This window comes from Musa acuminata, chromosome BXJ3-8 (assembly GCF_036884655.1).
Source record: "Musa acuminata AAA Group cultivar baxijiao chromosome BXJ3-8, Cavendish_Baxijiao_AAA, whole genome shotgun sequence".
Classification (NCBI taxonomy): Eukaryota; Viridiplantae; Streptophyta; class Magnoliopsida; order Zingiberales; family Musaceae; genus Musa; species Musa acuminata.
Window position 1 is genome coordinate 13,763,255 of NC_088356.1, and position 61,746 is coordinate 13,825,000.

The window sequence follows — 61,746 nt, forward strand, 5'->3', positions numbered from 1 at the left end:
TTGACATCAATGATTTGTGTAATGAAATGTGTTTTTCGGTTTTGAATGAGGATGCTTGGCTATGGCATAGAAGATTAGGTCATGCTAGCATGAAACTAATCACTCAAATATCATCTAAAGAACTTGTAAGAGGTATTCCTCATATCAAGTTCATCAAAGATAATGTATGTGATGCTTGCCAATTAGGTAACCAAATTAAGGGCAGTTTCAAATCTAAGAATCAAATAAGCACCTCTAGGCCCTTACAATTGATCCATATGGACTTGTTCGGACCAATCTCTACATCAAGCCTAGGAGGTAGCAAATACGCCTTCGTCATTGTGGATGACTATAGCAGATACACATGGACTTACTTCTTAAAACAGAAAAATGAATGCTTTAGATATTTTACCAAGTTTTGTAAACTTATTCAGAATGAGAAGGGTTCTATGATTTCGTCAATTAGAAGTGATCACGGTGGTGAATTTCAAAACCATGATTTCCAAGAATTTTGTGAACTCAATGGATACAACCATAATTTCTTTACTCCTAGAAATCCTCAACAAAATGGAGTAGTAGAAAGAAAAAATCGAAATTTACAAGAAATGGCAAGAACCATGTTGAATGAACATAGCCTACCCAAATATTTTTGGGCCGAAGCCGTAAATACCGCATGCTATATTTTGAATAGAGTTCTAGTAAGACCCTTACTCACCAAAACTCCCTATGAGTTATGGAACAACAAAAAAACCCAATGATTCATATTTTAAAGTCTTTGGGTGTAAGTGTTTTATCTTGAATGAAAAAGATAACTTAGGAAAATTTGATGCTAAATCCAATGAAGGAATCTTTCTTGGTTATTCTTCGGTTTCTAAAGCTTTTCGTATCTTCAATAAAAGAACTTTAATTATTGAAGAATCCATTCATGTTGTCTTCAATGAGATTTCTGAAATCAGGAAAAATGATTTTGATGATGATGTTAATTTTGATTCCTTGAATTTAAATGAAACCCCATCTCCAACTAGCAACTTGGATGCATCCACTTTCGAAACATCCTTACCCAAGGATTGGAAGTATGTAGATGCTCATCCTAAGGAGCTAATCTTAGGAGACACATCAAAGGGGGTTCAAACACGTTCTTCTCTTAAAATTATTTGTTCCAATGCCGCTTTTCTCTCCCAAATTGAACCCAAATGTGTTAACGAAGCCATGAAAGATGATTCATGGATTATCACAATGCAAGATGAATTAAATCAATTTGAGAGAAATGAGATGTGGAAGCTTATTCCTAGGCCAAATGACCATTTAGTTATTGGTACTAAATCGGTTTTTAGAAACAAGCAAGATGAATATGGTATCGTGGTTAGAAACAAGGCTAGATTAGTGGCCAAAGGTTTCAACCAAGAAGAAGGTATCGATTACGAAGAAACCTTCGCTCCTATGGCTCGATTAGAAGCCATAAGGATGCTCCTTGCCTACGCTAGAAATAATAATTTTAAGTTTTTTCAAATGGATGTTAAAAGCGCTTTTCTTAATGGCTTTATTTCCGAAGAAGTCTATGTTGAACAACCTCCTGGATTTGAAAATAATAGCCTCCCTAATCATATGTTTAGATTAACTAAAGCTCTCTATGGTTTAAAACAAGCTCCGAAGGCTTGGTATGAGAGACTTAGTTCTTTTCTTATTGAAAATAATTTCATAAAAGGCAAGGTTGATACTACATTGTTCATCAAGAATTTTGAAAATAATTTTCTCATTGTTCAAATTTATGTTGATGATATTATCTTTGGTTCTACGAATGAATCCCTCTGTGAATCTTTTGCTAAAACTATGAGTCTTGAATTCGAAATGAGTTTAATGGGAGAGTTAACATTCTTCTTAGGTTTACAAATCAAACAACTAAGCAATGGCATATTTATTAGTCAAACTAAATATGCTATGAATTTACTAAAGAAGTTTAATATGAATAACTCAAAAGCTATTAACACTCCTATGAGCACCTCCACTAAGTTAGAAATTGATGTAAGTGGAGAAAGCTTCGATAAAAAAACTTATAGGGGTATGATAGGAAGTTTACTTTACCTCACTACAACTAGACTAGACATCATGTTCAGTGTAGGACTTTGTGCTAGATTTCAATCAAACCCTAAGATATCTCATCTCAAAGCAGTTAAAAGAATACTCAGATATCTTAATGGTACCACAAATCTAGGATTATGGTACCCAAAATCAGATAATCTTGAGTTAATTGCTTATGCTGATGCGGACTTTGCTGGCTGTAGATTAGATAGAAAAAGCACATCAGGAACATGTCAATTCTTAGGACATGCCCTTATTTCCTGGTCATCTAAGAAACAAAACTCGGTTGCACTATCGACAACCGAAGCTGAATATATTGCAGCAAGTGCATGCTGTGCACAAGTTGTATGGATGAAATATACCTTAGAAGATTATAAAGTTCATCTTAAAAATATTCACATTAAATGTGATAACACAAGTGCAATATGCTTAACGAAGAATCCTATACAACACTCAAGAACAAAACATATTGATATTAGACATCACTTTATACGAGATCATGTTACTAATCATAATGTAATCATAGAGTTCATTGATACTAAACATCAACTAGCTGATATTTTTACAAAACCTCTAAGTGAAGAACAATTTGATTTCATAAGAAGAGAATTAGGAATGTTGATGTGTCCGAACACATAAACTAGTTAAAATTATCTTTCGGACTTTATTGAATGATCAAATCACTTGATTGTCATTACATGCCTAAATAACATGTTGGAAATTATGTGTTGAATACAAAAATTTCCATAACAATAAGCATGTTTTGTCTTCATAATTGTATTTGAAAATCAATAGCATAGTCTTGTCCGAATGCATGAAAATGTTAATTTCATTTTCGGATTCGCCTAACAATTGGTATCATAATAATCGGATTTTCTCATACACTTATGAAAAATATTTTTCTGAAATGGATTTGATGAAATGATTCCTGCTTATGAATTCCATCTTGAAATATGGATGATAGTGTTTTTACTTGCAAAGATTTGTTTCACATACATATCTTGATACCTTGTAAAAATAAAGCATGATTTAATCTCTCATTGATTTTAACTTCACAAATAGCCTTTCTCCTTCATGCAAAAAGATTATAACAAATAAAAAGGAAGAAGTATTCAAAGCAATCTATGTATCATACTTTCCTTTATATGCTTGAAAAATAACATGTAAAGGTATGAACAACTATCACACTTATGCTCAAAATTCGCTTATTGTTCTCCTGCTATCACAATTATCATGCTTTTTGTTGATGACAAAGGGGGAGAAATATATGAGTATTAATGCCATGCTTGCATCACCAAGAGATATATGAATTGATGCTATGATTGCTATAATTTGCATTATGCCTTGTTTGCATCATGTAATGATATCAAAATCATACTTCGCAGTTTTACATGTTGATATCTTACAATATGATGAATTGCTACTATTACCATCATTCAAACCTGTTATGTAAAATTTGAAAATGAATGTCCAGCCTTGACATCATCTTCAGAGAAAAACATCATGATGGGAATCATGATGGGAGTATTGATAAGTTTAAATGATTTTAACTTATCAATATGTCTCTTGAATTCAAAGGTTTTGAATTCAAGAATGACTTATCTCCATTATCAATTGATTGTCATATAGACAGGGGGAGTTAAGGTTAACTCCATTATCAATTGATTGTCATCATCAAAAAGGGGGAGATTGTTGAATCTCGGATTTTGATGATGAAATCAATTGTCATTTGTTATCTAATCTATATGTTGAGATAAGTGTGCAGGATTAACTACGATGAAAGTAAGATATGCAGCAGGAGTTACGCCGGAGTCAAGACAATGATCACGTTGGGAGTTCGAGAGTTCGACGGAAGTTCGGACAGTCGTCGGAGGTTCTGCGAGAACAAATCCGAGAAGTCCATGAGCTTGCCAAAGAAGCTTGTCGGAACTCGCTATGTGGATCGTCGCAAGTCCAGGAGTTTTCCAGAAGTCCGCAGGAGCATCACCGAGGGTTCATCGGATGATCGACGGAAGTTCGCCGGAAGAAGCAATTGACTCACCGGAGCAAGTTCAGTAAATGTCTTAGGAAATACCGTAGTTAGCACAATGATTAAGTTGGAAATGGGAGGTGATCACATTAACTTAATCTTGGGGCAATTGGGCCCCTGAAAAACCCAAATTGGGCCGAATGGATCAACCCATTCGGACCCTGATTTCTGCCAGGCGGTTGAACCGCCCAAGCCAGGAGGTGGCACCGCCTGTGCTCAGTCTCCGAGCGAGACTGGGCGGTGCAACCTCCCCTGACAGGAGGTGGCACCGCTTGGGCTCAGTCTCCGAGCTTTGGCTGAGCGGTGCAACCGCCCCAGTCAGGAGGTGTCACCGCCTGAGCTCGGTCTTCGAACTCTGGCAGGAGGTGCAACCGCCCCTGACAGGAGGTGGCACCGCCCAGAGGCTCAGTCTTCGAGCTCTACCAGGCGGTGCAACCACTCCAGTCAGGAGGTGCAACCGCCAGATCCCGGAATTTCGGGAATTGACAGTTTTGAGCTCCAAATTCAAACTGGGTTGGGGCCTATAAATACCCCACCCATTCAACACTGAAAGGGCACTCAATATACACCGAAATCCTGATCTTGTTCTATGATTTTTAGAGCTCAAAATTGTTGTAAAGGCCAAAAGTTCTTCTCCCTCTTTTCCTCCAAGTTCTGAGCTTTAAAGAGATGAGAGAAAATTCTGTAAGGGTTGTCTCCTAAGCACGTCAAAAGGAGTGAAACTGTAAAAGGGTGGTTGGCCTTCGCCTATTGAAGGAAGGCCTCTAGTTGACGTTGGTGACCTCGTCGGTGGAGGAAGCCAAAAGTGGAGTAGGTCAAGATTGAACGAACCACTCTAAATCTCAGTTTGCATTTACTTTGAGCATCTTATCCTTACTATAAATCTCCTCAAAAACTTAATGCTTTCTGCGCATATACGATCGGGTTTCAAGCTTTGCACTTTCCGAATCGGCGTTTAGATGTAAATCAGTTTTATTGTATGATCATCATATTTCAGTTTGTGTTTACGTTTTTATTTCTATCATAACTGCAAACTGCCTTTATATCCTTGCTTTAACTGTATCTTGCTTAGTTAAGTGATTTACGAATCAGCATTTAGATGTAAATCAGTTTCTTCGTACGAATATCATATTTCAGTTTGCGCCTACTATCTGATTTGAACCATAACTGCAAACTGCACTTATATCTTTGCTACATCTCGCTTAATCAAAAGTTAAAGTGATTTACGAATCAGCTTTCCTACTGAAATCACTTTTATCGAACGAATGTGATTTTTATCGTAGAAGGTTTTCCGCTAAAGTAATTCACCCCCCCCCCCCCCCCCCCATTTAGTGCTCTTGATCCTAACAAAGTTCGTTGGAAGTTCGCAGAGCTCACCGAGAAAGATCGGAGCATGCCGAAGAACCTCGTTGGAACTCGCCAAGATCAAATCGTGAAGTCTAGGAGCTTGCCGGGAGTCCGCAGAACGGTTTCCGAGAGTTTATCGGAAGACCGCCGAAAGTTCGCTGGAAGCTCACCGGAAGAAGTCTTGACTTGCGGACTTTGTAATAGCTTAGGAAATGTCTTTAAATTCGTAGTTAGCACATTAATTAGGATTAAGATTAAAAGATAATCCTATATCCTTGTTAGGGGCCAATTGGGCCCAAAATTAAACTTGGTTTGGGCTAAATTTAAAGCCCAACCAGTGAACCGAAGGGTCTAGCGGTGGCACCGCCAGACTGGGCGGTGGAACCGCCCAGCACCCGAGAGCCAGGCGGTGGCACCGCCTGGACTGGGCGGTGGTACCGCCCAGCACTTGAGTGCCAGGCGGTGGCACCGCTTGGCTGGGCGGTGGCACCGCCAGTCCACTATCAGTGTTAGACACTGACAGGCGGTGGCATCGCCACTGACAGGCGGTGGCATCGCCACTGACAGGCGGTGGCACCGCCAACATTGGGAACCAAAGAAAATTCAAAATTTGGAGCCCAAATTTGAATCCTCTTGAGGCCTATAAATACCCCTCAATTCTTAGTTGAGAGAACAACTTTTTGTGAAGCAATTGATTAAGAGAAAGGTCTTAGAAAAGTCTTAGCAAGTCTTGTTTTCAATTTGCTAGTGTGTTCACCTCCTTCTTTCTTATTGAAAATTTGTAAGAGTGTGAACCGCTTGTAAAAAGTTGTAAGAGGGGTATTTGCCCTTCCCCTTCAAGAGATTTGCTAGTGGAAGGTGGGAGCCTCATCGAAGAGGGCCTCGCAAGTGGATGTAGGTCATTTGACCGAACCACTTTAAAATCGGCGTGATCTCTGGTTTGCATTTTATTATCGCTATTTACATTACTACAAACCTTCTTACGTGCTTTATTTCCTCATTACCTTTGCTGCATACCTTTACGAACACATGTTCAAGTTAAGCTATTCAAGTTCAGTTTTTATCGTATCAAAAGATTTGTCGAAACCAAAGTTTTAATCCGCTGCACTAATTCACCCCCCCCCTCTTAGTGCCACTCCGATCCTAACAATTGGTATCAGAGCCCGGTATTTCTCATTTCGGATTTGCACCCGAGAGAAATGGCTCTTCATGGCTTTCAAGAGGGCTTATCGGTTTTTCGTCCACCGTTGTTTAACAGATTGGACTACACTTATTGGAAAACTCGAATGAGAGTTTTCTTGATTTCTATGAATTTGGGTTTATGGAATATCGTTGAAAACGGTTTTCAACTTCCCTCTAAACCGATGAACGAATGGTCGGATTTGGAGAAGAAGTATTTTTCTTTAAACGCAAAGGCTATGAATGCCTTATTTTGCGCTTTGGACAAAAATTAGTTCAATCGAATTTCTACGTGCGAAACGACTTTTGATATTTGGCGAACACTTAAAATCACGCACGAGGGAACTAGTAGAGTCAAAGACTCGAAAGTTAACATTTTATTGCATGATTTTGAGCTTTTTCGAATGCAACCAAGCGAGACTATAGGCGATATGTACACCCGTTTCATGGATGTCGTCAATAATCTAAGAATACTTGGTAAATCTTTTTCGAATTTTGATCTCGTAAGCAAGATCTTAAGATCCCTTCCAAAAAGGTGGGATCATAAAATAACCGCAATACAAGAAACAAAAGATTTAAATATTTTTCCACTTGAAGAACTAATTGGTTCGTTGATGACATATGAAATGGTGCACAATGCACATGATGAACATGATGAACAAAATCACCTTCCAAAGAATAGGAAGAATTTGGAACTCTGGACAAATGAATACCACTTGAGCAATGACTCAAGTGATGAGGACAATGATGAACTTGAACTTCGAACACTAAATCTTAATAAGTTTATTAAACAGAAATCTAAAATAAACAATGAACTTAAACGTAGGAAGAGGCCAAAGAAGAGGAAGGCAACCAAGGATGAATCAAAAATTTCCAAAGGTGAAACGGCGAATTGGGCTTTCACGAGCTTCGACTACAAGGTAAGTAACTCAACTCTCCTGAATTATTTTGAAATTACATAATACTTTTCATGAGTTATTTTTAATTTAGTTTAGGATTAATTACATGAAAATAAAAAAAATTAGAAATCATGCTTATCATTCTAGTAATTTTGAAAATAATCGTGAAAATTGTATGTTTATGATAAACAAAATGATTTTGATTAAAAATGCCTTATGAAATATGATATCATGCCTAATAAATTTATTTTTTTTTTTAGCTATGCATGATGATGATGAGTTTTGGGTAATTTATAGTTTATTGATTATTGATGATTTCCACAATGATCTTTTACAATTTATGGATTACCGATTTATATCATGATGAAAGTTGCTTTCAAAAATGATGCACGGCTTTTGTATGCAAACTAAGCATGAAAAGATAGATTCACCTAAAAAGAAAAATGTATGACTACAACAAATAACAAATGATTTTGGTTGAAAATACTTTATACTCACTGAAACCATCATTGATGAATATGCTTTATGTTTAATAGTTTCTTTGGCTTATATGCTCTATCATGATAAATATTTTAAAAATAAATTAAATCATATTTGATTTGAAGTAATGCATAATGATCATACTTAATGATGCATTTTTTGATTTGACATAAAAGTGAATTTAAAAAATGATGTATGATTTGACATAAATGAAATAGACATGCTTATATGAAATAGTGAAGTGTCATGCTTGACAATTGTATACTTAATGATGCATAAAGTTGTAATGAAAATATTAATATTTTAATACTATGATTTGATGATTTTATGAATGACATTGTAAAGTTATATATAATGATGCATAATGATGAAATTATGTAATAAAAATATTAAACATTTTGAAACCATGTTTTAGTGTCATGCATATTGATCATGCTTAATAAATCTCAAAATTATGCATGATGAATCTTACGATTTATGGATTATTGATTTTTACCATAATGAAAGTACCTTATTGATCTTTGTTGAAATAAAACTCTTTCGGTTTTAAACATGATACATGTTTTTATTTGGCATAAATGAAACAAAATCATATGTTTTGAAACAATCGAAAAGAGGAAAACATTCTTGAAAATTATTTTGCTCAATCTTATTGATTTTGATGAATCCATTTGTATCATCTTTGTGAATCTCTTGGATTTTGATAATGATTTTGATGATTTAAATTTGAATAAATTTTTATCGAAATCACGATCTTGATCTCTTGAAATTTATAACATGAAATCCTTTATGAATCAAGATTGTTTTCTATTAAAAAGGAGATTTGTCAAAATGTATCATAGTCTTTTAGTATCCATGATCTTGATAATTATGTTTTGAAACTTTATGTAAACCAAGAATATTCATCATGATTCTCTCTTTGAATATTTAAAGAGGAGAATGTTCTAGATGAATCATGATCTTGCTCTCCTACTATTCTTTTTGCTATTCACCAAAAGGAAGACTAATTCTAATAAACCATGATATGCTATGTGAATTTTATTGTATTCATGAAGTAATATCTCATCACTAATTTTTGTTTATATTCCTTCATGTGATGATATGAATGTATGAAACACTTATGATATGATTTTTTATACAATTCCATGTATTCGTGAAATATTTATCTCATCACCCAATTAATTCCTCTTGATACTCCTAATGTGATGAAGTGAAATTATGCATGAAATACAAATGGGGAGAAGTTTTGATCATGCATGATAGGATATAATTTGACAAATTGATACCATCATGATATGAAACATTTATGATTTGCAATGATGTATGCAATACTTGTGCTTTCTAATTATGATGTGATGTATTACATATGATGTAAATTATGATTTAAAATACTATGAGTTGTTGCTAAAATGATGTATTATAAATATTGATTTAATGTTTTGTATCATGAATACTCTAAATGATGAATGTTTGGTATCATGATCAAAATGTTGACAAATAGTTAAAAAATTTAGTATCATGTATGATATCCTCATAATGTTGATCGATTTATTTAATATCGTGCATGAATGAATATAAGGTTTTTGAAAATGTGCATATTCTAATTTGAAAATATGATGATGCATAAATAAGATTGATACTTACCTTTGTCATAATTGATGTAAAGGGTCTTCTCTTCTTTTTGACAATGACAAAGGGGGAGATAGCTAGCTTGCACAAGTCAAGAAGATGCAAAAACTTGATTGCTAGCTTACCTATCTTAAGTAGCAAAGATTGCTAACTTGCTTATTTCAAGAAGCAAAAGTTGTCTTCTTGAACATCACAATCTTGCCTATCTCAAGAAGCAAGACTTGCAACCTGCACATTATAATAGGAAGCAAGAATCAATAGCTTACACACTTCAACAAGAAAGCTATCTTGTATTTGCTTTCGAAATTTTTGTTAGCTTGTATGTTGCAAAACTTAATCACTTTTTCAAACACTTTGCTAGCTTGCACTTTGTAAAGGAAGCAAAAATAGCACTTCTCAAAAGAGAAGAAAGAACTTACTATCTTGAACATCACAAAAATTTGCTACCTTGCATGATGAAAAATTTGCTAAGATCACTATCTCAAAAGAGTTGCTATCTCAAAAAAAGAAAAAAAAAAAAATGTGCTATCTTGCCTATCTCAAAATACAAAACATGCTAACTTGTTATGGAAGCAAAATTGCTAGCTCAAACATTGCAAAGGAGGCAAAAATTTGCTAGTTTGCAGATTGCATATCATGAAAATTGCTAGCTTGTAGTCTAAAGAGAAGCAATTAGTTATCTCAAAAAAAAGCAAACATGCTAAACTTACACATCTTTAATTGCTAGATTGCATGACGATAAAATTTGATACTATGTTTTTCATGCAATATATGGAACTTTTTATCTCTAAACACATAAGAGTAGGAACTTCTCCTTTTTGTTGATGACAAACGGGGAGAAGTATATTGACGACTTCATGCATTGAATTGAATATTTTATATATATTTGCATGATGGTTTAAATGTTTTTCATAAAATGTGATGAATGTTACTAGGATTTGGGATAATCCAAGTGTTCTATTAATGGCATATTGATAGGGGGAGTTTGGTTAAACTCCGTTCGTCATCAATTAGTTGCCATCATCAAAAAGGGGGAGATTATTGAATCTCGGATTTTAATGATGAAACTAATTGATTGTGTTTAGATGTTTAACTACATTATGAGTGATGCAGGTCTACTTGATCAGGATTAGACAGTTGACGCAGGAGGAATTGACGTTGCGCCGGAGGAGATCACGTCAGGATATTGGACGGCAGAAGGCTTCGGACGTCGGGCATCGGGCCAAGGAGAGCGGGATTGCACCAAGGATATCGGGGTTGCGGAGGTTAACCGCCGATTGGGCAACAAGCCGCAAGAGAGGACGATGTGCTGAAGAATCGGACGAAGCGCCAACCAATGACGTGCCGGGCAACATAATGTCAATTCGCATTGTAATAATTGTTTAGATCGGAGTAGAGTTTTGGCTTGTGTGTGCAAGATTAACTATGATAACGACGAAGTTATAAAGTGAAACAAAGTGTCGAAGTTAAGCACGAAGGATTTGTTGCAAGTTCAAGAGTTCGACGGAAGTCCGAAGGTTCGTTGGGAATGCTGCCGGAACTAGCCAAGAATGAGTAAGGGAGCTTGCCGAAGGGTTTTTCGGAAGCTCGTCGGAAAGTTCGTTGGAAGTTTGCAGAGCTCACCGAGAAAGATCGGAGCTTGTCGAAGAAGCTCGTTGGAACTCGCCAAGATCAAATCGTGAAGTCTAGGAGCTTGCCGGGAGTCCGTAGAACGGTTTCCGAGAGTTTATCGGAAGACCGCCGAAAGTTCGCCGGAAGCTCACCGGAAGAAGTCTTGACTTGCGGACTTTGTAATAGCTTAGGAAATATCTTTAAATTTGTAGTTAGCACATTAATTAGGATTATGATTAAAAGATAATCCTATATCCTGGTTAGGGGCCAATTGGGCCCAAAATTAGACTTGGTTTGGGCTAAATTTAAAGCCCAACCAGTGAACCGAAGGGTCTAGCGGTGGCACCGCCAACATCGGGAACCAAAGAGAATTCAAATTTTGGAGCCCAAATTTGAATCCTCTTAAGGCCTATAAATACCCCTCAATTCTCAGCTGAGAGAACAACATTTTGTGAAGCAATTGATTGAGAGAAAGGTCTTAGAAAAGTCTTAGCAAGTCTTGTTTTCAATTTGCTAGAGTGTTCACCTCCTTCTTTCTTACTGAAAATTTGTAAGAGTGTGAACCGCTTGTAAAAAGTTGTAAGAGGGGTATTTGCCCTTCCCCTTCAAGAGATTTGCTAGTGGAAGGTGGGAGCCTCATCGAAGAGGGCCTCGCAAGTGGATGTAGGTCATTTGACCGAACCACTTTAAAATTGGCGTGATCTCTGGTTTGCATTTTATTATCGCTATTTACATTACTGCAAACCTTCTTACGTGCTTTATTTCCTCATTACCTTTGCTGCATACCTTTACGAACACACGTTCAAGTTAAGCTTTTCAAGTTCGGTTTTTATCATATCAAAAGATTTGTCGAAACTAAAGTTTTAATCCGCTGCACTAATTCACCCCCCCCCCCCCCTCTTAGTGCCGCTCCGATCCTAACAGTATATTATCAAAATAAACCACTACAAACTTTCTAATGTAAGCACACAAAATATGGTTCATCAATCTCATGAAAGTACTAAGTGCATTAGTTAGGCAAAAAGGCATCACCAACCATTCATATAAACCATATTTAGTTTTGAAAGTGAATTTCCATTCATTACCCTCACGCATTCTTATTTGATAATATCCAGATTTTAAATCAATTTTTGAAAATACACAAGAACCATGCAATTCATCCAACATGTCATCTAGCCTAGGAATAGGATGTCTATACTTTACAATGATTTTATTGATGGCTCTGCAATCAACACACATTCTCCAAGATCTATCTTTTTTAGGCACCAACAGAATAAGAACTGCACATGGACTCATGCTTTCTCGCACATACCCCTTTTCCAAAAGCTCACTTACTTGCTTTTGGATTTCCTTGGTCTCTTCAGGGTTGCATCTATATAATAGCTTATTTGGTATACTTGCGCTTGGAATGAAATCAATTTAATGCTTAATTCCTCTAATTGGTGGCAAACCATTAGGAATTTTTTCGAAAAAGAGATCCTCATTTTCCTATAAAAGATCAACAATAACACTAGGCAAACTCTTGTCAATTTTGTTAGAAGTAACCAAACCGTCCTTGTACATAAGTACAAGTAAGGGCTACCTCATGATTAAGGCTTTCTTCATATTACTTATTTTGGCATAAGCTTTTTCTTTCACTCAAGCTTTCCTTGTTTTCTCTCTCCTTATGTTACCCAATACTCTCATTTTTACCACTCAACTCACCTTTTTCTTTTTTCTCTCTTTCTTGCTCCCTCCCCAAAGTTTTGGTCAGTGAAGACTCAAGCTCCTCATATTATTGTTTTATGTGCATTTGGTCTTCAAAAATTATCTTTAGAGGCAAAGGTCCAAGCTAATATTTCTGTCCATCCATGATCAAAGAATAATATTTCTTGAACCCATCATGTATTACCCTTCAATCATATTGCTAAGGTCTCCCCAACAACATATGACAAGCATATATAGGTACCACATCACACCGAACTTCATCCTTATATATACCAATTAAAAAAGAAACTGACACTTGCTTATTTACCTTGACTACACTACTATCATTCAACCATTGTAACTTGTAAGGTTTTGAATGTTTGATTGTAGGTAATTTCAACTTCTCCATGAGCAAAATGCTTGCCACATTTGTACAACTTCCACTATCAACAATCATATTGCATAATTTGTTAGCAATCAAACAATGAGTATGAAATAGATTTTCACGTTGTTCGCCATGTTCATCATTTTTGTTTTGCAAACTAAGTGTGCATTGAACAACTAGATTTTCACCTTTAGCATACTCTACATAACTAGCATCCTCTGAAATGTCGTTATCTTCTTCTCTTTCACTTTTAGATTCCACAATTCTATCTCTCATGATCATTGTTGAATCTCGGATTTTGATGATATAATCAATTAGTTGGTTAATTGATCTAATCCATATTATTGAGTTAAGTGTGCAGGATTAACTACGATAACCAGAAAACATAAAGCAAGGATACCGGAGTCGAGCTCGATGGACGTTTAAGAGTCTGAAGAATCGTCGGAGATGCTGCCGGAACCAACCGAGAAGAAATCGGGAACCTATCGAAATTTTTGGAAGTTCGCCGAAGAGATCGTCGGAGGTTCACGGAGATCACCGAGAAGGCTCAGCTACTCGTTAAAGTCATCACAAGATCGGGAGCTTGATGGGAGTCCGTCGGAAGAAGCTCGTCGGAAAGCTCGCCGAAACAAGACTCGACGTTCGCGGTTGAAAGCTTGCTTAGGATGTGTTTTTGTTATGTAGTTCACTTGTAATTAGGATTAGGATTAAGAGATAATCCTATATCCTGGTTAGGGGCCAACTGGGCCTAAAGTCAGATATGGTTTGGGCTTAAATTAAGCCAAACCATTGAAATCGGAGTGCTAGGTGGTGGCACCGCCTGGCTGGGCGGTGGCACCGCCCAGCACCCGAGAGTTGGGCGGTGACACCTCCTTGGCTGGGCGGTTGCACCGTCCAGCACCCGAGCGTTGGGCGGTGGCACCGCCTGGCTGGGCGGTGGCACCTCCAGCACCGGGAACCCTAAGAGAATTCAAATTTTGGAGCCCAAAATTTGAATCCTCTTGAGGCCTATAAATACCCCTCAAATCTCAGCTGAGGTTACAACTTTTGAGAAGCATTTTGATTGAGAGAAAAGTCTTAGAAAGTCTTAGCAAGTCTTGTTTTCAATTTGCTAGAGAGTTCTCCTCCTCCTTTCTTATTGAAAATTTGTAAGAGGTTGAGCTGCTTGTAAAAGGTTGTAAGAGGGGTGTTTACCCTTCCATTTCATGAGATTTGCTAGTGGAAGGTGGGAGCCTCATCGAAGAGGGGCATCGCAAGTGGAGTAGGTCATTTGACCGAACCACTCTAAAAATCGGCGTAATCTCTGGTTTGCATTTTATTATTGTCATTTACATTACTGCAAATCTTCTTACTGCTTTAGTTCCTTATTACCCTTGCTGCGCAATTTTAAGAATACGCTTTCAAGTTAAACTTTTCAAGTTCCGTTCTTATCGTATGAAAGATTTTGTTAAAATCGAAGTTTTAATCCGCTGCACTAATTCACCCCCCCCTCTTAGTGCCGCTCCGATCCTAACAGGTGGTATCAGAGCAAGGTTATCTCTCATATTTGGTTTAATACCCAAGAGAGATGGCTTACTCCGGCATGCAAGAGGGTCATTCTATTGCACGACCACCTTTGTTTAATGGGTCGGATTACACATATTGGAAGACTCGCATGAGAATCTTCCTCATTTCTATGGACTTTGAGCTTTGGTCTATTGTCGAGAATGGATTTCAAAAATCTTCTCTTCCGATGAGCGAATGGAATGAATCGGAGAAGAAGGTTTTTGCTTTAAATGCAAAGGCTATGAATGCCTTGTTTTGTGCATTAGACAAAAATGAATTTAATCGTGTTTCAATGTGTGATTCGGCTTTTGATATTTGGAGAACTCTTGAGGTCACTCATGAAGGCACTAGCCGAGTGAAAGAGTCCAAATTCAACATCCTTGTGCACTCTTACGAACTTTTCCGAATGAAACCAAGTGAGTCCATCGGAGACATGTACACCCGGTTTACGGATGTCATCAATGGACTCAAAGCTCTTGGTAAAGATTTTACTAACTTTGAACTAGTAACTAAAATCTTAAGATCCTTCCCTAAAAGTTGGGATCCAAAAGTTACGACCATTCAAGAGGCCAAAGACCTTAAAGCATTCCCTCTTGAAGAACTCATTGGGTCTCTAATGACCTACGAAATGACATGTCAAGCTCATGACGAGCTCGAGAACCCCCTTCCAAAGAACAGGAAGGATATGGCACTCAAATCATAAGAAGACCACTTGAAAGGAACATCAAGTGATGAGAACAGTGACAATGACATTGCACTTTTGACTCAAAAATTTAAAAAATATTTAAGAAAGAACAAACTTAAAAATAATGTAAAAAATAAATTTGAATAAAAGAAGGACCAAGTGATTTGCTATGAATGCAAAAAACCGGGACACTACAAGAACGATTGTCCTCAAGCCAAAAAGAGGACATCAAAGAAGAAAGCGCTCAAGGCAACATGGGATGATTCAAGCGCGTCCGAAGAAGAGGAGTCCAACACCGAGCAAGTTGCTCATTACGCGCTAATGGCTTTAGGAGAAGAGGTATGTGATTTATTTAGTGAAGATTTATCTCTTGAAGAACTCTCTATCGCTTTTCATGAATTATTTGATGAATGTAGAACTGTTAGCAAGAAGTTAAGTATCTTAAAGAAAGAGCATGCTTTGCTACAAGATAAGTTTGATAGTCTTCAAACTCCTCCATGCTCTAAGTGTGAGCATTTAGAAGCAATAAAAAATGAAAATTTGCTTCTTAAGGAAACCTTAAACAAGTTTAAGGTTGGTAGCAAAGGATTAGATATTATCCTTGCACACAAGGGTCACATCGCAAATAGAAATAGAATTGGATTTATAAAAGGATTACATCAAAATCCAACCACTTTCATAAAAGGACCTACATTACATGTTTCCTCTTATATGAAATGCAACTTCTGTTGCAAATCCGGACATATTACTTACAAATGTCCATTTAGGAAAATTAGTTCACAAAAATTAATATGGGTTCCTAAAGGAACTATAAAGGATTCAAAAATAAATAACAAGGTTAGTGGGTCAATTTTTGAGGCACCCAAAATCAAATGGGTACCTAAAAATCATCCTCTTTTGTAGACAAACCCACAAGCTAGGAGCAAGAGATGGTATCTCGATAGTGGATACTCAAGACATATGACTGGAGATCCATCTCATTTCTTTATGCTCACTAGCAAAGAAGAAGGGTACGTCACCTTCGGAGACAACAACAAAGGCAAAATCATTGGCAAGGGAACTATTGGTAACAAATTTAGTTTTTCCATTGATGATGTTTTACTAGTTGATGGATTGAAACATAATCTCTTGAGTATTAGTCAACTATGCGATAAAGGTTATATCGTTAGATTTGAATCAAATATGTGCATTATTGAAAAACCAAATCATAACATGACTATAATTGCTTTAAAGCAAAATAATGTCTATACCATCAATCTTGATGAACTAAGTAATGAAATGTGTTTCTCCGCCGTAAATAATGATGCTTGGCTTTGGCATAGGAGATTAGGTCACGCAAGCATGAAAACAATATCTAAAATCTCATCTCAAGAATTAGTACGAGGGATTCCGAATATGAAGTTTATTAAGGATAAGGTATGCGATGCATGTCAACTAGGCAAACAAATAAAAACAAGCTTCAAACCAAAAAATCAAATTAGCACCACTAGACCATTACAATTGATCCATTTGGACTTATTTGGACCAATTGATACAACAAGTCTAGGTGGAAGCAAATATGCTTTTGTGATTGTGGATGACTACTCTAGATACACTTGGACCTATTTCTTAGCTCACAAAAGTGATTGCTTCAAGTGTTTCTCTAAGTTTTGTAAACTCACTCAAAACGAAAAAGGCTTCATGATTTCATCAATTCGGAGTGATCACGGTGGTGAATTCCAAAATCGTGACTTTCAAAATTTTTGCGAAGTTAATGGGTACAATCATAACTTCTCAACTCCAAGAAATCCTCAATAAAATGGAGTAGTTGAAAAGAAAAATAGAAACCTACAAGAAATGGCAAGAACTATGTTAAATGAACATAGTTTACCCAAATATTTTTGGGCCGAAGCCGTAAATACGGCTTGTTACATCATGAATAGGGTCCTAATAAGACCATCTCTATCAAAAACTCCCTATGAATTATGGAATAACAAAAAACCAAATATTTCTTATTTTAAAGTTTTTGGTTGTAAATGCTTCATTTTAAATGAAAAGGATGCCCTAGGTAAATTTGATGCTAAATCCGATGAAGGCATTTTTCTTGGTTACTCCTCCGTTTCTAAGGCCTTTCGTGTCTTTAACAAAAGGACCTTAGTAATAGAAGAGTCTATTCATGTAGTTTTTAATGAAATTTCTGATTTAAAGAAAAATGATTTTGATGATGATCTTGGTTTTGATAATTTGAATTTAAACGAACCCCCTCCTCAAAATAGCCATTTGAATGCATCTTCTTCCGAAATTTCTTTACCCAAAGAATGGAAGTATGTAGATGCTCATCCAAAGGAGCTAATTATAGGAGATACAACAAAAGGGGTTCAAACTCGTTCTTCTTTCAAGAATTTTTGTGCTAACGCCGCTTTCCTTTCTCAAATTGAACCTAAATGCATTGACGAAGCTTTAAAAGATGATTTTTGGGTCATTGCAATGCAAGAAGAATTGAACCAATTTGAGAGGAATGAGGTATGGAAGCTTGTTCCTAGACCAAGTGACCACTTAGTCATAGGTACTAAGTGGGTCTTTAGAAACAAGCAAGACGAAAATGGTATCGTAGTTAGAAACAAGGCTAGATTAGTGGCCAAAGGTTTCAACCAAGAAGAAGGTATCGATTACGAAGAAATCTTCACTCCCGTGACTCGATTAGAAGCCATAAGGATGCTCCTTGCCTATGCTAGTAGTAATAATTTTAAACTATTTCAAATGGATGTTAAAAGTGCTTTCTTGAATGGTTTTATTTCCGAAGAAGTATATGTCGAACAACCTCCCGGATTTGAAAATTCTCTTCTTCCTAATCATGTATTCAAATTGACTAAAGCTCTCTATGGCTTGAAACAAGCTCCTAGAGCTTGGTATGAAAGGCTTAGTTCCTTTCTTATTTTAAATAATTTTACCAAAGGCAAAGTTGATACTACATTGTTTATTAAACATTTTGAAAATAATTTTCTTATTGTGCAAATTTATGTTGACGATATTATTTTTGGCTCTTCGGATGAATCACTATGTGAATCATTTGCCAAATGTATGAGTCATGAATTTGAAATGTGTTTAATGGGTGAATTAACCTTCTTTTTAGGATTACAAATCAAACAACTTAGTGATGGTATATTTCTTAACCAATCCAAATATACATTAGAATTGTTAAAACGATTTAACATGGATAATTCAAAAGCAATAAACACCCCTATGAGTACTGCGACTAAGTTAGATATGGATGAAAATAGTGAAAATTTCGATCAAAAAACATATAGGGGAATGATAGGTAGTCTACTCTACCTCACTGCGACTAGACCAGATATTATGTTTAGTGTAGGACTTTGCGCTAGGTTTCAATCTAATCCTAAATTATCTCATCTAAAGAGTGTTAAAAGAATATTTAGGTATCTTAAAGGAACTCCAAATTTAGGATTGTGGTATCCAAAATCTGAAAAATTCGATCTAATAGCTTATGCAGATGTCGATTTTGGCGGATGCAAGATAGATAGAAAAAGTACATTCGGAACATGCCAATTTTTAGGATATGCACTTGTTTCTTGGACTTCCAAGAAACAAAATTCAGTTGCACTATCTACGGCGGAAGCCGAATACATTGCTGCAAGTGCATGTTGTGCACAAGTCATTTGGATGAAAAATACATTAGAAGACTATGGAATTCACTTTAAAAACATTCCCATAAAATGTGATAATACTAGTGCCATATGTCTTACTAAAAATCCAATTCAGCACTCTAGAACTAAGCACATCGACGTTAGGCATCATTTCATACGCGATCATGTCCTTAACAATGATGTTGTTCTAGAATTCATTGACACAAAGCATCAATTAGCAGATATATTTACAAAAGCTTTGAATGAAGACCAATTTGAATTCATTAGAAGGGAATTAGGTATGTTAAATTGTCCCTAAGAATAAACTTGTTTGAATGGATTTTCCGTAAAGTTTTTCATTCTCTCTCCGTTCCTCGGTGACTTGTTAAATTATCTTATCCTATCTTGAGTCAAACACCGCTTCCATCTGATCAAGATTAATGATTTTATGATAATTTGAATCTCGAAATTGATTTTGATGGCTTGATTATGAGTTTCAAGTTGACGAATTGAATTTGAATGGATTTGTATTCGAATTATGATCTTGACTTATTGGAGTTACTACTTAAAATTTTTTTTTCTTATCCCAATCTCTTCTTTGTACATCTACAATTTTTGTTATTTATAAAAAGAAGAGATTTGATAATATGGATGAATGCTGAATTTTCCTTTAAGATGAACTCTGCGTAAATATTTTAGCATACTTAATTTTGAATGATAAAATCTTTATATGATCAATGATAATATAGATGAGTGATGTATGATCAATGATAAAATCTTTGTATAATAAATTATGTGCTTCAAGTCTCATTCCCTTTTTGTTGATGACAAAGGGGGAGAAAAGTGATGACTTGTATCATTTTAATAGCATGACTTATATGAATTGCAAAAGCTTGTGTGATATGAATGTCTTATATGCCTTGCAAAATCCTTGAGAATATCACAAGTTTGATTGATCATATTGAAAGCATGCCTTACATTGATATCATGAAATTCATGTTAAAAATCTTTATCTTCTATCGTAGTAAAAATTGTCTCTTATCATGATTTTCATCGAAGTTTCGTACTTACTATTGTTTAATGAGGATAACGATAAGCTCTACGATTAGAACTTATCGGGTTATGCTTGAATCCAATGGGATGGAATTCAAGTGTTTTTTATCTTCTCATAATATGGCATATAGATAGGGGGAGTTATGTTTAACTCCGTCATCAATTGATTGTCATCATAAAAAAGGGGGAGATTGTTGAATCTCGGATTTTGATGATATAATCAATTGGTTGGTTAATTGATCTAATCCATATTATTGAGTTAAGTGTGTAGGATTAACTACGATAACCAGAAAACATAAAGCAAGGATACCGGAGTCGAGCTCGATGGACGTTTAAGAGTCCGAAGAATCGTCGGAGATGCTGCCGGAACCAACCGAGAAGAAATCGGGAACCTATCGAAATTTTCGGAAGTTCGCCGAAGAGATCATCGGAGGTTCACGGAGATCACCGAGAAGGCTCGGCTACTCGTTAAAGTCATCACAAGATCGGGAGCTTGATGGGAGTCCGTCGGAAGAAGCTCGTCGGAAAGCTCGCCGAAACAAGACTCGACGTTCGCGGTTGAAAGCTTGCTTAGGATGTGTTTTTGTTATGTAGTTCACTTGTAATTAGGATTAGGATTAAGAGATAATCCTATATCCTGGTTAGGGGCCAACTGGGCCCAAAGTCAGATATGGTTTGGGCTTAAATTAAGCCAAACCAGTGAAATCGGAGTGCCAGGCGGTGGCACCGCCCAGCACCCGAGAGCTGGGCGGTGACACCTCCTTGGCTGGGCGGTTGCACTGTCCAGCACCCGAGCGTTGGGCGGTGGCACCGCCTGGCTGGGCGGTGGCACCTCTAGCACCGGGAACCCTAAGAGAATTCAAATTTTGGAGCCCAAAATTTGAATCCTCTTGAGGCCTATAAATACCCCTCAAATCTCAGCTGAGGTTACAACTTTTGAGAAGCATTTTGATTGAGAGAAAAGTCTTAGAAAGTCTTAGCAAGTCTTGTTTTCAATTTGCTAGAGAGTTCTCCTCCTCCTTTCTTATTGAAAATTTGTAAGAGGTTGAGCTGCTTGTAAAAGGTTGTAAGAGGGGTGTTTACCCTTCCATTTCAAGAGATTTGCTAGTGGAAGGTGGGAGCCTTATCGAAGAGGGGCATCGCAAGTGGAGTAGGTCATTTGACCGAACCACTCTAAAAATCGGCGTAATCTCTGGTTTACATTTTATTATTGTCATTTACATTACTGCAAATCTTCTTACTGCTTTAGTTCCTTATTACCCTTGCTGCGCAATTTTAAGAATACGCTTTCAAGTTAAACTTTTCAAGTTCCGTTCTTATCGTACGAAAGATTTTGTTAAAATCAAAGTTTTAATCCGCTGCACTAATTCACCCCCACCTCTTAGTGCCGCTCCGATCCTAACAATCATAACTTTCTTATTAGGGCATTCACGTGTCACATGTTCATGCCCAAGACACTTAAAATACTTAATGCCTCTAGTTTGATTATATTGATTCTCACATTTATCCTTGCTGCCTGATTCACTTCTACCTTTAGTTTCATCAATTTTAGGCTTAACAATGGGTTTATCATCCTTTTTACTCTAATTCAATTTCCAAGAAGAAGAAGAACCCGAATACGGTTTCAAATCATACCTTATGCCTTTTCTTTTGAGTTGCCTCTCAATCTTCATGGCCACAAATCCCTATAGTAACGGCTAGGGACAAATCTCCTCCTTATGATTTGTTTCATCTCCAACCAAGTCTCCACGAGCCTTTCACCATTTCTATACTTGTCTTTACATAATTGATTCCATCAAATAATAGCATAATCACAAAAATTCAATAACGGCTAATTTTACCTTTTTCTTTTCAGAGTAGTTGAGATATTCAAATATCAGCTTCACTTTTTGTTCCCACTCCAAATATGGATCTGGATTATTCTTCACTTGAAAATGAGGAATTTTCATTTTAATGCTGCCTATGTTTCTATCCACACCATCAAAATGTCCTCTCCTATTTTGTCTCCTAGGATTAACATCTTGACCAATTAGTGTAACTTGGTCATCATCTATGTCATCACCACTATCATATTCATCATTGACATAGGTTGGTCGTCTCTAATGTCGTGGTTCACTTTGCAATCTATTAATTGCATCATCATGCCTTTCTAGATGATATCTTACATCTCCCATCACTTTGAACATACATTCAAATTGATGCTGTATTGCTTGAACCAAAAGATCATTTGAAGAAGAACTTGCTTCTTTATCTTTAAACATGTTTATAACCTGAAAAATAAAGTTAGAATAGCCTCACCAACACTCCCTCATGTGTTTCACTCTAGATTAGATTCACTCCACTCGTGTTTTACATAATTTTTGGCTTTTCTCGATACTGATCTCACTACACTATTGGCTTTTGCCTATCTTGTTTTGTTCTTTAAGTTCTTAGATTAACAAAGGTACCTAAATAAACAATTTAGATTATGGCAATTCAAAGGTAGTAAAATTGGGCAGGTTTAAAAGCAAGTAAAAGGTAGGCCAATTGTAAGGTGTGTAATGCACTTCAATCATAAGCAAATATTAGAATTCAAATATCAATTGAACAAAGAAATTTTTTTATAGAATGAAGAAAGATTTCTAAATTGAAACAAGAATTCAAATGAATAAAGATAGAATTTTATAATTTGCAAGAATTTCTTGAATCCGTAAAATTTTTTTTTTCAATTCTGGTCTCTTTCCTTTTTTTTACTTTGATTTTTTTTTTATACTATAAAGTGAAAATATAAAAAAGAAGAATAGTAATAACACAAGAAGCATAACAATGAATATGAAGGAAGAATAGCAATTATAGATATGGTGCAAAAAAAAAAGAAGAAGAAGAGAAAAGGGAAATATAAAGATAGCAAATAAATGGATATGCAAACCTAAAACTTAAGTCGAGCTCTGATACCAAATGATGGAAATTATCAACTTAGCAACTATACACCCTGATAACTAAAGAGCTATGATACATATGAAATATAAAATCGACCCCCTCCAACGAATTGAAATAAGACGGATCGTTCAAGACTGAAGTTAGGGAAACTATTCTAATTATTTTATCAATAAAAATTTGATGAAGTAATTAGAATAACACTTTAATTCTAATAAAATGTCACAAACTAAGAAGTTTAATAAGTTGAAAGGAAAAATAAAGATTCTTGGGTTTTGAACACCATAAGCAGAAAAGCTTGATAAGTTCCAAAGTTCATGCAAGAACTTAAAAATAAAACACTCACCAATATTGAAAGTTGAATATACTTCTCAATTACCTCCTTATAAAGGGAGACAACCTTGTTTATATAGTACAAAGTACAAAGGGAATGAATCCATAAAATATATTAAATGACATTCATATTCCTAATTCATGAATGTATCTCACTCATGAATCTACCTTGAATTAATTCGAATGATTATTCATGAATAAGCCCACAATTTTTAATATGGTCCATTTTGGCTGAATGGCCTTTATTCTTCAAAATAGGCTAAAAATTCATCCTTATCTCAAATCTGGACTTTCTCTTCATGGTTTGAATTTATTTGAATCATGTTGACCATTTTAGGCTCTTCTTACATCCATAGAACCTTGACCGAGTCTTGACCAACTTACTCCTTCCAAATGTCATCCAATAAACAAGTTAAGACTTCTTTCATCCTTTTACCTTTAGCTCTTATCATTGGTCCTCCATGAATAGTAAAAGAATCTTTGGTAGAATTATGATCAACTTGATAGTTCATATCAAGTTGACTCCATCATATGGATAGGTATATAGCACACCAGTCTATCCGATTATCTCGATCTTCCTTTATAGTCATCTATGACCAAGATTATTTTTAGTCTGTGTTTAAAGGTGAATCAGTCTCATTATCATGATCTTATCATGATCTGATTCCCATTGCACAAATCCATGGATATCACAATATATATGCATATATGCAACAAGCAATATAAAGTGATAAAATATCAAACTATAATAAGCAAAAAAAATGTGTATCATATCACACTTATCATCACTCACATGATTAGCTTATAGGGCACCTATGACTAGTAGAACTTGGTATCATGCATGAAGTGATAAATTATTAAAAAATACTCTAGTATCATGCATGTTACGCCCAAAATGATTGAAAATATAAATACTTTAGTATCATATAAGTTATGACCAAAGTGATGTTGATTTGTTATCATGCATGAAGTGATAAAATTGTGCATGTTATACTTTGATGACTTAAAACTATAATGATGCACAATGTATGAAGTTTTGATATATTACATTTGATCACCATAATCGAAATTGTTTCACTTGAATTCAAATGTTATTATTCCTTTTGAATTCAAGTTTGCATTATCTCAATATAGCATATAGATAGGGGAAGTTAAGGTTAATTATGTCATCGATTGGTTTTCATCATCAAAAATGGGGAGATTGTTGAATCTTGGATTTTGATGATGAAATCAATTAATGATCTAATCCATGTGTTAAGATAAGTGATGCAGTAACTACGATCATGGAAAAGGTAAAACAATTAAAGAAGAATCGAATGTTGGGACGGAGTCAATGATCCAGCATCGGGCCAGATGAATCATGGGATACACTGAAGGATTGGATGATGTAGTGAAAGTTCATTGAAAGCTTGTCGGAAGTTCACCAGGAGTTCACCGAAAGCTTACTAGAAGTTCGTCGGAAGTTCATCGAGAGTTCGGTTGAACAATTGACATGCTAGATAACTTAGATTGCTTGTATCATAATTGTTTTAGCCTTAACTATTATAGTTAAGATTTTAATTTGAGTTAATTTTGGGAGAAATCTTATTAACTCAATTAGGGGCCAACTGGGCCCAAAATAGAGTTGAATTGAGCTAGTTAGATGGCTCATTCAGCCACTTGGAGCCACATCAGGCGGTGGCACCAACTAGACTAGGCGGTAGAACCACTTGAGGCTCGACCTTCAAGGTGGTCTGGGTGGTGGTACCGCCTAGACTAGGCAGTGGTACCGCCGACAGTTTGCTAGTTTAGGTGCCATGCAAGCCAATCACGTGAGTGATAGTACATGTGATTTGACACGCAATATTTTTTCGCTTATTATATTTTAATATTTTATTATTTTATATTAATTATTGTATATATGCATATATATATTATGATGTCCATGGATCTGTGCAATGAAAATCGGATCGTGATGAGATCATGATAATGAGACAGATTCACCTTTAAACATAGACCCTACATAATCCTGATCATAGGTTACTCGAGAGGGACATCGAGATAACCGGATAGACTAGTGTGTTGTATACCCATCCATATGATGGAGGCAGTTGGTCTCATAGTTGCTCGTGAGAGGATACTAAGGATACAATGCAGGTGCTCATTGGAGAATGAGTTCACTAATTGATTTGCCCATGAAATACTGGATAGTTAATGATGTCTTATTATCAGATAGCAATTCCGTAGTCTTAGTAGTGTATCTGGTCCTTAGACTTAAGACACCAAGGATGTCCTATATAAGTACTCCACTCTTTGATACCGGACTTATAGGTTTGAAAGTTTCATATCTAGTACAGCAAGTTATTGGGAGTGGAAATCAACTTTACGAGGCCTATTGAGTATCGATAGAGGATCATCCACTCTCGATATCAGGAAAGAAATATCTCATATGTTCTTGCTCAAACAAATCCTTAGCCAAGGTCATTCGGATTGAGAGAGAACGAGTTCTCCGGGAGAATCTGATTATAGCGAGACTCGAGGAGAAACCGTATGGGCCTAACAATACCATGTTTGGTATATGGTCTCTGGGATGTCAGATAGATGATGAACTATAGATACACGATAATTGAGGACAGATAGGTCCAAAGGATTGTATTCCTTTGTATCATTTGAGGACTGCGACGTAGTGGCCTAGTATGTCCGCAATCTATGTGTCGAGTGAATTATTATGGAGATAATAATTCACTAAGTTAAGGAGTTCTGATAAGTATGATTGACGGCTAGCTCGATATTAGGCCTAGAGGGTCACACACATATGGTTGGTGTTGCGACGAGTAGAGGTTCGGATATGAGATATCCGCTAGAGCACATATCTTATTGGATATCCAATAAGCTACTGAATTATTGGATCTCATGAATAAAATCCAATAAGAGCTAATAAGAGATTATTGGGTAGAGACCCACTAATTTAAGAGGCTTGGGTAAATGGATGGAGATATAGTACCTAATAGGGCAGGTTCCATTAGGGTTAACTTGGGGCCTCTATAAAAAGGAGAGAATAAAGGCCCATAGGCTAGGGCTTCTTAGTAGCCACCTCCTATTCTCCTCTCCCCTTCTCCTCCTCAAATAGTAGGCCTGGAGATTTGAGGAGCATCATTGCAGCCCTACTATGTGGATTACCATTAGAGAGGAGGATGCTTGACCTCCTTCATCCACTCCTACAGATCTATAGGGATTTAGGGATATACGATCTCCCTAGGTAACACAACTATCTCACACGTGGTTTTCTGTGTCGAGGGTTTTACACACCAATCTTCGCTCGACGATGAACATAGTATTAGGAAATTTTGGGTTTTTGTTTTATATTCTTCCGCTATGCATGTGATGTTGCCCCTAGATTTCCCAACAGTGGTATCAAAGATATATTGTTCGTGCGAAAGATTGATTTTGAACTATGTGTGTTGTATTTTGGAGAAGCTTTTGATGTCAAAATCGTTAACGCAAAGGCAAGAAAGGGTAACAACTATTGCTACCATCTGCGTGCGTGTAGTCGCCTACATTGGCAGCCGCAGGCAAGCAGCATAGCATCGGTTCACGCGTAGGTGTTGTGCCTGTAGCAACTAGTCGGCGGCCTACTTGCGACCGACGGGGGGTTGCAGCCCGCGGGCGCTGCCTATGGGCACAATGCCCACATAGGCAGCATAGCCTACGGATGACCCGCTTGCTGGGGCGAAGCTCGCCCGCAGGTGAGCTGCCCGCAAGGGGCGGCTCTTGCTGGCATTGCCCCAACAAGGAGCAGCGCCTGCAAGCACTGTGCCCGCGGGCAAAACCGCCCGTAGGGGCAGTAAGGCCCATAGAGCTGCCACGGGGCAACAACGCCCGCCCTTGCCGTAGAGGGCTACTGGTGGAAGTGGCCGCGACAAGATAGTAGGGAGATGAGGGTTAGAGTTTTGGGTGAAAAAAAATAGTTTTTCCCCTATGAATTTGAGAAATTCTAGTTCTGTACTTTTGTCCAAATTATGAAAATAGCCCTTACAATTCAAAAAATTTTCCACGTCCCTGATTTCAAAAAATATTAATTAATTAAAATATTTAATTGATTATTATTATTATTATTATCGAGTAGTCCTACATGATGATTATGTGTACATATGATGTATGAGATGTGAATGGATGATCATGGACCGTGTGATTTGTGTACTTGTGATTATTATTATTGAGGCCTAAGAGTCTCCATTTTATTTCTCATTTATTATTAGGCCTGCGTGCCTATGATTAAGTTGTAATCACATGACGAGATGTAGCGGGAGTGTGGAAGTGATAGTAGGACCCACGAGATGGACGATCGCGATGCATAGAAATGCGTCGAGATGTCGACAAAACCGATGAGGATAAGATGGACGATCACAAGACATAGAGATGCACCACTGCACACATAGATCTTGATATGAGTGATTAGGCCCACTAACTCGGGCCTGATCACATTAGGATGTGGTCCATGATCATCTGGTATGATTGCTCATTTGATATGTGATTATTTATACACCTACGATATATATATATATATATATATATATATATATATATATATATATATATATATATATATATATATATATATATATATATATATATATATATATATATATATATTTATTTATTTATTTATTTATTTATTTATTTACATGCGATGTAGATATATATTAAATATGTATGTGTGTGATACGTCATATTAGGATACCAAATCAAAAATCCTCTCTCTTTATAATCTTAAGTCGGTAAACGTGAGGCAATTAGATTAACCCACGTGGCCTTCCATCGTTATAGGTTGGGACCGATTCCTGACGTAGGTTGAGTTGGTCGAGTCACTCGAGACTCACCTATTTCACGATTCGCTATCTTACCTACGACATAAAGATGTCACCGGTGACCTAAGGACATGGTATGCTTGGTCGAGTCACTCGAGAGCATATTATCGAATCAGACTCATCTTGTAATTGTGGTAATGACTTAACCGAACACAATGGTTGGTTGAGTCACTCGAGGCCATGGTGGTTCGGAGGCCGAACAGGATGGGAATCATAAGGAGTTGTGATTGGCAAGAGTTGCCTATCTTTATGAGTTTAGCGTAATTAGTCAAGGTGCCTTGCAAGCCAATCATGTGAATGTTGTGAATGTTGGCACGTGTGACTTGACACGCAATCTTTTTTTTTCTTATTATATTTTTAGTATTTTATCATTTTATATTTATTATTATTATTATTATTATTATTATTATTATTATTATATATATATATATATATATATATATATATATATATATATATATATGTTGTGATGCCCATGGATCGATACAATGAGAATCGGATCGTGATGAGATCATGATAATGAGACCGATTTGCCTTTAAATATAGACCATAAATAATCCTGGTCATAAGTTACTCGAGAGTAACATCGAGATAATTGAATAAACTAGTGTGATGTATACCCATCCATATGATAGAAGTAGCTAGTCTCATAGATGCTCGTGTGGGGACACTAGGATATAGTGTAGGTACTCATTGGAGAATGAGTTTACTGATTGATCCGCTCACGGAATACTAGATGGTTAATGATGTCTTATTATCATATAGCGATTCCGTAGTCCCGGTAGTGTATCTGGTTCTTAGACTTGAGACACCAAGGATGTCTTATATGAGTACTCCACTCTTTGAGACTAGACTTATAGGTTCGGAAGTTCCAGATCTAGTACAGCCGGTAATTGGGAGTGGCAACCAATCTTACGAGGCCTATTGAGTATCGATAGAGGATCATCCGCTCTCAGTATCATGAGAGGAACATCTCATGTGTTTTTTCTCAAATAAATCCTTGGCTAAGGTCATTCAGATTGAGAGAGAAAGTGTTCTCCGGGAGAATCCAATTATAGCGAGACTCGAGGAGAAACCGTATGGGCCTAATAGCACCATGTCCGATATATAGTCTTTGGGATATTAGATGGATGAGGGACTATAGGTACACGGTAACTAAGGATAGATAGGTCCAAAGGATTGGATTCCCCTGTATCGTCTGAGGACTGCGGCGTAGTGGCTTAGTACATCCGTAGTCGATGAGTCGAGTGAATTATTATGGAGATAATAATTCACTAAGACAGAATGAGTTCTGACAGGTATAACTCATAGTTAGCTCGATATTGGGCCTAGAGGGTCATACACATATGGTAGGTGTTGCAATGAGTAGAGGTTCGGATATGAGATATTCGTTGAAGCCCCTATCTTTTTGGATATCCAATAAGCCCCTGAATTATTGGATCCTATGAATGAGATCTAATAAGAGTTAATAAGAGATTATTGGGTACAGACTCACTAATTTAAGAGACTTGGGTAAATGGATGGAGATCCAATACCCAATATGGTAGGATCCATTATGGTTAACTGAGGACCTCTATAAATAAGAGGGAACTAAAGGTCTATAGGCTAGGGCTTCTTAGTAGCCACCTCCTATTCTCCTCTCCCTTTCTCCTCCTCAAATAGTAGGCCAGGAGATTTGAGGAGCGTCATTGCAGCCCTACTGTGTGAATCACCACTAGAGAGGATGATGCTTGACCTCCTTTATCCACTCCTATAGATCTGCAGGGATTCAAGGACATACGATCTCCCTAGGTAACGCAACTATCTCACACGTGGTTTTCTGTGTCACGTGTTTTGCGCACCAATCTTCGAACGACAATGAACACCATATAAGAAAATTTTGGGTTTTTTGTTTTATGTTATTCCGCTGTGCATGTGATGTTGCCCCTAGATTTCCCAACACAGTTAATGCTACCAAGCGATGGTATCACCTTGTAAGGTAGTGGTACCACCTAGTGTCACTCTACAAGCGGTGATACCACTAGTACCCCGAAAACCCGAGATGAGACTTTTTTTGCTCCAATTTTGAAGCTATTAGGGCCTATAAATACCTCACTCTTTTCTGCATGAAAGAGTAATAAAAGTGTGAACAAAAGTCTTGATATTTTATGTTGTAAAAGTGTTGAAAAAGTGCTAAGTGTCCTCCTCCTCCTTTAGTTTTGTGATCATTATAAGAAAGGTGTGAAGCTTGTAAAGGTTGTCTCATAAATCTGTGAAAAGGAAAAAGAGTTGTAAGATGGTAGTTGGTCTTCGCCTATTGAAGGAAAACTGTTAGTGTACACCGGTGGCCTCGACGAATGAGGAATCGGGAGTGGCCATAGGTCACGATGATTGAACCACTATAAATTTGGTATGCACTCTCTTTCTGCTCTTCATTACTATTATTCTCTATTTTAATTATTTATTACATTTAGCACACTTTCGATATCATTTTTTATATATGTTTTATCAAAATGATTTTCTAAATCATCTATGTTTTTATCGTAACTACTAATTCACCCTCTCTTCTTAATGCCGATTTCGATCCTAACACGTAGAGTATGCGATTTCTTAGACAACCAAAATACTATCACAGATAGACCTCTTAGGAATAAGAGCAAATTGCTCATGTTAAATAAAGAAATCTAAAAGAGGCTTTATATAATTAGCCAATACCTTAATTGAGATACGATAATTTAACATTGTAAAGGGAGATTAGACGAAAATCCCGAATCTCATAGGGGGTATTTTATTTTAGGGATGAACAAAATGAAGTTATTGGTCTATTCAATAGGTAAATGAAACTGGTTAAAAAAGAATTGAAAAGCTTAAATTAAAGAATCAAATATGATGTCCCAATAGAAATGATAGAACTCAACTGTAAATCCTTAGAACCCTGACCCTTTCCTAACCCTAGTAAGGCAATGGCATCCCAAATCTCACACCAGGTCAACTCAACAATTCTGTATGGTCTCGCAGAGAAAATGAGAACATTCTCCAAATTGGGGGCATGGTCACAATTTGACTTTCACATGTTCAAGTAAAAGGACACAAATTCATTCCTAATATCAATACAATCAGTAACGAGTATAGACCCAAGTAGAGATAATGAATAAAATTATTCCTCTTACGATTGGATACTAAAGCCTAGTAATACTTTGTATTGGCACACCCTTATTGATCAACTTAAACTTGGCTTGGGACCACCATTTCAAGTTTATTTACCTAAGAAGAGCAACATGCTTCTTATAAAGACAGGATAAGTTAAAATTATCAATATCTAAGAGCCTAAAATTAACTTATTTAACCTCTAAAAAAGATATCTTCTATTGGGTTCGAGCTAATGCATCCTCAATTTTACCCAAATAATATTTATTCCAAAAAGAAAGAGAGCATAAAGCGAAGAAGAAAATAATTCGATAGGAGAATCATTAGAATGATCAGAATTCCAAGCATTATGAATTATATATCTAACTTCCCTATACTCCGTCCAAAAATGATAAAGTTTAAATTAAAAAACAGTAGCTTTATTGCCCTCCAAAATATTCTAATAAAATAGAACAATGATCAAAACACAGTTGAGGTAAATATCGAACAACAATCTTGCTAAAAAGATTCAACCATTTAAAGTTTGCAAAAACTCTGTCCAAATGAACTAATATATTTGCATTACCCTTACGATTATTGCTCCAAGGATACTTAGCACGAATGAAACCCAAATCACATAAGGCTGCTACGGTAAAAAAAAAATGATTGAAGTGCCTAATCGAAGAACAATAGAAAAATGAAACCCCTCCCAATTTATCCCTACAATTAAAACCTCCCACCAGCAATCATAGATCATCACTAAGATTAATAGAGGCTAAAGCACCGCATATAAGATGATGATTCAGAACAAAAACACTAGCATAAATTCTCGAAAACAACCATGGATCAGAATTCTTGTACTGAACTACAGCATGCAAACAGTGAGCTTGGATAAATATCACTTGGGCCCATATCAGGTTAAGTATTCCACAACAAGGCATCGTCAGGAATGTGGAAGTTGACCATAGATGCCCTAACTTCTTAGCTAAGCTCCTGACTCCCCCCTCATTCGAGTGGGTCTCCTGTTAAAAGATTACAGAAATTCGATTAATCCTAACACTATACAAAAGATAATCTACTAATGCCCTATGCCTTAGCCCAGACAATTCTAATTTATAATATTCATAAAAAAAAAAGAAAGGAGAACGAGCACATCCCTATAGAAAGGTGACACCCGATCAAGGCACCATTGCATGAGGAGTATGAGCTGCCCCATCCTCTCAAAGACTTTAACCACTCAACCAACATGCTCACTCTGCCCTTTGCCTAACGTCGTCCTCAAGTTCCTCCCTTTTCAAGAGTAGAAGATGACCCAAATGGTCCCTTTTCTACTTTAATTATCATATGAGTTAGAAACAAATCCATAGGAACCTCATCAAAGATCTGCTGAACATCAACCACCATTTCTCAAATTTATCCCCTTCTAAAACAACCCTAGGAGAAGTAAACGGAGAAGAGATAGGCATCTAAGAGGTGTGAATATTAGATGTCATAGTTTATAGGTCCCCCCTCATCCCCAACCGTTACTATGAGATAGAGAGAGGAGGTAAACCCATTGGGCCCCTCATGATAATCTCATCATACTATGTCATGCCAGCTTGCATCGAGCTCACATTTGACTCCTCAAGGTCTCTATCAAGAGAGGTAGGTTGTCTTTCTACAACAAGCAGTGCCTCATCCAATTCAAAATTCGGATCCATTGTAACCTTGTCATATATCTTAAAAATTTATAAAATATTAACTCCATTGTCATAAGTCTCCTCACCTTGAGGCATTCACCTACGCATCACCCGACTGCTTCCTTCATCTTCTTCAGCATCATAGGCGATCATCGACCTTTATCTTCTTTGTGCCTTTGGGCTCTGATCCAATAGCCATATAGGTCCCCTTTCTTAGTAGGTCTGAATTCTCCCCAAGGGTTGACGATTCGATGATTCCTTGAAGGGTATCCCCACCAACAGAGATGATAAATTTCAAAGGTGTCAAATCACTTCCATCATCCATCTTAGAAGAGCAATCAACCCGTTTATGACCTACGCACCCACATCAAAAACATATGGATGGAAGATTCACATAAAAGTAAAATTAAAAAAATCCAAATTGAGGAGCCTCGATCCACACCCCTGAGGAACAAACAAATCGATTTGGACGCATATTAGCAAAAACTACCATGGCCAAACTTGAGAGACCAATCACCAATTTTAATGGGTCACCCCAAAGCATGCATAATATTTGAAAAGCACGCATAATATTCATATGACAATCCATGAAGTTGAATTCACACCTAACAAGTTTTAAGCGTCTCAGTCAAAGGATTAAAATTCGGCCACTAAGGGTACACATGCAAAAGCTGGCCTCTGAAGGACCAAGGTGCAAAAGTAAGGACAAACACCATGTCTTCCTCCAATTGGAAGCAAAACAGAAAAAAAATCCATTCAGCATATCCATATAATTAAAGGATCATATGAAACTTTTCAATTCTTAGCCACAAAATCACACCAAATATGCAACGGAGTCAAAAGAAAAGAAAGAACTTAAATCCTTCTCACTTGTACGACGAGAGTAGCACTGCCCAAAAGACGATGTTACGCATAAGACACCGGAAACCTTGTTTTGGTCATCATAGGTCCCACAACCAAAGTAGCTGTCAATGCTTTGTGGGATCTGTAAGAAGAAGATGAAGTCACAATAGAGGACCGCCCTCGAACAAGAGAGGAGTTAGCGAAAGGAGTCTTGGAGGATGAAGCCCTAAACGAAGAGAAGGATCCGTAATCTATGGGGGATTCCCAAGCTTCTCTCTCTATCGCCCACTATCTATCGCCCACTATCATATCCCCCTGTTGGTATGCAACTTAAACTTTGATTAAATCACATCAAAATTCACTAGATCACGCATCAACAGATCGCATGCGTACGACCATGTGATTATTCGAGAACCAATAACATAGTTTCAACAATTCCTTAAAATGATAAAAAAAAATTAGATGAAATTTTATCGAGCTTATATATGATTAAATTCTATATTATAAATTATGTAAATAGATTTTTATTCTATTTTTTAAAGGATACACATAAGAGAAACAAAGGTATAGGCAAAAAGTAACCAAAAAAAAAAAAATGAATTAATCATCTAAAAACCAATAGAAACTGGTAGCACAAGAATTTATACAGTCGGATAACACAGTAGCAGGAAGAGGAGTTAAATTAAGACTTCAAAAATAAAGAAACTCATCCCTATATTAAAATGAATTCACATTAATGTTGAGAAAGATGCAGAAACAACTACTTAATTTCATTCACTCGGTGGTCACACTTTTTGCAAGATTCCTTGGTTGGTCGACGTCGTACCCTCGTAGAACTGTCAGATGGTATGCTAGTAACTGCAACACGCAGAATAATTTCATAAGCAAAATGCTAAACACAATCTGTTTAAACTACACCTAAGTAGAACACTCTGCAAGGATAGGATACGAACAGCAATTAAACCGACAAAACGCAAGCACTGGATAGTATATGCTGCTAACACATGCAAGATGACGAACATTCATTTACAGTACTGCCTGGTCAAATCAGATCCGACAGAAGATCTGACAGAAACACAATCTTATCAATGAAGTACTCCTTACTGAAACTTAACGAGTAAAAAATGGATTTCTTATGAACCTTCAGGACTAGAAAGATTAGGCATTAATGTGCACGTGTCCTGCCCAATTCATTGGTTGCCACCAATAGTATATACCCTATAATACATTTTATATGCACCACAGGTTGCTGTGTTAGGTACATACCTGACTTTATACACTGCTAAATCATCTCGGACCAGTCTAGGATGTAAAAAAACTAGGGTTGCAAGCAGATTACACTGATATGTTTCACATTTGATAGTGCTCCACGAGTAACCAAATCTAAGCCATATGATTATAAAGAAATCCTGGCAGGCTATCCTATTAATAAATACGTTGTATCCTGTATTAGTATGATCATTCAATTGCAAAGTGAAAAGGTAAAAAATAAAATTCATTTCTATGTATAAACTCATGATCATAAAATACTAACTAAATGAATTTCCTGCAGTATTAACACTTAATAATCTATATCTTTATTTAAATCATATAATTACTAGATGCTCCTCATTTTTTTCCAGTCTCATAATAAATTTATATTAACTCTCTATCAAAGATTTTCTGTAAGTCAATAAAAATCACATGCAAAATTTTCTTTTCACTATATCTTTTCACTAATTGTTTAGATGAATAAATGGCTTCTATAATATCTTCCAGGCATAGATGACATAAAATTGTTTACACTAAAACATCCATAGCAAAATGGAAAGATGAAGTGAGTCTTTAGGTATAATTCAATGCCCAATATGAAATTGGTTTAGGCCTGGATTCCCAATTTGACCGACGTGCTGCCCCAGAGAAAAGCCAGCTTCTAGAATTCCATTTCAAAGATTGACTAGTAAATTTTTTTGTAATGGCTATCAGTTAGGTTTGAAAGTAGTTGGATGTAATACCCAAGCAATCTCAAGACAAAGTACAAAGGAGACCTGCAAATGTGGGCCTTGATGCCAAGTGGTTTGATTCTTTGGACCAAACTAGCTTCAAACAGTTACGGACTGGAGTCACTGGACTGCTTTGCTTTAGCAATGATTTTAAAAGTTTTAACTTACAGTAATATTTTGGTTTATATGGTTTTCTCTAAACCATAGTTTCAGATCTCGGTAGTAGACCTTGTACCTCGTACTGGTCGTTGGTCGAATCGGTATGGTATGGGTGCGGTGTATACCACCATACAGACACACGATACAATGCATTATTCCGGCAGGTTCTGATCATCATGAAAGAAGTATAGGGTAACTAGAAAATGGGAAGGGGGTTAAACATGTCCAAATCAAGCAGCAACAAGAAAAATATAACCTTTAATAAAATAAGGATTTCAACACCTTGTTTACTTGGAATTTGAGTCTGGCCAAGTTTGTATACATGGGAGAATATTACCATAAAAATCAGGCATTCTTCTTTATTTAACATGATTGAAAGATGACGTTTCCCGGAGAGTTGTCCTAGGCAAACCATTTTCTTATCTGTCTTCTATTTATTATAATTTCCTCCTATTTCTCTAGTTCATAAAGCTTTTTCCCAGTGAAAATATATCCAGAAGAAAATCTAAAAGTTCTCTTGCTTCTTGCCTGCTTATATTGGTAATTTCACCTACTTTTAAGGACGAATAGCAAGGGGAACTGAAATTAGATAACTAAATTTATGCTGAACATGGGTCAATCCTTTATTACCTTAACCATCACACAGACAATGGAAATCAAAGAGAGGATATGACCAGAGGGTTTTGGGAAGGAAATGTAATAGAGATGAAAGAGCACCTGATTTGTTAAATGAAATGCTAAGAAACCGAATACTGCTATTTAGCTTTCTCAAAAATTTACTTTGAAGTTTGATGAGTAGAAAAGAGAGGAATGGGTAGGCCTAGAGATAAAGCAACCAAATCTTGACCCAGCATATAGAAATAATTGATATAAGAAATGAACTTACTATGGCAATGGCATTCTTAAAATTGCACATGTAATTCCTAGTTTCGAGTAATTGTACAAGGCATCTTTTATATCAATAAATCCAATATTATACAAGAAATATGTAAGATTTAACCCATAGGCATACCTGCATTGGAATAATGTTAATCACTGGCTGAAGGCAATCTGCAACCTGAGGAACTTCAATAACTCTGCAAGATCCCATGGGGCATACAGATGTTGCATCTCCTTCTGAGCACATCACTATCAAACGCCCTTTCCGTGCATGAAGCTGTTGAATAACTGACTGTTGCTTACTGTTGGCAACATGTAAATAAATGTTCAGAAAACAGGTGCTTTCTATAAAAGAAAAATTGTCAAACAGAGACTGACCTGAAGCAAGCATCATGTGTAGCAATAACAATGATTGGAAGAGTCTCATCCACCAAAGCTAATGGACCATGTTTCATTTCACCAGCAAGCATACCCTCACTGTGCATGAGTGCAACTTCTTTCACTTTTAGAGCACCCTCCAAAGCAGTGGCATAGTTGTATCCTCTGCCAAATACAAGGAGAGACTGAGTGTCTATCAAAGACTTGGCAAGATCTCTCATTTCACCATCAAGTTTCAGAACCTCAGAGACTTTTTCTGCAAGCAAAATGATAAAAAAATTGATAATAATTCAATGTACTTATACAGCCTTTATGATGAAAATATATTTTCATTAAAAACTGTGCCGGACATCTATCATTCCTGTAGGATATAAACATCAGCAACAATCATACTTGGTAGGTCTGAAAGACCATTTATAATAGCCTCTCTTCTAGCTTGAGTTGATATTTTGTCAGCTCCAATAGCCAATGCCATCATAGCCATGACCACTATCTGACTTGTGTATGCCTGACACAAAGAGAACAAGAAATGCAAAATATGGTACAGTGGAGAAGAAAAAGAAAATTGATTGTTCTTACCTTCGTACTAGCAACTCCTATCTCACATCCTGCATTAATGTGAACACCACAGTGTGTTCTTCTAGCTAATGTACTACCAACAGTATTTGTCACACCAACACATAATGCCCCATTTCCCAAAGCATACTCAAGAGCTAGTAGGGTATCAGCAGTTTCCCCAGACTGACTGACAAAAACTGCTGTATCTTCTCTGTAAATTGGACCTTGTCTATCCAGCAAGTCGCTTGCCAGCTCCATGGTGACAGGGATACCTTATTTTAGAAGTAAAACCACATTCAATTAATAAGTATTTATCTTGCAGTTAAAAATTAAAATATCAAGCCAACCCAGTTTTACCAGAGAGCTCTTCTAAAAATGGTCTTGCAGCTAAAGCTGCATTGTAACTTGTACCACAACCAATGAAAATGATCCTTCTGCTATGCCTGATTGTTTTCAGGTGGTCCTTGAGTCCACCCAGAACAACACTATTATCTTTGAGTCTGCCTCTCATCGTGGTAGTTAAAGAATGTGGTTGTTCATGTATTTCTTTCTGCATGAAGTGATCATAGTTTCCCTTCTTTATTTGCTCAACCTCCATTTCAAGCACAGATAATGCTCGTTGCACTGATGCAGGCTTCTCTCTGCCATAATCGAACTTCAAAATTGATACACAACCATCCTGAATAAATAAAAGAAAATCAGAATAGTTACTGTTCCAATTCAAGTAGAGCATGAACATCTTGGACTACATCACCATTCAATAAAAAAAATCAGTTTGACAGGCTAAACCAATATGAAAACAATATGACTAGTCAATATTCGTAGAAACAGCCACACCAATTAGTTAGTACATATGTCACATGTAAGCACATATATAGTTCACATAAAAGTATTTTAATAAGTATATAAGTTAAAAAAAGCAATACAAAATCTATTTAAGTAATAAATAAATACATTATGTATATGCTACAGCCAAATCAAGAGATTATGCAATGATATTTATACTCAACTAAAAAGGTATTTAAATAATGAGTCATAAAAAAACAAATAAAGGTTGTCAACCAGAAACATAGCTGATGCAATCTAAAGGACTTCATGGTTGCAATCATCAATGGTTCTATTGTTTAACAAACTACATAATCAGTGCTATACAGTAATAAGTTAAAAATTACACCTAATAGGTGCTGTATCACATCAAAAGAAAGCAGAGCCTCCAAAAGAGATTACAAGAGGGAGAAGAAGAGACTACCAAATCAAGAGAACTCTATCACATAAAAGAAAGTAATAACATTTTAAGAATGAGCACTGGGCTTATAAGTTCACATACTAATAGGGCTACTAGTGCTTGCTACTACTAAAACAACTCAATGTCGAAGGAATTCTTTATTATATAGAAAAACAAGCTATAATTACTAAAAAATGCTTAAAATATCCTTATTGCTTCCACTCTTTATTGTAGTTGCGCTGGTTGGTCCCTATTTGATGCCTTAGGAAGGTCAGCAGCCCTTCAGGAAATGCTTGGTGCCAACTATTAAGCCAGAAACCCCATCCAACGTGGACTGATTCTGGCTAGACATGTATAGGAGCTGATCATCTCGAATCCAAGTTGGTATCTCTTCTCGAAGTTGGATCCTGCATATACTATCATATGTGTTGCATATGCAGCAGCATACTACATTTAGGAACAACACAATTGTAGAAATATAAAGCACAGGATTTCCTTACTGATATGGAAAATCCAGAGGTATGCTCCTTTGTGATCTAGGTGATTAGCGTTTGAATCCACAAACACAATCCCTACTTGCAGAGATAATACTAAGTACATACACCCTCCTCTAGATGCCTCATGGTGCATGCACCATTCACTGATACATCCTTTTTGTGTATATTTGAAAATATAAATTCAATAAAAAGAAGCGAACAAGCACTTTACACATGTCAAGCTGGAACAGCAAGGACTAGAGATGTGCATAAGATGAGAAATGAACAGAGGTCCAAAGCATGACAATTAAGCAATTTCCAATGCAGACAAAACAATTTGAATAAATAAACCTTCCATCTAAAACTACTAGCACATGCCTGGTAAGAAAAACTCATCATAGCTAGGGCTATTATGCTTGGGGAATGAAATCGTCCAAGAAATTTATACTAGGGGAAAAAATAGTAAATTGCTGAAAAAAATAGAAATTAGATCTCAAGCTTGTCTTTCAGGCTTACAAGTACTCATTATATACGAGTTATGGAAGAAAATCTCTTTATACCAAAAAAACTACACTGTAAAGGAACTCTAAAACTCTTGACTATGGCTCCTCAGAGCTGAACAACTAACCTAACAGGATAATTAGACACTAGATCAACTCAAAATAGTACCTTAAAGACTCCCTCAAACAGCTTCTAATAGTAATGGCATAAATCAATCCAAAATCCCTTCAAAGTTTACAAAATGTCTATTCATAATAGTAGTGAGGAGGCTTGGTCAACCCTATTCATTTCCATGAACAAGAGTTGCTCAGCAACGTCATTCTCACTAGAACTAAGATAACTACACTAGACAGCTTGATATCCACTCTCTTCCAAATCTAAATTGATCTCTAATAGTGTAGAGTCCTGTGACAGATTTTACCAAGTTACGGTGGACATGTACCAGGCTATATAGAGCTATTTCATGTTTAATTCTAGGGATTGCACCAAGTTGTAAGAAGCTGAACCACGTTGCTAAGCCTTTTTTAGCTTTTTTGATGCCCCAAAGGCTGAACTATGGCCAAGGAGACCTTAGCTAAGCCATGGGCTAACAGGAGGGTTCCAGCAGGCACATTGTATAACAACAACCCATTACTTTATATTGCCAAAGAAACAAGATTTCCTTTGAATTCGTCGTTTGCATTTCAAGGCTACGCTTAGACTTGCTAGACAAAAGTCGAAGAAGGAAAGATATCTGGTCAATCATACAATTTAAATGATTTGACCTAGTAACATGAAAATGGACTTAACCCCTCTCAACCTAAGTTCAGTGATCAATTGCCTTGGCAATTGCCATTACCACAACTGTTGGTTAGAGATATCAACTTGATTTGTTTCAATATTTCCTAGGAGTTGTTAGGGCTGGTTTCAGTAATAAAGTGGGAACAGTACACCTCTTGTAATCAATCTTTGTTAAGAACTAATCATGATAGAAAGTTCCTCACCTCAGTCCCTAGCATCACACTATCACTTTGTTGACACAAAAAAAGATAAGTATTAACTATGATCAAACAGCATAAGAAAATTCACCGACACAATCGACTTGAGAACAGAGGAAGCAGATACTTCCAATTACTTCAAGAATCTTAAAGCAAGCATCTACATATCACAATAATTTTGGTTCAAGACCCATGCTCATAGCACATAATTTAAGCAATGTATTAACAGTAACCTATCACAAGTTAGTTTAGAGATACAATTGAGAAATTGAGACCAAGTATTTGATTCCCAGTCTAATACCGATTTCAGTAATCTTTTGGACCATTAGGGTACCAGTGTACTTAGTGGTATACGTACCTGTACCATTCAATATCACTGAATAAAATAAAATAAAAATTGCATTGAATCTTATTGAGTTATTTATTTGATATTGGTTCTCGAACGGACTGTAAAATTCTGGCTCATACAGAATAGTATGATCAAGATTTGAACCTTCCTGGAGACCAAACAGAAGTATCATTTCTTCGAAGCATAGAAGCATTGTATAACATTAATGTTGGTTTGAGAGTGCAGCAACAAGCTCATGATAAGGCAACAAATTTCTTTGTTGGGGAATCCCACCAAGTTGCTATCATTATTTTAAAAAATAAAAGACATAAGGCACAACAAACAATATTAGGTAAAAGTTACAAAATATTGAAAGAGAAAATGCAAGAGGTAAATGTAAGACATACCTTAATGTGCACAACCTCATTATCTTCAATGGCCAAGTAGTTCTTAGTATGTTCCACAATAGCACACAAGTCACTTGAAAAGAAGAGTTCTTTAGGTTTCTCATCCTTTGTGAGGGCTTTTACATCATGAAATAACTTTCCACTGTTTTTATCATCAGACAATTCCTTGAAAAGAAAAGAACGTTGCCATTAACTACTAAAAATAGATGATACAATAAAAAGCTTTTAATTTTTTAATAGACAAAAAATAGAGGAAATCACATATCCAACATAATAAAATATCAATTAAACAATCTGTACACCCTTTCAGCAGATGCAACACTTGCTTAGTCTAATGCAAACTCAACTACAAGCAGAATTTGAATGATCCTAACACAATAGTATGAAAAGTCAATCTGGTAGTAAAGTTCTTTCTGCAAGGTATCATTGAAATAGGCCATATCATACAGTTGTAAACCACTAACAAGTAAATTTGAAATATCCATAGTTCTACACATGGCTGCAACACCAGTCTAGAGAAAATTAACTTGTCCCCAAATTAACAAGAGTCCGATCACAAAGAATTTTAACCATATGCACATTGAGTTTTTGTATACTGTTCCATAATTTTACCATCACTAGTACTCCCCTTTTATTCTTTGTCAAGTATTTATGTTCTATTGACGGTTAGACTTCATAACAACTAACAATTTTGTCAAACCAGATTAGGGATACGATGTTAAACCAGATTTTGAACTGGAAATGGAAATCAAAGATTATTATAAGTGGTAATAAGTCAGGTTGTCAGGGTGACAATTTAGTTTTCTCTTCCTCAATTAGAAAAGACTAAAACCTCATTTAGTCAGTTAAGAATAGTTCTTGTAACTTTAGTTGAGAGATACTACCATTTAGTCACTAGCAAATTAGAGGTTCTCTGCAAGTAATATCCAATTATAAAGAGAATTGTGCGCAATCACTTCCAGATATATTAGCCTATATTGATTTAAAAAGCAACAGAATTCTTTAGCCCCAATATATTGGGACCATCAAGTTCATTGAATCCTTAACTTGCATCTAATCTATAGTTAATTACTCATTACAAGTATTGAACTATTTGGCAGTACATTTATAAGAATTATTCTGTTGGCCCTTTATCTAATAATATTATGATAATAATAGAAAATTGCATGTCACTTATCCTTTTACTTCGATTATTATAAAATGTCTCATTAATTACAATATTACAACCCAAAAAATAGTTGCTGAATACAATATGTACCTCGTGCCCCACTATTGGTATTGAATGTAACATGACAGGTGCATCAACCCACTCTATATGATCAATTTGCCCCTATATCTATAATCCCAATATCTCTCTTATGTTAGTAATGAGACAGCTTCTTCACTCACCTACTTCTCATTTCCATCCATTGTATTGTCCCATATGTTTTTTTCTCCCTTACTTCCCTGTATCCTATTATCATTAACTGCAGCTGCCCCTTTCTACATAGCTCTGTTCTCTTCATCCACCATCTTCCCTACTACATTATTCTCAAAATATTTCAATGTCCTCATGATGACAGATGCAACCAAAAAGCTAATAATTTTATAAAACACCTCTGATTTACAGTGCTATCAAGATCTGTCTTTAGCTAGGCCAACCATGGCTATTCAAGAACTAGAGAGAGCACAAGAAGCACAGTAGGAGATGCCAATAGAACGCAACGATGAGCAATCATGACAATACAAGCACAGAGTTGAATTGTATAACTTTCAAAAGGATGTAACTTGATAAACAAGGGCAAAACATTTCATAGAACTTTAAATAGCTAGAATGAAGCAATAAACAAATAATATTTTGATGCTTGAAACCTGCAAGTGCAAGCAAACCACAATGTTTTTTGTATTTAGCACACAAATTTTTGGATTAAAATGTATATTTCAAAAAGACAGCTCTTTTTCATCATATGAAGGTGTAATACATTAATTTCTCGCACAATTTTAGTTTCTTCCGACCAAACCATCTGCTTTAACATGTATTAATTGTGAAAGCATATAAAAAACAATAAGTAGATTCCTAAAAGGCCTCTTAAACTATATGAAGAAGGAAAAAGGCCATCACAATACCTAAGACAACATTGCAAAGGACAAGTGAAGCATATATGGATTATCAGTTGAAAAGTGAATGTGAGATCATCCGAATGAGCATAAACTGTTAACAAACCTCATATACAGTAGATTCCTACAAAATGATGATAAAAATTTAACAAAGCTTTATTCTCCTAGTTTCTTACATTACTAACCGTCTTGCATTTTTAATTACCCAGAGTAACACATAAAACAACAAAAAGAACTGGAGACAAAACATGCAAAATATCTTATGAAACCAACTTAAGACAACGCATAAACTAGACACTTACTTTGACACCAAGGATCAAAGTGCTACCACGCTTGCAAGCAATTAACTCATTTGGGTAATGTGCACTTTTAAATATAAGTGCATATGCTCCTTCAAGTTGCCTCATGACTTCTGTGACAACTTGACTAAATGTGACAGTCTGTTCACCTGAAACATTGACATAAAGAGAAACATGTGAAGATAGATATGGCAATTTGACTTGCAACATCAACATGAATTACAATCAATAGTTCAACTATTATATTTTAACTAATAAAATGAATAGTTGCAGTATTATGTTTTAACTAAAGAAATATTCACAAGAACAAAATTAACAAGATACTGTATGCAAAGAAAACACAACAAATATATAAATAAAGTGCTTATATAAAATTTGTTCAGAATTGCTATTCAAATAATAAAAAGTAAAATTCTGCTTAAAAAAGATATAGGCTTCTACTAGTAATTCATAAATAAAGGTGTTATGTTATCATCTAAATATTGGCTTACAATTAGGTGGATACAAATTTGAGATATCTAAGATGAGAGACACGTCCTTTTCTAGGGCACAAAGAAAACATACATGACTCCTTGATTATATTGTTTCTTAGTGAATTCAACCATAATATGAACCATAAGAGGCAAAATAAAAAATATCAAGAATTCAAAGGCATCAACCAAGCAAGCAATTATAGTTAACTGACACCATTATATGATATAAAAATAAATTAAGGAAACCATGAATATGAGCATCACATGGCACGAGGTTTCACATCTGGCTTAAAAAACATTGAACATAATGGCAACATATCTATGCTCCACAACATAGAACATGAAGTTTGCTACATTTCACACAACCTGAAACAGCTAGACCATGAACCCTCAACAAAAGATGATGAAAATTATTCCATGAAAGACAACATGAAGTGCATCCTAATGGATAAAAACATAAAACTCAACATTGTTGGCATAGGACATCCTAAACCATGGTCAGCCTTAGGGGTACAGAAATTTAGTGAAAATAGGAAGAGAAGGGCAAAACAGAAAGGGATTATATACTTATATGATAAAGCATGCTCAATCCATAGGAAATTTGATTCAAACCAATGAAAGCACAAGTGATGCAATTTCAAACACATAACAGTCCTGAGACATTGACTTTACCCTTCTTGACTAGCTTTATGGTCCAGTAAAAGTCCTGTATCGTCAAGGAGAAGTCAAGCACAAGAGGGACTTTGACGTTTTTGAGAATTACGTAATGGTGAAACTGAAGTAGTATGATAATTGAAGTGATGGGAAGAAGATACAAAATAGAAAACTTCTAGGACTCGCTCCAAATCTTGCAAACTCAGTTCAAAAGAAAGATAGTGGCCTCAAATCACACACACAGGAGGAAAACACATCCATTCATCTTTCCGTTGATTGATGTTCGGGTTCCAAATATAATCCCCTCTCCTTTATAAGGATTCCTCAATTACGAAAACGAAATATGAAAAATAGAGAAAAAATATGATTACATCAAGACAAATTAATTGTTTACAATTTCCTTAAGATAAATTTCTTATTTGTTTTAGCAAACACAGCTTTCGTTTTGATAATATATTTGATTGATGGACTTTCATCTTTCTAGAATCCTCAATCACATTGAAACTTCCTTGTAAAGACAGTCTTTGACCAAGATATGTAATCTCCAATCAAAACTTAAATTTAATTTCTTTCACACTTTCCACTGTTAGTTTTCTTTTTCTTCTGCTTCAATGATCTTGGAAAATAAAGTTTTAGCAATCTTAGAAACTAGATCCAATAACAATAATGAAGTGGAGTTAAACGTTTGAATTGTTCCTTTGTGAATCTAGACATCCTTTACATTTGACAAGAAACTTTGAATACTCTCCATTGCAAGTGGAAACCTATTGTTCATCAAAGATATCCTTAATTTCTTTTTTTTTTCCTTAAACAATGTGGTAAAGGAAGGAAAGAAATTACAGCCCATGAAGAAGTGGTAATGGTTGGGTAATTGAGAAGCAAAGTGAAATATTATCTTGTAGCCCATTGTAAAGTATCATGTCCCTAATACTGATAACTAGGTTAATGCAAAAATCTGATGGAAGATATAGTTCACAGCTCTTGAGCTAATTTTTCATGTGATTTTACAAGGACTAGAATTTATGGTGTCAAGCATCTTAAATGTTCCTAGTAAGGGTCATGGCACCCAGTAACCATAGACCTTCGCCTAGCGTACGAAAGGGAAGGGAAAAACAGTAGTATCGACCAATCTATTGGAAAGAATTGACAAGCAACACTTACAATTTGGTGACAAGACACATTCTCCCTTGCAATCACTGCTGCTTGAGTTCTGTAGCGACATCAATAATAGTTCCTCTACCAAGATGGCGACAGTGGCAGTCCAGCCATTCTATTGTTCCAACTACTCAGCTTTAGGGTAGAGCATGGACGAAGGAGTAGCACTTTATACATGCCATCCAAGATTTATATTATGGCTCGAGGATCCATGCATATTATTTATGATCGGAATATATAGGAAGAGGAAGACAGTCAATGCCTTTGAGCATATTATAGAGCCTCTACGAGAGCCTCTATTTGCAGTTTTATGCTATGGAGGATCATGTATGGTGATAGTTGGTCTTTTTTTTCAAGTTTGATCATTTTTACAATAAAGAACAACAAATCAATGGCAATGGCAAAAGTTTTGATGCACTCCAACCTCCCCAGTCCTACATATCACAATCATACTTGCCTTAGGAGTATCCTCGGACACTTGCTATTAATGATGATGAGGCAACGACGATTACCACATTAATGCATCAATAGTTCATGGTTAACAATACAATATCGCAGGAGCACATCCCAAATGGTGTCCAACAAACCTACCATATTGAGATACAAATTTTTAAGATCAAGGATCATGATTCACCGACCATAGAATCCCTTCGTTCATTTTGGTGTTAGAAGCAAGTAAATATAAATGTCATCTCGACAATTTATTTTACTGAAATCTGAGAGTTCCGACACTTAATCCAACATCTCATCTCGTATTTTCATAGATGATTCAAGATCAATGGAAGTAACTTCTTTCAACGGAGAAATGCACAACAAAGTTGCTCCTCAATGGAAGAAAAAAAAATTAAATTCAAGTTCTTATCCTTATTATTAAATCTCGGATTTTGATGATGAAATCAATTGACGAAGTTAGGATCTAATGTGCGTTTGAGTGACGCAGAACTATGCACACCCCTCCTCCTCCTCCTCCCCCCTCTTAGTGTCGAAACGATCCTAACAATTTGTATCAGAGCCAAGTTTTTCTCAATTGGTTTAACACCCAAGAGAATGGGTTTATCGATAATCTAGAGGGTTACTCTATCATTCGTCCTCCTATGTTCAATGGGACGAACTACACGTATTGAAAAACTCAAATGAGAGTTTTCTTGCTTTCTATAGATTTTGATTCATGGAATATTGTTGAAAGCGGTTTTCAAAAGTCTTCCAAACCAATGAATGAATGGAATGATATCGAGAAGAAGACTTTTTCTTTAAATATCAGAGCTATGAACGCCCTATTTTGCGCTTTAGACAAAAATGAGTTTAATCGTATTTCTTTATGTGAAACTGCACGTGTGATTTGGCACACTAGAAGTAACTCATGAAGGCACGAATAGAGTAAAAGAATCTAAGATAAATCTTTTGATGCATAATTTTGAATTGTTTCGTATGAAACCAAGTAAGACCATTAGAGACATGTACACTCGTTTTACGGATGTCGTCAATAGTCTAAAAGCACTTAGTAAAAGTTTTTCTAATTTTGAACTTGTTAATAAAATATTAGTATCCCTTCCAAAAAATTAGAATCCTAAAATAACAGCAATACAAGAAGCAAAGGACCTAAATAATTTTCTGCCTGAAGAACTTATCGGATCTTTAATGACCTATAAAATGACATGTATTTCACATGACGAACATGAGAACAACCTTCCCAACAAGAGGACGGATTTGGCACTTAGAACAAAAGAAGACAACTCGAGCGAAAGCTCAAGTGATGATGACTTTGAACTCTTAACAATAAAGCTTAAAAAATTCTTAAAACAAGGATCTAAGAATAAAAACGAACTAAAAAAGAAGTAGCTGCCAAAGAAAATGAAAGTATTCAATTCGACATGGGATGAATCAACTGTATCCGAAGACGATGAGCAAACCGATAAAGACGAAGTGACAAACTACGCCTTAATGGCTCTTGACGACAAGATAAATGACTCAACCGAAACTCCTTTACCTTACAATAAATTGCTTAATGCTTTCCATGATTTATTTATTGAATTTAAATTAGTTGGCAAAAATTATACATTGTTAAAAAAGGATCATACCTCTCTTTCTAGTGAATTTGAAAAACTAAAAAATGAGCATGATAATTACATGTTAACTTTTTGGACTCAATGTGAAGAATTAGATTCAAGCAAAAAGGAAAATTTGTCACTAAAACAAACATTAGAAAATTTTGAAATTGGTAGCAAATCTTTAAACATGATTCTTGCCAATAAGAATTATGTTCGTAGAAAAGAAGGAATCGGCTATGTGAGTAGTAACACTCAACAAAAGCCAACCACATTTGTTAAAGGACCCACAATGCATATTAGCCCTAAAGTTAAGTGTAATTTTTGTGATAGACATAGTCATTTTGCATATAAATGTTCATTCAAAAAGTATGATCCACACAAATTAATTTAGGTTCCTAAAGGAACCATAAATGACCTTATGCCAAAAATCAAGATAGATAGATCTAAACATGAGGGACCCAAAGTCAAATGGGTACCTATATTAAACCCATTTTTCTTGTAGAAATATCTACAATCGAAAGCTAAGAGCAAAAATGATATCTTGATAGTGGATGCTCAAGACATATGACCGGAGATCCAACATACTTCACAAAACTCACTAGCCGAAACAAAATGATTTTGATTGAATATGCTTTATGTTTAATGAAATCATGCTTAATGAGTTTATATTTTAAAATTATGCATGAGAAATTTTATAATTTATGGCTTATTGATCTTAATGATTTTTTTGTGATGATTTTTTGCTTTTCGGTTTTAATCAATGATTTCAAGAATAATGCATTCCCCTTTTTTTTATTTATAGTTCTAATAAAAGTTGAGAGTTTTATATTTTACATCTAAAATATATTAATCTAATAATAATATATTATATTATGGGTTCAAAATAGATCATCCAATATATTTAGGAAGCCATCATTTTTAGTAATCGTTGCAAGAAACTCCTGGCCCTGTATAATCAATTTTATCTTTGAACATTTGCTATCACAAGTAAAAATCCGTCCATCAGCGATCTTTACTTCGAATCTATCACAACCTTCAATGTGGTAAGCTAATCGGGCTACAACTTTCCTGTCCATAAAATTATTAGTGATATTCGTACCAATCAAAACAGTGACAGGCTGATGCTTCAAAGTTCCTCCGATTTTCATAGTTTGTGGGCTAGCGTAGCCAGCCAATGTATGCACTATATGTGTGATGGCTTCAATATCTTCATCAGTTTCCACACCTTCATGATCGGAGTCTAACTCTTCTGCTTCCGATTCCTCTCCAATTGGCTCAATCATCAGAAGTTGCCCTTGTTTACATTGGTGCTCCATACTCCACTTTTCATCATAGTACAAACCTTTCGCTGATCTTTCTTTTAGTTCTTGGGTTAGTTTGCGAGTGATAGGATTTTAACTGGGAGTAAATAGGGTGGGCTGCTTGTTGCTCACCTGTTTATTAACACCTCTATTCCGATGGTATTCCATGCTGATTTTTTCCTCATGCAGGCATGCAAATGAAAACGCAACTATCATAGTGCGGGGTTGACGAGCCTTAACTTCACACCGAATCTCTGGATTAAGCCCTTCAATAAATGTACCCAAAAGTTGTTGTTCCGACCAATCTCTAGCTTGATTTGACAATCTTTCAAACCTGCTCTGATATTCCAACACTGTAGAAGTCTGACGAATTTTGACGAGCTGTCCATCAACATTCTCATATTCTAACGGACCGAAGCGAACAAGAAGCCCTCTTTTGAACTGCTCCCACAAAGGAACTCCGTGGAAAGTTTCATACTAATTGTACCACTGGATTGCATCTCCATCGAGCTGGATTGAGGCCACTTCTACCTTGGATTCTTCTAGGGTTCTGTGAAAACGAAAAAAAATTTCCGCCCTAGAGATCCAACTAGTCGGAACCCCATTTTCCGCTATTATCATTTGGTATCAGAACATTTTACGATAAGACTTTAGGGTCTTATCAATTGGTATCAGAGCATTTTACGATAAGACTTTAGGGTCTTATCAATTGGTATCAGAGCAACGATCCTCGACGTTCTCATTGCAGTTCATCATCTCAAAAAAAAAAAAAAAGCCCGTAGCCACTCCCCAGCTTCCAAAGCCGCAGCCACACCTCTGCTTCCGGTTAGCCCACCCGTCGCCGCTACCCCCCGACCACCAACCTCTCCTTCTCCACAGTCGGCGCTGATTCCCGGCCGACCGACCACCGTCGCCGCTGCCCCCCCAACCAGCCTGCCACCGTCGATTCCTATTTTCCACTGTAACCTCAACCCCGGCAACGCCACCGCAACCGCCCTCCAACTGAAACGCAACAAGCTCTTGTGCGGCCGCTTCAACCTCGACAACGCACGCACCGACTCCTCTTCTCAACCTCGGCCACTTCAATGGCACCGTCGTGTCCTCAACCGCACGCGATCCCTCGGCGTCACCAACGCCTCCTTCCGTAGTGTGGTAGAGACAAAGCAACGCTGCCTACATCGACGTCACCAACGCCTCCTTCCATAGTGTGGTAGAGACAGAGCAACGCTGCCTTCCATCCGCGTCGTCACAACCACCATAGCTGCAAGCCCTTGGCGACGCTGCCCCCAGCCGCACCACCATCGTTGCCTCCCAACCCTCAGCAGCAACGATCCCTCCACGCAGCGACCACAACAAGCATTGCTGCCTCCCACGCAGCGAACACAGCTATATCCCCGCATCCTCGCAGCAACCCTTCATTCCAATAATGCTACCACCGATTGCATCACAACAACAACACCGAGTAGGGCAGTGATTGATGCCCTTGACCGACATCAAAAACAGGAGTTGAGATTACAGATTTGCAGTCGTACGTAATGGCTGCCGATAACTCAATGAAAGCACAAATTGAAGCGTTGGAAACCAGAATTGAGAATCGACTAATAGAAGCGTTGGCAACCAAAATTGAGAATCGGCTACAAGAAACCCTTCATGATTTCAAAAAGAGCTTGTTGGAGCACTTTAGCAAGTTTCAATAGGATGAGAGCTCAAGTTCTACGTTGCATAGATCTGAAAATACAGAAAAAATGGTCCTAACAACTATCTTGCATTCTTTTTCAAAAACTTGTTAGTTGTACTTTTCTCCTTTTTGTTGATGACAAAGGGAGAGAAGTTATGATGATTTTATAATGCATACAATACTCATTATATTATGATGATGCATAGAATGAGAAGTTATGATCATGCATGGTAGGATGTAATGTACTTTGATATTTTGATACCATGATGATTTGAAATATTTATGATTTGGAATTATGCATGCAATACTCATGATTTTATGATGTATGTAATGATGTGAAAGTCAACGATTATCATTTTCTGAAATGATACCTTATTTCAATATGACATATTGATAAGGGGAGTTTAGTTTAAACTCTGTTATCAATTGGTTGTCATCATCAAAAAAGGGGAGATTGTTGAATCTCGGATTTTGATGATGAAATCAATTGATGAAGTTAAGATCTAATGTGTGTTTGAGTGATGCAGGACTAACCTCGATCAAGGAAAGGTAATTCGATTAAAACAGGAAGAATCAGATGTTGGACCGGAGTGGAAGATGTCAGAAGATTGGACGTCGTTCCGGAGGAATCATTAAAGTGCCGGAAGGACTTCGTGCCATGAGTTCAGGCATCGAGCCAAAGGATCGGACATTACACGAAGGAGATCAGAAGTTACGAGAGTCAACATACCGATTGGGCCTGAGTTGGAACTATTTTGGACCAAGTAGAAGGCCCATTCAGTGACCCAATGTTAGGTAGAACCACCTATGAGCTGGAAAAGTCAAGAGCACACTTTTTCAAGCTGTCAAGCGATGGTACCACCAAACTGGGTGATGATGAACAAAAAGGGTTGAACTTTATTTTTAAAAACTCGTATATATTGGCATATACCAACATATGGTACCATACTTATCAGTACGTATCGATTCGTCCAAGGACTAATACCATCGATCGACATGATATGATGATGATCCATGGTTGGAACCTCTTTGTCTCAACTTATATTTATCAGCTCTCTCCTTGAATTCCTATAATACAACCTATGATGAAATAAATATATTAAATTAAAAAACATATCATAAGTTTTTTTTATTTTTTTTGGAAAAATGGTTAGTTACAAAAGGGTGGTAAATTTACCAAGACGAAAATGATCTATTAGATATTATGGGTGATTGGTTATTTGTATTTCTTTTACATGGAATTTCTAACTAAATAGAATTACTAACTAAAATAGATATTATAATATTCATTGTTAAAATTATTTTTTCTACAAATTTTTGCTTGCAAATCACAAAGGTGTTTAGCAAAGAACTCAGCAAATTCACTGGATCTAACTTGTGAAAAATAATAATTAAATCACATAGGTTTCGAGATAGGCATCCAGTGACTATCTGAAAGGGGCTAAGATTAGCATACCTGTTGATTGAACAGTTGCAAACTCAAATAAGCTAAGTACAAAGTCCCAAGTGGACAAATGATCATCAACTAGACATCAAAAAACATAATCTGAACTCCTATTAACTGCCTCAATATACCCAGACATGATTAGTTGTTGCAGCAAACACTACCCCCATTAAGAATTGGATCCCTTAGTTTCCTCTGCAGTTTTATTTAATCATTCGACTACCCAGACTAAAATATGAACATCCAAGTTAATCTTGCAATTGTTTAGTATCCATTTCCAGATTTATCCAGTAACTTTACAGAAGAAAAGTAGTAGTATAAACTTTTCTGAATATTCTGACAACATGAACAAACAGAACTTGCAGTTGAGCCTGATGAGTGTATCCTGGATCAGAAACCTTCTTTTCGGAGTCAACCAGGAAAAAATAATTAAAAAAAGAAATTTGCACAATTCCTCTAACACACTATATTATACTGCTCCATCATAGAATTTGTGGTCTAATAAACTTGCAGGTTTCTGTCTAAGCAAGACTAAAATAATACTAGTCATTGAAAACTTGAAATGAAACCAAACTAAGTTGGACATGAATGATGCAAATTCAACCAACATTATAATTGTGCTGAAACCATTCTGTACCTAAGTGAAGATCAGGATGATACCAAATTAGACATATGGAAATCATGTGCAACAATTAAAGTTGGTTAGACTTTGTAATAATGCTTGATAAAATGTAGATGGATGTTTCACAAAATAAATTCAGCTCGCTAGTGAATTGTTACTTGGTGAATTTGGGAGATTGCTACATCCATCACGCCAACTTCCATTCTAACATGACTACAATGCAGCAGATAGTTTCTTATCTAAGGGCCTTGTGTGACCTCATAAATATTGCTACTCATGCCTATTTGAAATTTTATATAAAGCATAACATGTGTAGCCAAACTCATTTTGTATATTCTGTTGGCCAATCCAGTTATGGTATCTTAATGGGTGATTTCCTTGAAAAATCTCCTCCTTTTGGACTTTTCCCAGAAGATGCCATTGTTTTCATTTTTCCCAGATGGTGCCCCCTATTTCCTATAATCCCATAAATGCCCCTTGCTGCTGCCTGCCACTTCCATGTCACCCATCTTGTTGAACGCCCTTCCCCACCCACTGTACCTCCGCCTCATCCTATCCTCGGGTCCTCTCTACTGCCGCCTGCGCCAACCATTGGCCTCTATGCCACCACCTCCATAGTCATGGCGCTGTCATGGAGCACCCCCTCGAACATCCCCACCCCACCCTCCACCTCCTGCTCCCAACACTAACTCCACACTCACCTTGAGAAGAGAAGAGAAGAAGGTAGGGCAGAGGCAGCCACATGGAGGCGACAAGGCCTAGCAATTGGGCAAAAGCAATGAAGATGGCGATGAGGGCCTCGCGGCCGAGCAGAGGTGGCAAGGATGGTGACAAGGGCCTTGTGGTGGGGCTTCGTGGTGGAGACGATGGGGCCTCATGGTGTTGATGACACAAAGGTGGTGAGGCCTTGTGGTAGAGCCTCACAACGACGCAGAGGTGGCGTTGGGAGCAGGAGGCGGAGAGTGAGGCAGGGGGTGTTCAAGGGGGTGCTCCATGACGACACCATAGGGACAAAGGTGGCAGTTTAGAGGCTAGTGGCTGGTGTAAGTGGCAACAGAGAGGAACCCATGAGTGGGATGAGGCAAAGGACGGAGGTACAGCGAGTAGAGAAGGGCATTCAACAAGGCAGGCAATGGGCAGGCGATGGGGCCTCTTAGTGAGGCCTTGAGATAGGGCGGAGGTGGCAAACAGTAACGAGAGGCATTTATGAAATTATAGGAAATAGGGGCACCATTTGAGAAAAATTAAAATGGGGGAAATCTTTTGGAAGAGCCCAAAAAGATGGGGTTTTTCTGGGAAATAGCCCTATCTTAATTAAGTTGAGAGTCAACTAAACTTATTTTACTACATTTGCCATTTTCCCAAACCATGCAAGGTTAAACAATTTATGGGTATCCATCATGACATAATTATTAAAGATAATCTTCTTGAAATTCAGGCATACTAACTTTGTCAATCTCTATAGATTAAAGAAACATAGTAATGATATAGTCATTCATCAAAATGCAACAGCATGTACAGACAAATCGAAAGGTAAACAACGATTATATGGCTACAGTAAATAATGTTTAACTAGTTCAAACAAATTTCCAGGAATAAGAAAACACACCTTCCTCATCACGAGCTTTATCGAACACAAACTTTGCAAGTTTTGGAATAACTTCTGTATCAGTTTCTGATTCAAAGGTGAATCCATGTCGAATTAATGTCTCCTTTAAAACCTGAAGAAGCATAATATAAAACAACTATTCAGAAACATTCACAGTGAAACCTCAATTTGCTATTGAACAAAGATGCATGTATTTTTCTCCCATTTCAAATAGGAGGGCACCTGCAGCTTATAGATCTGAACAAAACAAAAGAGAAGAAAACTTCATTCCAACAAAACTTAATGTGATGGAAGTTCAAAACTATACCTTGTCTAAGTATGCGAACAATAAAGAATATATTACTAATATTCAAGTGACATGGCAATAAATAAAACTTGTCAGTAAATTTCAACTCTACTGATCCAAAATGAAGTCTGCAATGTTTGAAAGGCAGTCACCAATACATGGGTGGTCAAGGTACAACTTGATTAAAATGCGGTTAAAAGCACATATGTGCCCACAAATGCATTCATCTTAAAATATTGTTGTTCTATCATTTCTTAAAAATTAATTTACTAACAGTTTGAGTTTGGTTAAGTTCATATTCATGTATAAGATGATATCTGCAATTATCTAATAACTTATCAATTGACAAGTAAAATAAAAATTATTAAGATCTAAAAGGTTTTATTAGTCCTCTGGCAACCCAATACGTACCACAATAACTTTACTAGTAATGTTATAGGATTGTAAAATAAAAAAAGCAATAAGCAGCATTTTAGTGCACATAGGTGGACCCACATTCTGATTATGAAAATTGCATATGCAACCACAGGTTTAAGAAGATATTGTTGAAGTAAATTTAGCTCAGTGTATCTCCTTTTTGTTGTTTAAATTTATCATATTATAATTAACTTTTCACTATAATCAGATCTTACAATCTTCATAATAATCAAGTACAGTCTCTGTGATTGTTTTTACTTGAGCATATGTTTATATTTGACCTTCTAATTCAACCAACCCTCAAACCGAAACAAAAAAGAAATAAAAGACAAATAAAATGTCATTACTTGCTCCTAACACTACTCAGTTTGTTGATAGTTAATATCCATCAATCATACACACGTTAAGCAAATTACAAGTAAACCTGTCATCAATGATTGATATTCCAAAGCATCCAACTCTCTGTAGTCACTTTAATAATTTAATTGTACTGAATACTCTTAGTAGTTGGCAGTATTTTTTTCCATCATACTCCATATGTAGTTACAATCATCCAAATCTAGATTATATAAAAGTATCACCAACCCCTTTCTGGATGAATATGAGAAACAAATGGACTAGCTGTTAACTATCACAAACATACAACTCATGGATGGACAAGATGTCTTTTCAATGTTTTCCCTAGAAACAAGAATGTTTTCCCTAGAAACAATTTGCATATTCCTAGCAAGTTGAAAGGTGAGAAAATATGGTAACATACAATTAAAGTTGTCTTTTAATCTAAAATTACTCAGGACTTCTTAAATATATGCAAATAAGCAACGATGGGGAAAACATGCAAACGCAGCACAATATATGAAGAAAACTAAGCATTTAAACAAACCTCATAATTTGTTATGATTCCATTGTGAACAACCAAGAACTCGTTGCATGCACCCGATGATTGCGGATGACTATTCCTTGGAGATGGCACACCATGAGTAGCCCATCGAGTGTGAGCTATTCCAGCATGAACAGAAAATGACTTTTCCAAATTTAAGTCCATTGCATCCACCTCTATATAAAACGTCTGATTGTTAGAAATTAGGAAGAGGAAAAAGTAGAGAAAGGTAAACCAACTACATTTAGCAATATACAGGGCCTTCTTCTGAGGAAACAGTTTCAGGACCCAGTGCAGCTATGAAGATACTAATAAAGCTGGCATTAAGGACCGGGTGATGCATCTAAAGCGTCAAATCTATGAAGTAAATAAAACCACATTTAGATTCTGATGATACGAAGTAAAATTAGCATATTTGTGGCATTAGAACATCATCCAGATAGGGAAACCAAACCAAGGGTCAAATTGAAAAATATAGTTAATGATTTATAAGCAACAATATGTCAATATCTCACAATAATATTTCAAGTAGACTAATCAAAGGTTACATCAAAGTCATTGACACACTTGTCCAAAATTTCCTAATCAGTACTGCCCACTGAAACCACTGAATCATTATTTGTGCTTATTTTTGGGCAACAACTACCGATTTCTGAAACCGCTTATTAATTCAGAACTTAAATCCAGAACAATGACTGAAGGGAGCATAAACATCTAACATTTCCCAAAAAACAGAAAGCAACCATTCTATTCAAACATGCGACACCATAGATCAAACGAATTAAGTGTCCAACACCAATTTAACTGTCCCAAAAGCAACAGCAACAGCAAACGAAAACCAACCAAACGCCTAATAAACAACAAATTAAACAAGTATCAAATCATGGTGCTCGAGAATTTCGCCCAGGTAATTCCCTAGGTGGGGAACAGCCCCCCCGTAAGTGTCACCACAAGAAGAAGTACCGACTCGTTATCCAAGTAAACAATCAGAATCAGATCTTTCTCGCAAAGCACAAACCTACGCCCAGCGGCAATTACTCAAAAGAACCCGAAAAAATGGAATAGGCAAGATTATCGAGACACAAGTAATATCTGCGAAGAGAACCAGAAGAATTCTCAACGCACCAGAGTAGACGGATCGGACAAGGGACTCGATCTTCCCCTCCTGCCGGAAAACGAGGGGCGGGGCCGAATTGTATGGCAGCCTGGACGCCTCCTCTCCGCCGTCATTACCCTCCCCCTTGTCGATGGTCACAGGCGAACGGAGATCGGCATCGATCGCGATCCCGGAAGAGTCGTAACCCCTGTATTCGAGGCGCCGCAGCCCGTTGAAGAGGACTTCGAGGATGTACCGCCTCTCCCTCGCCACATTGTAGTTCAAGAACGCGAAAATCCCACACATCTTCCCTCTCGATCGACCCACGCCTCGTCTCGAACGGAGTCGACGGCAATTTCAATTATTTGGGGAGACGAAGAGAAGGCGGTCGTGGAGTCAAATTTGGAATCCACTAAATGGAAGCCTCCTCTCACCGGGAGGAAATCGAAGTTAATGGTCGTGCGAGTGTCCTCACGGTCACACCTCCGCGCATCGACCGTCTTTAGTGCTTCGTGATTCGCATGCATCTCGACATTGTGAACGGTGGATATTCCAAATTGCACTAAATTGACCGTGCGCCTATGCGCATAGAAGACGAATTCCCCAAATCTTCCACCGAGTCGTGAAGCGGCGGCTGCTTTAGTATATCTTTCGTCGTCGAGTAAAAAAGGTGTATATCCAGTACCGTGCGTTCGATAAGGCAAGTCTTGTAGGCAATGCGATCGGACAGTTCAGATGGATCTGTTCGGCTACTCCCCGGTGGTCATATTCGTATGGTGATCCACTAATAAGCCGCTGCCATTTGTCCTTTAGCACGCGGCGGATGAGGTCCCGGGTGATTCGTGGGCTGTTCGTTTATCACGTTTCCGGAAGATATTCGCGTCTCTGTCAGCATCAAGGCCAACCGTTCTCGGCAATTTCCTGGCGCTACGAGGACCAGTGGATTAGGAGTTTGACTTTTATGCGGGACTTGGTCTTCGACGACTGGCCTGAGGATAAGTGGGATGTTGACATTAACAACGTCGATTTGGTTGGACCCACATCCTTAACCTCGAGTCCAGGGCACCGCTCAGAGTGTTCTACGATTCGTGCTGATGGAGAGATCTCGTGCAGCAGCGAACATTTGATTAGACGAGCTCGTGACGGGTATGCAACGTGGCACCAGGTAATTGGCTGAAACACGTAAGCTGGGGGCATCTGCGCTAGACAACTGGGAACGAACTGGCAGAATTAGACGCGCCGAAAAGTCCATCTCTCGATCGCCGGTCAACTGGACGCGCCCGACTTCCACGTGAATATAACGATCACTATTAGCGAGATTTGATCGTGTAATGTGTTATGGTTATTAAAAAAATAACGTTAACATAGTTATAAAACGGTTTGATTGGAACGTTTCATAGCTAAATCTCATAGTTTGAATAACAACATTAGCTTGGATTTAACAAAAATACATAAGAATACATTGAAATGATTATTTTTGGAGTGCCTTGATTTTTGAAAAAATTGACAAGTGATGGGTTTTTATGATCGTATATCTTGTATGGAACGTTGCATGATGCAAAAGGTATGTCATTGGACTATTTCAGACTTAAGTATCATAATTTCAGCCCTAAATCAACTGTAAATGACTTGTACGATTTGAGGTTTAACTATGGTTCATGAGAAAATTTAAAGCTTTTTGTCTCTTTTTATAATATGTGATATTGAATAAGGAGCCTAAAGATCGATGCGGAGGGTTTGTATTCGACAATTTTGAAAAAATATATATAATCTCCATCACTAAGATTTAGATATTGATCACGTATTTAAGGACGTTCAGAAAAATATAATCGCTTTTTTTTTTTTTGTCAAAATATGGCCATGTTATTACTTCTTGCGTTTACTTTTTAACTTTCAAATTTCGCCACTTAAAAAGTCAGAGGCTTTGGTTTCTGCCTTTTACATCTATTTTATCTTTTTTCTGGGTTTCTCACATAGGTTTGGTTCGATAAATTTTAATTTATTTACATAAATTTGAGCCGTTTTTTTTTTTTCAATTACACACTATCAGAGAATATTAAAAAATCAGTCTTGAGAAATAAAATTCAAAACTTAACATAAAAATATCAATATATATATATATATATATATATATATATATATATATATATATATAAATTTAGAATACATATCAAAATTAACTTTAGGTATTTATATTTTTATGAATGATATTTCTGTACATTTCGATATATATATATTCAATTATATAGTTTAGAGTAAATTATTATTGATAAAACTCTTTTAATTCTCATCTTTTACATATTACATGTAATTAAGTTGTAGGTTATAGGCTAATCTTATTTAATTTTATTTTTAAAAAAATAATTTCTAATGTATTTATATCATTTTTAATTTTAAAGTTATTAACGTTGAACGTGAAATGAATCATTCTTTTTGGGAAAACATCATTTCACATGGTACATAATAAAGTTGAGACATTAATTTGAAGGTCCCAAAGATCTCTAAAGTCATTTATACTCTTTTCTGAAAACAATATAATGACTCCAGTATGAGTTTTTTTTTTTTTTTCCAAAAACTTGTCCACGGAACCTACAATATGAATAGCACCTACGGTGGTGAAACCAATTGACAAAACACAATACAAGGCTTAGTACTATGGGGTTTTTCCATTATGTGATCAATAATACATTGCAAGATCAGTCATCCATAGAGACAACCATAGCAGCTTTGGAGAAAAGAAATCATCTCTTTTTTTACATCAATATCTATTTTATCATGAATACCTTTTATAACAAATAACTATATGAAAACTTATAATGGTACAAACTTCTCAACTAGATGGGAAGAATATCGGCGTAGAGGAAATGATGACCTAACACATTGTTGGAAAAGGCTGGAGTCCAAGAGGAAGATCTAACCATGGATGTTGGCTGAGATGGCGTCCAACCTCTTGATCATTTACCTTTTTGATGAATCATTTTTCCCATGGAATCATAACGGCGTCAAAAAAAGGAATTTGTAGTCCATGCTTATAAAGAATTGTAACTTATCATTGATGAATTTACTCGAGACACTTGCGAATAGGAAAGTCGCAGGTTTTTGTTTGATCTTGCTAGACAATGGGAAAGATACGCAACACAAGATAGCAAACGGTAGATACAGAGGTTTGACTATGGCACGGAAGGTGGGGAATCTCCAAGGCTCTCTTCTGAGCATATCCTCTCAATCCATCAACGGGAATGCTACGAAACCATGGATGTTATGTGGAATTTTGCCGTAGAAATAATTTAGTTTATATAATTATTTTTTTAGATTTATTGGTTTGTTTGTGCAGACATTAACACTATCTAAAGTGCTAAGGATAAATTAGATGATAGGACTTTCTATCAAACTAAATCTATTTTTATACCTTTTAGAATTTCACTTGGTCTATTGGTTGATGAACAATATATGTTTATAAGAAATTTCAAAAGAGTTTATTTTACATAAAATATCATCAATTAGTTGATTAAAAACTCTAAAAATTATGTAAAAAAATAAATAATTTTTAGTCTTTCTAGATATTAACCTTTTGACTCTTGCATTAAGTTTTTCTAAAAGCTATTTAGGTCATTTTAGAATTTACATTTTAAGCTTTTAAAGAGTTAAGATTCATTTTAGTTTTTATGATTTACTCATGTCTAAAATAACCCTTATATTTTTAAAAATATAATATATAAGAGTTTACTTACGTGGTATGTTAACTCTGTTAGATTTTATGGCCCTTTATAATTTGATAAGATATATATAATATAACTAATTAGATTTTGATGAAATATATTGGTCAATAGAAAAAAAAATCTCACTTAAAGTATGATTCTTTAGGAGATAACCTTGATGGGAGAA

At 36.4% G+C, this 61,746-nt stretch overlaps 1 protein-coding gene across 2 annotated transcripts; it reads right to left on the reverse strand.

Moving 5' to 3' along the window:
- Positions 1-34,510: 34,510 nt before the first annotated feature.
- LOC103973584 (glutamine--fructose-6-phosphate aminotransferase [isomerizing] 1) lies at positions 34,511-58,341 on the reverse strand. 2 transcript variants are annotated; one of them, XR_010498973.1, is made up of 12 exons: positions 57,891-58,303; positions 56,769-56,941; positions 55,183-55,294; positions 44,202-44,347; positions 41,803-41,967; positions 38,246-38,567; positions 37,910-38,160; positions 37,724-37,838; positions 37,331-37,586; positions 37,086-37,254; positions 35,199-35,354; positions 34,595-34,790 (listed from the first exon to the last, which is right to left on the reverse strand). XR_010498973.1 is itself a non-coding variant. In XM_009388200.3 (11 exons), the coding sequence occupies exons 1-11, from the start codon at positions 58,165-58,167 to the stop codon at positions 34,707-34,709; spliced, it is 2,070 nt and encodes a 689-aa protein (XP_009386475.1). In that variant the 5' UTR covers positions 58,168-58,341; the 3' UTR covers positions 34,511-34,706. The 2 variants fall into 2 exon arrangements, 1 of the variants encoding a protein (XP_009386475.1); XM_009388200.3 differs by lacking the exon at positions 35,199-35,354 and having other exon boundaries at positions 34,511-34,790; positions 57,891-58,341.
- Between the last annotated feature and the right edge of the window lie 3,405 nt (positions 58,342-61,746).

Excerpts from the sequence above, each read along its gene's own strand:
- LOC103973584 (XM_009388200.3), bottom strand. The coding sequence starts at position 58,167 with ATGTGTGGGATTTTCGCGTTCTTGAACTACAATGTGGCGAGGGAGAGG. Across the intron at positions 44,348-55,182 it reads TAAAGCTCGTGATGAGGAAG|GTGAACAGACTGTCACATTT; the intron begins GTGTGTTTTCTT and ends TCAATGTTTCAG. Across the intron at positions 37,587-37,723 it reads TGGTCTTTCAGACCTACCAA|AAAAAGTCTCTGAGGTTCTG; the intron begins GTATGATTGTTG and ends TTTTGCTTGCAG.